A 72,089-nucleotide genomic window follows, 5' to 3' on the forward strand; every position below is an offset into this window, starting at 1 on the left:
GCTTGTCTTTTTATTCTATATAAGTTAGTTTCATAGAGCAAAGTATTTAATTTTGATAAAGACCAGCCTTTTAATATTTTCAACCTAAGTTTGCATAAATATTGTGTATTTTCTTTAAGCAATGTTATAATTCTACACTTTCCATTTATGTATGTGATCAATTTTGAGTAATGTTTATGTGGGTTCTGACACATGTGCTGTGGTTCATGTTTTCTTTCTCTTTCTTTCTTTCTTTCTTTCTTTTTTTTAGGTTTATTTATTTATTTTTGAGAGGGACAGAGAGAACATACCTGTGGGGGGTGGGGGGAAGGGACAGAGAGAGGGAGAGAGAGAATCCCAAGTAGGCTCTGCACTTTCAGGGTGGAGCCAGACATGGGGCTTGATCTCAGGAACCCTGAGATCATGACCTGCGCTGAAGTCAGCAGTCAGACGCTCAACCTACTGAGCCACCCAGGAGCCCCTGTGGTTCATGTTTTTAATCAATTTTATTTACATTTTCAAAGAACCAGCTTTTGCTTCTCCAGTTCCCTCTACTACTTTCCTATTTTAAATTCTACTCTTTTCTGCTCTAATTTTTATTTTTGTAATCCTTTAGCTGCCTTTAGGTTTAATATGTATTTTTTTTTTCCTTCAGTCTCCTAAGACGGTGCTCAGGTTATTCATTTTAAGTCTTTCTTCTTTTTTTATTATGTGCATTAGTGAAAAATAATTACCTTTAATCACTGCCTTGGTGAAATCCTACACATTTTAATAATTGTTTTCTTTTAATTTAGCTCAAAATTTTGTTTTTCTTAAAATTTATCTGTGAGTTCCTCTTTGTCCCATAGTTGCTTCTAAGTGGATATTAAATTTCTAAATATTTGCAGATTTTCCAGAAATCTTTCAATTATTAGGGTCTAATTTCATTTTATTATGAAAATGTATAATTCTTTTCATTTAAATGTATTGCCTTTTTAATTTAATAGCCTAAGGATATAGGGTAAATGCGTCTGTGTGGCTTTAGAGATGACTGTTCTTCCCGTCCACCAGCTTCTACTACTCTGGGGGGTTGTCGGCAGTCAGGGGAGGGAGGGGTGAGCTTTCTCCTGACTCTTCAGGATTTTTCTGAGACCCTGATGGGCTTCTGGAGGAAAGTACAATAAATAGGTGGGGACTTCATTACACCTGTGTCCCATGCTGGCCCTTTACTCTCCTGCTTGCCCAAACTCTGTCTTTAGCAATTTGTCAATCCTTCCTATCCAGTTTTCTAGAACATTCCCCAGGCTTTATGGCGTTTGGCACTTTCACCCAAGTAAGCAAATGCTCAATTTTGGTGTCTCACTGAAGTATCAGGTTCAGGTCTTGATTTTAGTATGGCAGCTGGCCCTTGTTTCTCAGTTTTCTTATGGGCTCACAAGAAATCTGTAATATGCAGTCTTGTAAGGGAGTGGGGGAGGGACGTCTTTCCTGTTTTCTGTCTCTGAGCTGAAACCGAAATTGCTATTTTTTAATATCCTTTTGCATTGTGTTTTAATAATCTCTTCTAGTCGTTTTCCATTCATACTCCATAATAATTGAGAAAAGTGAACTGGAAAATGTTAAATCATAAAGGTTGAAATTAGATAATTTTCTTTATCGTCCAATCTTTAAATCCACAATTTTTGGGAAAGTAGATCAGACCATCAATTTCATTTCTGGAAAAGTGTTTAAGCACAGAAGGATGACGGCAGGAGAATGAGTTTCCTAACATCTGTTTTACTGCTATGAAATAATAAAATCATATTTTTTTTTTTGGTATGTAAAAATATTCAACAGTTTTGGGCTCTTGGGTGGCTCAGTCGGTTAACCATCTGACTTCGACTCAGATCATGATATCGTGGTTCGTAGGTTCAAGCCCCACCTCGGGCTCTGTGCTGATGGCTCAGAGCCTGGAGCCTGCATTGGATTCTGTGTGTGTGTGTTTCTTTCTCTCTGTACCTCCCCTGCTCGCATGCTGTTTCTCTCTAAAATAAATGAACATAAAAAAAAATTCAACAATTTAAATGATCCAAATTTCATCACAGAAGTATTTTCTGGTAAACTGACTTAGAAATTTTTTCTTGAATGACATAAATAGGATTATTTCTTTCATCAGGTGAGCAACAAAAGAAACAAAGCTCCAAGTACCCCAAGACTAAGACACCTAGGATAACATTGTAAAGCTGTTGACTGTAATACATCCAATTGCTTGAGAAAATTATTGAAAGTTCTTTGCTTCTAACATAGGATAATAATCCTATTGTTAATAATTACTCTGTTCATGATGAGGTCCTGACTTTTTGCTTTACTTTTTTTTTTACTGTTTTTGAGTACAAATCTATTCATGACGAATGATGCCATAAATATTGTATGTTCTATATCTTTGCAAGTGCTAGATCTTGTGTTTCTATTTCATAACAAATCTGATATTGTTGGCATTTTGACTGGAATTATTTCTCCTCTAAATTATTTAGCAAATCTATATCCATATATACATGTTCTGTAGATTTGGGGATAATGACTTTTATTCTGCTATTTTAACATAAAATACCATAATAAACTCATGTTTATTACAATAGATTCTCATTTATTATATTGTCTTTTAATAAAGAGAATTCTTAAAAATCCCTCAATGACTATATTTAGGTTAAAATCTAAACTACTTATAGTGACCTTTCAAACCCTACATGATTTAGACTCTACTAATGTCATTTTGTACCCTAGAGCTAGAGAATATGAGGAGAGAAAGAGAGAGCAACTTAAGCAGGGCTCACCCAGGGCAGAGCCCTATGTCTGAAGCAGAGCTCAGTCCCAGGATGGTGAGATGAACTGAACCGAAATCAAGAGTTGGTCACTTAAATGACTGAACCACCCAGGTACCCCAGAGATTAGACATTTTGAAGGGCATATAAAATATATAAGGATTAGTGTAAGTCAGGAGAGAGTTAAAGAAGGAAACCAAAAGAAATCTTTAAAATGTTTATAGAGGGCCACCTGGGTGGCTCAGTTGGTTAAGTGTCTAACTTTGGCTCAGGTCATGATCTTATGGTTCGTGAGTTCAAGCCCTGCATCAGGCTCTGTGCTGACAGGTTCTATGTCTCCCTCTCTATCTGCCCTTCTCTGCTTACATTCTGTCTTTCTCAAAAATAAATAAACATCAGAAAACAATTTAAAAATAAATAAAACTTCTCTAGAGATAAGCTCTCATCTTCCAGATGGTCTTCATTTTACTTGTCTTAGTTAATCATGATCTCTGAAAGAACTCCAGAGGCATTTATCAAATACCTCCCAAATTATGGAAGAACATGTAGGGTTCAGTGTTCCTATTTCTTAAGGCCAAGAACCTTTCACCAAAATTATTAAAGGGAGGCAGTATATGGAATATATTGACTATAGGAATGTTTGTTCTCACCAAACATCATTGTGAATATTGCTATACTTAGATTTGGGGGATCAAAGCTGTTAGCCTTACTTATAACTTTCCCCCATTGCTGCTCATTTGACAACTGAAGTTTAAATATTTTGTGTAATTGCCAACATTTCCAGTGAGAAAGCATTTATAGCAAATATGTTCACTCATTCCCTTGAAGTTTTACACCACCATGAGCCTGATGGACTATTGATCAGTTTACTGTGGTTGCCAAAATCTTTCTGCTAGAGCAATTTCCTGTAATTGCACTTGTACAAAAAAGCTGGTGACATTCGAGGAAAAGAGTGAGAATTAAATAGATAAAACATTTTGAGGCGCTAAGTATTCATGGGGACTTAATTATTATTAGGCTGATAGCATTGAAATGAGATATTGTTTCTTGGCTAAAAAAATGAAGCCTTTTTATTATAAGCTTATTTGCGAAGGTAGGCACTGTTAATAAAATAATAATAATAATAATAATAACATATTTTGAGTGAAAAATCAAGGTTTATTTACCTTTGGCTCCTTATGCTCATGATACTGTCCCCACTCTGGATTCAGCAGCTAAGAATCTCTATAAATACTGTGTAGACAATGATATAGTTGAAAATAAAGAATCTATTTTTTAATACTAAGTTCTAAAATAGAACATTACAATACATAAAGGAAAAACTCTACCTAAAAAGAGCTTTCAATTCCAAGATCTAATTTTATCAAATAATTATTTTAATCATATAAGCTAAGAATTTTGAGAAAAAAAATTACAGAAATTTAGGATATAGAAAAAAGGATAATGCAGAATTTTGTAAAGAAAGAAATACCATCTGAAAAGAGGATTAAATTTCCTCCAGTCAATGAGAATTGGATGAAATTTAACATGAACTTAAATGTGGGCATGGAATTTTTAGTGCTTGAGTCAAGGAGGAGAAGGGGAAAAAAAAAAGAAAAAGAACCATCCACTTATATTTTGGAATCCCAGAATACAGAAATTATTGCCTAGCTTCCAAAGATAGCCTCTAGGAAGATTGCCAGTGTCCTAGAAAGATCCACATGCCTCACAATAGCAGCGACTGAGCTGAGATTGTAAATAATGGGCCCGAGGGGTTCTCAGAATTTCCTGGTCCCTCAGTAGGAATATGCAGATATCTGCAAATGTGCCAGTAGACCTGGAAAGGGTTTGGCGACAGGATTAGCAGGATATTTGGTGAATGCTTAAGATAATGGAGCTAGAGAATATGAGGATCCGTGCATATTTAGGTGTGTATGCAGTGTGATACATGACTCTTCTGATTATCTGTTTTGGGCAAAGTTATAACTTAAGACAACATTAATTATTTACTCTGTCCACAAATCTGCAACCTGGGAAATGCTCAGGTGGCACCTCTTTTCTATTTCACATAGTGACAGCCAAGGTGGCTCAAGTGGGGCTACAAGACCTACTGTCAGTATGGCTCCTACATGGCACACTGATGCTGCTTCTTGACCAGTGGCTCAGCTCAGACGATCAGCTAGATGACTCATTTTGCTTTCCTTCTGGAGCTTTCCACTGAGTTGCTTGGGCGTGGGCTTCCTCCAGTGGAATGATAGCGGTTCTAAGGAAGAGCGTTCCAAAGTTTTAAGTGAAAGCTACAAATCTTATAACTTAGCCTCAGAAGTCCCATATATCACTCTACACCATCCTATTGGTCAAATAAGTCACTCAGGCCAGCCCAAGTCAAGATGAGTAGAATTTGATTCCAACGCTTGGTGAAAAGAGTAGCAAACACTGGTGGCCATCTTTAATCGACCACAGTTTACTCTCTGGCCGCAAAAAAGCATGTTACTTCCATCTGCAAATACAGTCACCCTCCCCAAAGCCTGGACAAAGGCTCATCCTATTTTTGCATTGGTGTGAAGGCCAGGATCTTGTCATGTAAATCAGGTTTACATGTAGCTAAGACTGCACGGTTACTGTTCTTTAAGTACTATCATTCCCCTTGATCCGTCTATTCTACGAAATCAAAAAGTAAGTTTTACTTTAAAAGCTTCTAAAATGTAAACCTCCAAATGAGTAACATACACTCTTCTCCAAAGTCAAAGTTTAGGTTGGTAAAGTTTAGAGAAACAATAAAGATATCTTATCATCAGAATCTACAGAAGGAAATAATCAGGTTCTAGGAGTACATTCTATTTTATTCTATTATCTCCACATAAAAATAAAGATCTCTTCCTCTTTAAATACCACGAAGGTTATCAGTGAGGTGAGGTGCTGATATCTGCGTTTATGTGTGATATGTGTTTATTCCATGGGTTTTATGTTTGTGTACATGTGCACAATGTATGCAGTTTGTTCCTCTTAAGGATCAGAGTTTGAATATCCATTAATGCATTTCAAACATGCGTAAGTACAAAAACTTTTGTTAGTTTAATTTAAGGAATTTTCTTACTGTAAAAATCTGGACCCTGTTAACAAGGGCAGAGCTTGACCCCAACAAATCTGTTTCAGTCTTCCTAAGATTTTACTGTCACTTTTTCAAAGCAATGCCATTTGCATTCTAACACTGTCATGGAAATAACTTTTCAGTGCACTCCAAGCACACTTGGAAATCATTCTTTCAGACATTTTCTTCTCCTTCCACGCATTTATCTATAGGCCTTTCATTCTCTTGCAGTTTATTCTTGCCAATATCATGGATTAAAATCTTTCACCCAGCTGGACACACTGACCTTTGTATTTGCATCTGTTTGAACTAAAACTTCTGTTAATTAAGAGATTTTTACCCATTAGTTACATTCATATTTAGTCTATCACTGTGTGATGACTACAGAATTTGAAGGACTTAGATAAATGTATGCAAATTAAACCTGAGGTTTACCTGGCTTTGTTCAAATTTGTTTAAACAATTGAGTTCTTCCAGGGAAATTATTCACAATTGACAGTTATAAAAAGATAAGATCTAATATTTCAGGATTATTAACAAACTTGAGAATGTTATCACCTAAAAGTAAATTTAAAAAATGTTTGGTCAAGTTGTTGTGCAATTCTTGATATGGTAACTTAGTTCAGCACTGAAATTTTGATTCTCACTTCAGCTATCTTAAAATTGTAAATAATAAGTAATTCTATTGGGTGTCACAGTCACTGTTTCAAAGTTACTGTGAGGTGAATTTTAGATCCTATGGCACCAGACTTTAATTTTTTGAGTATATAAAGAAAATGTAATTCACAGGCTACACAAATAGGCAGATAAAGTGTTTAAAAATTAATGCCTAATGGATGCTGTTTTAAAGACTTGAGAGTGAATAGAAAAATTCTTTAAAAAATATAGAATTGTTCTGTTCTATTTATACATTTATTTTTAATTTTTTTAATTTTTAATTTTTAATATAATTTATTGCCAAATTGGTTTCCATACAACGCCCAGTGCTCATCCCAATAAGCTTTTAATTATTTTAAAATGTATTTATTTTTGAGAGAGAGACAGAGAGACAGAGAGGCAGAGTGCAGGCAGGGAAGGGGCAGAGAGAGAGGTGGAGACACAGAATCAGAAGCAGGCTCCAGGCTCTGAGTTGTCAGCACAGAGGCTGATGCAGGGCTGGAACTCATGGACCACGAGATCGTGACCTGAGCTGAAGTCAGAGGCTTAACCAACTAAGCCACCCAAGCTCCCCTGTTCTATCTACACATTTCACAGTGGCTCCATAATTAATTCAAAATTGATTCAACCACCATTTCATGAGTACAATCTTTTTTTTTTTTTCATTTGATAAATGAAAGATGTGAACTGGGGACAAGTATATGCCTTCACAATATCCAAACAAGTATACTTAAATATAATAATAAAAAGTGAAGTCTTTAAATGTAGACATTTCATATGTTTATCAATAAAGTTATGATAAAATCTCTTATGGATTGAATCAGTCATTTTAATAGAAGAAATTAAATAAATGTACATATAAAATGACAATTTAGCTTAGTTAAGAATTATTACTAAAGTATTTGAGTAAACACAAATTATTATTATTATTAATTATTATTATTTGCTTGTCTCTAAAAGCAATAACCAGTTTCTATATACCTATATGTTACTTCAAGTCAATGTGTTCAAATAATGAAAAAAATATCCTAGGATACTTGTTTTATTTATTTATTTTTTATTTTTTATTTAAAAAATTTTTTAATGTTTTATTTATTTTTGAGACAGAGAGAGACAGAGCATGAACAGGGGAGGGTCAGAGAGAGAGGGAGACACAGAATCTGAAGCAGGCTCCAGGCTCTGAGCTGTCAGCACAGAGCCCGACGCGAACCTCGAACCCACGGACTGTGAGATCATGACCTGAGCCGGAGTCAGATGCCTAACTGACTGAGCCACCCAGGCGCCCCTAGGATACTTGTTCTAAAGGGACTAGAGCTTTATAGCATCTTTCTCATATTGGTTCCATTAAAATGAAATGATATTTAACATTTAACTTGTTCTTTTTAATTTTGAAGTTTCTTTGAGGATATACTTATATCTGCCAAAAGAGAGTAATAGTGATATAATTTTGGTAGGTATCATATGCTAACACAGTTACTTAATTTAAGAAAACATACTAAAAATATAAAACTTTTTTTTTGCTGAACAATGTAATAATGTATGAACAAACTACTAATGACTGTACAATTTTCACAGGCATGCTTGTGAGAAAGAAGATGTCATCTTTTAATACCATCTAGAGTACGTTCTGTTTCACAGTCTTCATCAACATCATACCTGACCGTTTGCCACCTCCTCTCCTCCTTCTCCCCCATAGTTGCTCCTCTATTCAGTTCCCTGGGATAACAAAGTGATTTATTGGTAGATCCTTTGTAGTTAATTTATTTTTTTAATGTTCACTTATGTATTTTTGAGAGAGAGACAGAGTACCCACACAAGTAGGGGAGGGGCAGAGAGAGAGGGAGAGAATCCCAAGCAAGCTCTATGCCCAGCGCTGAGCCCAATGCAGTGCTCCATCTCACTAACTATAAGATCATGATCTAAGCCTAAGTCAAGAGCCAGATGCTCAACAGACTGAGCCACCTAGCTGCCGCTGTAGTTAATTTGAATACTTAAAAGCAACACCTCTGTCTATAAATGAAGCAAAAGAACATAATCTTCAGCTATGTGTCTGTGTTGTGTTCACATATGTATAAAATTGCAATGTATATGCAAAAATATAGAATAAAATGAAAACACTATGCATTACTAACTTTCGTATACTTTAATTTTGTTTTTGTTTTTGCCAATTTAAATTGGTTACCTTTTGTGGTAAGACACAGTATGTAACTTATTTTATTCAGTTTCTCTGCTGTTGAATTGAATATTTATTTGCTTCTGGTAATGCATATATTTGTATCAATATTGAAATCTGATAGAGGTGTATATGAATGCATCTTTTCATCTTGACTTATTAACTATGACTATTGTCCTATTTGTTTCCAATTTTAATGGAATATTTTTCATATGATAAAAATGAAATATACGCATTGAAATATATCCATTTTAATGTCACCACCACTGGTGATTTATAAAATAATATTAATGTCATTTCTATCTATACATCATGTATATCTGAATATAATTGTCATCATAGGTTATATATGATTGTATATACTTTTTAATATAACTATGCATCACAGTCATTTTCTAGAAAATAATTCATAAATATAATTCTTGGTAATTTTATACTTCTTTTAGAACATGAAAAATGTATCCAGGTGGGTCAGTAACTTGTCCAGTATCTTATGGTGGTGACATAGTCTACTATGTATTAATGCTCAAGTCTCTTGATTAGAATGTTGTTTTTTTTTCACAATATAATTTCAATTTCCTCAAAAGCACAATCACTTCCGGTCATAAAAATGTAGTGAAAACTAGCCATATGTGAAAGAGAGAATTACATGGGTGTCCCTGATATCAAACTCATTTCATCTATCGATGAGAGGTGGATCACCTGGGTGGCTCAGTCAGTTAAGCATCTGACTTCTGTTCAGGTCATGATCTCGCAGTCTGTGAGTTCAGGCCCCGCGTAGTGCTCTGTGCTGACAGCTCTGAGCCTGGAGCCTGCTTCAGATTCAGTGCTTCCCTCTCTCTGCCCCTTCATGGCTCGTGTTCTGTCTCTCTCTCAAAAATAAACATTAAAGAATATTTTAAAAATCTATAGGGGCCCCTGGGTGGCTCAGTCGGTTAAGCCACCGACAATTGGTTCAGGACATGATCTCCCACGATCTCATGGGAGTTAGAGCCCTGCATTGGGCTCTGTGCTGACAGCTCAGGCCTGGAGCCTGCTTCGGATTCTGTCTCCCTCTCTTGTCTGCTCCTCCCCCACTCATGCTTGCTCTCTCTCTCTCTCTCGCATTCAAAAATAAGTAAACATTAAAAAAATTAAAATAAAACAATAAAAATCTATCAACGTGAGTAAATTATGTAATATTTAATAAGATCAAAAAAGTGTTTGTATATGGAAATATGTAAGAAATGCTTATCTGAGAAAAATTTGATCACAGCTTTGTGGTAAAAATACCTCTCTTCCAAAATGTTCAGTGTCCAATTGACAAAGAAAACACAAAATCATACTCTTGAGAAATTCTAGATATCAGTGTAAATTGTTGCAATTGAAGTGATGGTAAAATGGGTTTCAGTGACAGCTCTTCTTAATGAAACTTTAGCCATATAATCATAAATCAGAAAAAGAAGTTAAAAACATTGTTTTAGGAATGCAAATCATGTATAGAACGGAAGTAAGTAAAGTAATGATTTTTGGCAACAGAATATATAAAAAAAAATAATGTGTTTTTTTCTCACCTACAATCTGAACAACCATTAATAGCATAGGTAGATGGGCAAACCAGCGAGAATCCTCATTAGAGAACAAAGATGTGTCATTCTCATTCTGTGTTCCACAGTCACCTGTAGTTGTCAAACAGGAAGATTCGAAATGGGGACAAATGGAGACCATGTCTTCTTACCCTTGCTTCTCCTTTTTTGCTAGAGAAAATGCTCTGAGCTGGCTTATTTGAAATTTGCAAAAAAGAATAAGCAAAGGAGAATTCGAACATTTAGAAGCCTACACACATACATGCAACACAAGCACATACAGCCTGAGACAAAAAAAGAAAAGGGTCTGGTAGTAAGAACCGCTTATCTCACCTGAAGTCTGCTGGTTACAGGCTTGCATACATCCAGAATTGGGGGTTGAGTTCAGATGCCATGAATTCCATGTGAAAATAATCCAGCGTGCTTAAACTTTATCCCAAGTCCCTCTCACAAAGGGCATCATAGGCATGTGAATACAGCGTTGGTTATATTCTAAGTCCTGGGAGCCCAGCTGAAGTACAATTCAGCAACTTGTTAAACAGATGTGTTCTCTTCCTGTTACACTACATGAAAGCCTGAGTGGTGGGGAAGTTCAAGTAGAAGTCTTTGTGATTCTCCTTTCCTTGGAAAATAAAAAGCTAAGTGGCATCCATGAGGATATGGCACGGATTAGTGTTGCCACAAAATCCTCTAAAGATTAGGGGTGTATATTTCAAATTTATTACTGTAAGAATAGCCTGTCTGCCAATGAAAAACAACGATCTATCTAAGATTTTGACAACAGGATTGCTTGGAGCCTCCAATCAAACAAACTCTTGTTGATGTTCTCTCTTTGTTAGAGCAAATCATATGACCTCTGGCATCTGTAAATATCCATTGTTAAAGAAAACACCAACTCTTCACCAGGCATTAGACCATTACTTTTGAAAATATTGAAACAACTAAACATGCAGTTCTATAAATAAGCACCATTTAGGTTGAGTTTCACTTTATCAATCACTATGCCAAATAGTCATATAATAATTTAATCCAAACCACAAAAAAAAAACCATTTTAAAGTGATCTATAAGGAACTGTATCTCAGTGATGTTAAACAACTTAAAAAGGTGTTACAGATAATAGATAGTTAAGTTTTCAATCCCATGTCTCTATGGGCATGGTGCAATATTAACAAAAAAAATTACATTGTAAAGATACTAAGGCCCAAAAGACAAATTTGTAAGAAAACTAAACTTTAACAAGATGAAGACAAAATTAAATACACAACAAATTCTTTAGATAAGAATTAACATATTTACTAATACAATTTAGACAACTTTAAAAATGGATAAAGCAAGTCAAATTATTTCATTAAAGGAATCCTCTGTGCTAAATCTTGGGATTCTTGGCAAAAAAAAAAAGGCTATAGTTTGGAAAGTTAACATCAGGAAAGAAAAATAAGACTAATGGGGCTCTCTGTCCTCTCACAGTGTAACTTCAACTTGTGTTATATCCTTCCAGAACTTCTGTGAGACTAGGCAGACTGTGAAAGAAGTCTGTGTCTGAGATATGCCTCCAGTGTATGCAAAAGGAATGGATGAACAGTCTCTGTGCTTGACATTCTCAAATTTATAACTCATCATCACATTGAAATTAGCACAAAATTCTAAAATGGAATATTTTACTATTTAATAATGAATTCTTTAATTAAATTATTTGTCTTGCAATGGTCTAAGATAGCATTCTTTCCATAGAGGAAAAAAAGTCAACCATGCCATTTGCTTAGAAACAATATGATTATAAAAACAGGCTTATAAAAATCACTTTAAAGTTTTTTTTTCTTTCAATTTTTAGTTAGGTAATTTTCTTTGAATTTATGTAATTTTCTTTGTCTTTAAGCTTAGGAATTCACAATAATACATGTGTTCTTAATTGGCAGCCTGCAGTTTAATTATATCAATATAATAAACCATTCCCTGAGGTGTCTTTTTGTTTATTTTGTTCTAAAATATGTATGAGCTTTCAAAGTTAATATTTGGATTAAACTTAACTGATAATTAAATGATCAGAATCAGTATTACTACATGCAATAACATAAACCACTCTGTTCCCTAACTGCAAACAGATTATGAGACCAATTCAAGCTGCATAGATTTTATGAACTATTCAGTATTTTCATCAAGGCATTATAGCTTTTTTTTTATATAACAAACACATTGTTAACTGATGGGAAAAGCATTATGAAGTCAGGATTTTATATGTCTGTTATAAAATAGTTAGCATTTATAATCATCAGTAATGAAAAGTTGTAATAACTACCTCCTAAGAATTTGTTGACCTCCTAAGTAAATTATTGCAGAAAGTATCATTTTTCAAACATTAAATTATATGACCACATCTACCATTTATTTTTAGGTACGTCTGAGAGTCAGGGAATTTTCATTTAATCCTCTATTTGGAGAGTTATCTCAAAAAGCACAGAGTATGGTAATATAAGACTTTTACACTTTTATCATCGAACTAGGTACTAGGAAAAATGAGTTTTTGAAATGTAAAATCATTTTGAAAAAGCTGTTATACAAAATGAGAGCATAAACTTAACACTTTAAAGAAAGATCTACAAGGTTAAACATAAAACAGTTGAAGGCACATGCATATTTCAAAAGCACTGGGAGAAAGAAGGACATTAAAATTTACTGAAAGCCAATAAGATGCCAAACACTGTGGATACCAGCTCTATGATCTGGTTTAATTCACATAAACACCCTTCATAGTAGGTTCAGTGTACCATCATTGTAGGAAAGGAGCCTTAGAAGCTTATGTAATTGGCTTAGATCCACAAATACAATAGAATTAGACCCAGATATTGACACAGGTATGTCTGTTTCCAACATTAATAACCTTTGCATTCTAAAAAAATAAAAAAAAAAATAAAAACAATTGGTTGAGAGTACAGCTCTGGAGCTAGATTGTCTGAATCCACTTTTTTTTTTCTTTTAATCTGCTTCCTATTAGTCCTATAACTTGGGAGAACTGCCTAACACTCAGTTTCCAACCTTTGCATTGGGTATAATGTATGACTATTATGATCTATAGGGTGACGTACACATAGTAAATACTCAATGATTATCAACCACAATTCCTTTCATTCAAGATCTAATAGCTCCTGACTGGCAAAGTAGGGACAAGAATTCTGGTCCTCACCCTTAGTCCAACATTGTGCTCAGTCACCTAGATACTATTTTGCAAAACAAAGTACATTAATATTTTATAACAGTGTATTATGTATATGGTCTGCTCTGGGGATGTTAAGTTACTTACACAAATTTGACAATGTGTAGTGATTCTAGAAGCAATGAACCCTCACCAAAATAACTGTACACTTTAATACGTTAACCTGCCACAATTGCATGGATGCTAAGATGAGAGACTTTGGGGTCAGAGATGAAAACTGTATTAGTCATAGCACAGCAAGCAACAGGCACATCAGAGTATTTGTGCTCAATTCCCCTGTTCCATGAGGCAACATGATGAATCCAGATGGATCCCTGATGTGCAACAGGCAGTCTCACAGTCAAGGAACCCAACGCCTAAGGGACCTGAGTTCTACAGCAAGGGGTAAGAACACCCTTTTATTTGCCAGGAGAGCAACCAGGTGCAGGCAGGAACCCCTACTCCATTTCTGCATTGTTAATCTTCTTTTCAAAATTTCCAGCAGCAAAAAATGATCCTGAGAACTGTTCTGGAATTTGGTTTGCATTATCTCCCTGTCTCTATATGGAATAATATATTATCCAACCAGTAAGACCAAATCAATGGAAACAATTTTATCTTTGAAATAGCTTCTGAGAGATCAAGGTGAAATGGGTGTCTTTTGGTATTCTTGACAAGCCCCTGTCAACCACACCCAAGTTTATATTAATGAGATGATTTTTGGACAGCCCCTAGATAATCACAGGGTAGTGGCTCATTGCCAAGGACCCAACCTTGTGGTTTGAGAATTGAATCATTCAGCCCCACTCTCCTACCTCGGGGAGGGGAGAAGGTGCTGGGCTTAAATTAATCCCCAATTGCCAATGGTTGGCTCAACCATGAGGATGTAATGAAGCCTCCATAAAACCCCAAAAGAATAGGTTTTGGAGAGGAGCTTCTGAGTTGGTGAAGAGGGGTACACCTATGTGCTGGGAGAGTGGCCAACCTCAAATTCTGTGGGGGACAGAGTCTATCGTGTTCAGAATCCTTCTACACCTAATCCTATGTATCTCTTCATCTGACTGTTGATTCATAGCCTTTGTGATAAACTAGTAATCTAGCAAGTAAGTCGTTTCCCTTAGTTCTGTGTGCCGTTCTAGCAAATAATTGAACCTGACAAAGGTCATGCCAACCTTCGATTTATATGTGGTTGGTCAGAAAGAAACACAGCTGACCACATGGACTTGTGATTACCATCCGAAGTGAGGGCAGTATTGTGGGACTGAGCCCTTTATTCCAAACAGTATGATAAAATATATAATTGGTTAACAAATATCCACTCTTCCCTCTGTATCCTCATGGGGAGAGTATACTAATTCTCCCCATTAATGTCTGGCTTCCAATGGTCCTCGGAGTGTAGCTAAGAAGAAATAGGGATCTCAGTCCTATAACTACAAGAAAGTGAATTCTGCCAGTAATCTGATCAAGAATCAGATTTTCCCACTACAGAGACACAAAGCCTTACCAGAACCTTGGTTTTATGCCCGGAAGACCGGTGCTAGACTGCTGATACACAAAACTGTAAGATAACAACTTCATGTTGTTTTAAGCCCCTACATTTTTCGAAATGGTAATAGCAGCAATAGAATACTAGTACGAAGGACACACATAGCAGGCCTGGAGCAAATGTTTGGTTTTCAGACACTCTTAGTCTACGCTAAAATATTACTATTCTGGAGTCACATGAGTAAGGAATAACTCTACATGAGGTATAGCACTGATGATCAATGTCATTTGTTACGTCTCATTTTTATGGCAGTCTGATGTTGATTGATGCAGAGATAAACTAGCATTACTTTTCTGCTAATAAAGAAGAAACGAAGGCAAAAGTTTAATCAACTGGATCACTGTTGCAGTGAAAATGTAGCAGACTTAAACCTGGAGCTAGATTGCTCTCCCTGACACCTAGGTTTACGGATGTCAGTTGCAATGCCACACTGATTCCCACTTACCACCAAACATACACTTTCCCCTTTGGAAGATTAATATGGTAACACTGAGTAAGCTGCGTTTTATGGAAATAAGGAAAAGAGATAGGAAAAATATCAAACTACCGAGGACATGAATTAGGCTGTGTGCACTGAAATAAAAAACAAAAACAAAAACAAAAAAGCAAGCAAAGGACTAATTATATTTTAAGACATTTCTGGAGTGCCTGGGGCCTCAGTCAGTTAGGCATCCGATTCTTGGTTTCGGCTCAGGTCATGATCTCATGGTTTCATGGTTTTGAGCCCCGCATGGGGCTCTGTACTCACAGTGCCCAGCCTGCTTGGGATCCTCGCTCTCTCTCTCTCCCTCTCTCTGTGAGCCTTTTCGGTTCACGCTGTCTCTGTCTCCCTCAAAAATAAATAAACTTTAAGAATTATTTAAAAAGACATTTTTTAAAGAAAAATAGACTTTGCAATAAGGTGGAAAGATTAAATGAATGGGAAAGGAGGAGAAAAGGATGGTTATATAACTATGAGATCAAAGTTCTTGATGGAGTTGATTAAGAAAGGTATAATTACAATTCTGGAAATATTGACTTTTAAGTAATAAGGCATATGCATTGAGGATGTATGGGACCTGTTCATACCATGAGTGATGAAGATATGCAACTCTGAGTCTTTTGTGGCTTTAGTTGTAAAAGAAGGTAAACTTTCCACAGAAAAGGAAAAGGACAAAAGTATTCCTATAATACTTCTGGCATAAAGGTGTGCTTATGGTACAGATGAATACTTCTTTTTTTTCTTTCATTTCTTCTCTCATCTACTGAAAGTTACATGTTTAAAATAAGGGTTGGATAACCTCAGTAACCTGAGATGTTTACCCATTTCTACGGAATACATGTGTCTTTTTAATGTAGCTTGCATATCTCTCCATTATTTAACACAAATAACCTATTCAGACTTTTATACATTGTTCCAAAAATTCTTGGCTCATACACATACATGACCATTACTTTCTGAATTCACTTTTTCTATACCCATTTCTACACCATTACTGTATTCTATAATTTACATATTTATTTCTTATAAACTATTAAAATAGTCTTGGGGCACCTGGGTGGCTCAGTAGGTTAAGTGTTCGACTTAGTCTCAGGTCATGATCTCGTGGTCTGTGAGTTCGAACCCTGTGTTGGGCTCTGTGCTGACAGTTCAGAGCCTGGAGCCTGCTTCAGATTCTGGGTCTCCCTCCCTCTCTCTCTGTTCCTCCCCATCCCCCACTCTTTGTCTCTCTCTCTCTCTCTCTCTCTCTCAAATAAATAAACATTAAAAAATTTAAATAAACTATTAAAATACTTTTGATCCCATGTCCACTAAAAACACTCTTTTCCTCTATGAAGTTTTCTTTGATTCCCTGAATACCAACAAAGCTACCTTTTCTCTAGAATATAGCAATAACTTAATGTTCTCACTTAGTCAATTAGGACACTCTCCCTCCTTGTTGATTATAATTGTGTCTCTCCATAATCGATTCCTTGCAAGTTTCTTCAATAAATATACAAATCTCATTTGTTTTGGTATCTCTCACACTCTAACAGGGTTCTGTAGACATAGTATCCTCTCAATATTTGCTTAATGTACCTAAATTGGTAATTAGCAATTATTTTCTTTAATATGTGAAATATGGTACATTTACTACGGAGGCTACCCAACTGAGTAAATGTGATGGAATGTGCTTGAATTTGTAGAAAATATATTTTGCAATAATTTCCAAAGTGGCTACTAAATATTAACGATTAGCACCCTTTCTAATGAACAGATGGCATGAAACGATCATGGGAGTCAGAGGGAGCCAGTTTAGCTGAGATGTTTTTAAGGGACGGCAGATAGTCTCAAGCAGTAATAGGATTTTTTTTTTCTTTTTCCATTTTACAAAGGTCTACTTTATGGTCTAGTCTTATTAGGCTTTCCAAGATGCTGCATGTGAATGATGCTGCAGTACAACTCTGTGTAGATTATTGGTTTGACAGCTACTAGAGACAAGTCACTATATGAAATGAGATGTCCTCTAGGTTCAGAGCAGCGTTCCAGAACGGAATTTTAGGTTTAGTACACTTCTATATAAACAAGTTGAATAAATAAGTAATTTAAATGCAGATGTTACTATTTTCTATGCTAGTGGGGATTGGTGAAAAGTTACAGTCTTCCTGGGGAAAGATCTTTGCTGCTTCTAGATAACTTTATTTCAAAATAGAAGGCTTTCTAAGGAAGGGACAATGCAACTACTGTATATTTTGGGGGTTAGACAAGATCACCGGGACATGGAATTAAAATACAAATGTTGAATCTCTTCAGAAGTTATACATGAAAACTGATATTTAGGAACTTGTCAATTTCATGGTAGCATGATTATTTTTGTTATAATTTAAAAAAAAAAGGTAGCTTAATGGTTAGCATGAGTAACCAGAATTAAATGATATTTGGTAGGTACTTTATAGCATAGCTGTCAAAAACAAACAAACAAAAAAAAAACTGATGAGTATGGCATTATGAGTAATTAATTTGTTTTGACAGATATAGAAGATGCCCTTAGCAAAAAATAAAATAAAGTAAAATATTTGTGTAAAATGAAAAAATGCCTACAACTGGAAAGTAACAAAAAAAATTCTGTCATATACTTCAAACATATTTTATAATTTCCATATATTTTATCTTTTCATTTAAGAAATTAATGAAAATGGAATTTTTAAAAGTCAGAAAATCAAGCCTTTCAGAAGGTTTTGTCTCCTAGTCAAAATGCCCAATATGAGACTGAGCAGATAACTAAGATACTAATATTTCTTTTAAGCTCTCATTTAAAGGAATAAAAAAGAGATTGGAAAGTTTAAAATGGAGCTTCATGTCAAAGAAATTGATGTGATTGAAAGTTATGAGGCCTTGTTAGATATATAGACTCGTAAAGTACCATTGGTAATAAAGAGACTGGATATTACATTTTGAACATAATTATTAGCTACTTGATGTTCATAGTAATGTGCTACTTTGCTGTAGAGAATTTTTAAACCAGAAGACATGTTAGCTTGTCATAAACAATGTCATAATAGACTATTAATAAATAGATATTAAAATAATGAGGGAAAATAATGACATTGGACAAAAGAATAAAAGGAGGGTATCTTGAGTTGGAATGAAAATAATAATATTCATACTAAATGAAATATTGTCAAGGTTACCTGTTAGAGGTAAATAGAATTAGAAACAGGGACATAAGATAAATTATGCCCTGCATGAAGGAAAAGGAGTGAAAAATATTTTAAAAACAATATCAAGTGTGCAAAAGTTAACATATGGTTATAAATAGTAGACACAACTAAATGGGTTTTCTGATCACATGTTATATACCATATACTATATGTTATACACACACACACACACACACACACACACACACTATATGTGTAACATGTTATACACTATATATATTGTGTGTATACTGTATGTGTGTGTATATATATATATATATATATATATATATAATAAGAATTGGGAACAATAGAGATGCAGTAGCTTACTAGAGTTTAACAATAATTGGGGCGCCTGGGTAGCTCAGTCGGTTAAGCGGCCGACTTCGGCTCAGGTCATGATCTCGCGGTCCGTGAGTTCGAGCCCCGCGTCGGACTCTGTGCTGACAGAGCCTGGAGCCTGTTTCAGATTCTATGTCTCCATCTCTCTGACCCTCCCCTGTTCATGCTCTGTCTCTCCCTGTCTCAAAAAAAAAATAATAATAATAATAACTGATCTACATATCGTCCAGTAATCAAGATGTTTATGTTAACTCTCTCCCTGTTCCCCTTTCCACTTCCCTTCATTTTCCTGTTGCCCTTCCTATCTTTCCCCTTTGTCTCTGTTTAAAACATGATGTCTATAATCATTTTCATTCAATTCATGATACTTTCTAATTTCCCCTGTGATTTTATTCTCAGATTCATCAGTTATTTAGAATGAGGTTGGCTATTTTCCAAATATATTGGGACTCATGTTATTCAAAAGGTGGAAACAACCCTAATGTCTATCAAGAAATAAATGGATAAACAAAATGTGATATATAAAACAGACTACTATTTAGCCTTAAAAAGGAATGAAGTGATGGGGCACCTGGGTGGCTCCGTCAGTTAAAGCACTGGACTCTTGACTTCAGCTCAGGTCATGATCTCACGGTTCGTGAGGTCGAGCCCTGCACTGGGTTCTGCACTGACAGTGCAGAGGCTGCCTTGGATTGCCTCTCTTCTCTCTCTGCCCTCCCACCCTCAAAAATAAATAAATAAACATTAAAAATAAAGGAATAGAAGGAATGAAGTACTGATGCATGTTATAATATGAACGGACTTTGACAATTGCGTATTGTGTGAAAGAAGCCAGACACTGAAAGCCACATATTGTACGATTCCTTTCAAGAAATGATCATAATATATTAATCCACAAAGACAGAAAGATAGTGTTTGTTACTGTCTTGGGGAGGGGGAATGGGTAGAGAGACTTCTTGAATATGATATTTCCTTTTGAGGTGATACAAAATTTTCTGGACCTAGATATTATTGAGGGTTGCAGAACATTGTGAATGTGCTAAAAGCCACAAAATTGAATGTTTTAGAATAGTAAACATTACAAACTTTACGTAAGTTTTACCTCAAAAATGCAGTCTAAAAAAAATCATATTTGGTGTTGCCAAACATGAACTATTTATTTAACCATATAGTTGAGGCTTATGCATTGAGTATTATAAAATATTATAAAAGACAGTAAATGAAGAAATATTCAATTTTAATGGATCAATACATTACGGTACAATATTGTTAAGACTATGATTCTTCTGACATTGTTTTTAAATTCAAGGCAAGCCTGATAAAATCAAAGCAAAGGACCCTAGGGTAGAAAGAATAACTTGGAAAAAGAGAACGAAGGCAGTGGACATAGGTGAGTGATTTCACTATGCAATCTAAAGCTGAAGTATTCAAGATGGTAACGTATAAATCAGTGGGACCTAATGGATCGTGCAGCAATGAACCCCCAAAAACATAGTGAAATATTCGCTGACAAAGATGTCAGGACAATTCAATTGGAGAAGAAATCTACAACGACAAAGGCACTAGAACAACAGATTATCTGTGGAGGAAAAAGACCAACATTGCCTCTTACCTCATACCATCTACAAATAAAACTAAGCATATTCACAAAGGACATAAAAATCTGCAAGGATACATTAGTGAGAATCATCATAAATGGCATGAGTGAGGAAAGATTTCTTAGGAAACAAAATTCACAAACAATAAAGGAAAAGCTTGACAAATTAGACTTTACCGTCATGAAATCCCCTTTAGTCTGATAGTGTTAAGGAAATGAATAGTCAAGACACAGACTGGGAGCCATATTAAAAATATACAGATTCAAAAATGTAAATATCTCTAAAATTTAATAGGATAAAACAACAAAAAATCATCAGTGCTTCAACAGAAATTTCACACAGGAAAATATGTGAATAACCATTAACCACATGCAAATTTGTTTGCTATTGTTCTCAAGCTAGAAGTCACAGTGTGATACCACTCTCCACTCACTCAAATGTCTCAAATAGACTGGGAATGCTGAATGTTCTCAAGAAGAGAGGTCAGCTGAAGCTCCCACACATTAATAGGGGTGGTATGATGTGGCAAAACCACCTTTAATATATACTTACATGTGATGTAGCAGTTCTACTTTTAGGAATTTAAACAGCAAAAATGAAAGCACATGTCATATAAAGATTTGTACATGAGAGTTTTTTCAGCTGCTACAGATGAAATTGTGCCCTAAAGATATGTTGGAGTCCTAACCTCTGATTCCTATGAATGTGATCTCATTGGGAAATCGGGTCTTTGCAGATGTAATCAAATCAAGATGAGGTCACTAAGGTGGATCCTAATCCAATAAGACTGCTGTCCTTAATAAGAAGAGAACAAAGGCCATGTGAGAATACAGATGTGCAGGGGAGACTGGAGTACGCAGAGAGAGACAGAGATTGAAGTGAAGCATCTAAAAGCCAGGACATGTCTGAGGACACCACAAATTGGAAGAAACAAAAAAGGATTCTCTCCCAGAGACTGAAGAGGGAGACTAACCCTGCCAACTCCTTGATTTTAGCCTTCTGGACTCTGATCTCTGTGGATGTACACTACCCAGGTTGTGGTACCCCCTTAGCCATGGCAAATCGGTACATCAAACCTATGCATAAAGCCCAAACTAGAAATAATCAAAACGCTCTCCCACAATTGAAAGGATAAACAAACTGTGTGATCCCTTCTGTGGATTACTATTCAGCAAAAAGAAGAATGAGCAAATTAAGCACAAAAAAACGTTGATGAATCTCAAAAACATTAGGCAGAAGTGAAGGAGATTTCTTATGTGTGACCATGAGCAAATTTTGTAACTCTTTAGTCTGCACTTTAATAATCTGAACAGTGGAAGGATTTTATTTTATAATCTTTAAAGTGTCTTTTATTATAATATTGTATAAATCAAGAATCATGTCCTGGATTAAAACCTACACTTTAAAATCAGCCCATGATTATTGAATGACAATTGTAGTAATCACCTATTAGAGATGGGAAAGGATTCTTTTCCTTAGTTATGTTGGGTAGAAAAGAATGAGCAGTAGCAAACTGTAATGAAGAACTATGTCAGAGATAAATCTAAATATGGTGAAACAATTCAATGTAATTTAATTTTTTTTTAGTTAAAATTAAATTCTATTTAAGGAACACATTACCATTTCTGCTGACATTATCCAAAACAACCAAAAATAAATAGATAAAACAACATGTTATAATAACTTAAAAGCCTTCAAATTATATAAAACTGTTGGAAAAAAGACTGTCAAAGTTACTATTTGTAATGCAGTTGATCATTACCATTGTACTGCATTTCATTTTTAAATATCAGAAATGGCAATTACAAAACTTTGTTTTTTCACGGAGGAATTTGATAAACATACTTGTTTTTCTAAAAAGTCTGCACAAAGACTTATTATATGTAGCATTTCATAGTTCTTATCTATTTTTAATCTTTAGTTATTTTTGAGAGAGAGAGAGACAGAGCACGAGCAGGGGAGGGGCGGAGGAGAGAGGGGGAGATACAGAATCCCAAGCAGGCTCCAGGCTCCAAGCTGTCAGCACGGAGCCCGAGGTGGGGCTCCAACTCACAAAACGCAAAATCATGACCTGAGCTGAAGTCAGATGCTCAACCAACTGAGCCACCCAGGCGCTCCTTTCTTATCTATTTTTAACAGATTTTTATTTACATATCCTGTTAAAAACTAATGGAAGTTAAAAATTATTATGTTTTTACCATGGCATATGCTCAGAGTAGTCCATGCTAGGTACTCACAAATAATCTGTGGAATTCTTGAGCCAAATTATTCATAATAGAGTGATGTAATGGCAAATGAGTTTCTATCTTCAAGTATCTCAAAATACGAAGAGAAGACATAGGCATAATTACTACAGTACACTTAAAATATGTGTATGGTGAGGGTATTTGTGTTCTTTAGGCGATGCATACCAATGAAAATTCAATGGACTACTAAGTAAATTGTTCTTATTTAGGTTACAACATATTAAGAGTTCCAACTCAATTTCAATTGTTTAATATATGTTATTTTCACTCTAAGTGGGTTGAACTCACTATAATTATTCCTTCCTTGGTTCTAAAACACTTATTTCCCTTAAAATGAAATCATTATTCACCACCGTTCCTTCTTTAAAAAAAAAAAAAAGGCAATTTGTATCTTGGGTACCAGTATATCTGTGAAAAAGACATTTTAGCCTTTAACAGATGGACTTATTTCAAGTCATTGATTTTGGGATGTTAAAGAAAGCAGCAGAAAAGTATTCTTGGTAATTTTTATTGAATAGACTCCTATTAAAAATGGAAGGCATGGCAATAAATAACAGTAACCTTTGTGTAGTACAGCTTTAGGCGGTATTAAGGCCAAAAACTTCTCATGGGATTGAAGACAATTTTAGTGCTAATTACCCCTTTTTCTATATGAAATGTTAACTGTCTAAGAATTAATGGAACAAATCCTTTTCACTAATCTAATGCTTCAAGAGTTATGTCATCCTTAAATGTCTCAGTTGTTCAACGATAATCAGTGTATTTTCACTGCATGTTCAGGCCTTGTGTCTGTTTCTTTTACACGTCGAGACTGTGAGGCCCAGATGTTGAAGTGCATTTTTCTCCTTCTTGTATTTTTTAAGGGGCATTCATCCAGGGGCAAAATCTCATGTTAAAATGTTGCTAGAGTTTGAGATTTGACGGACACAGCCTTATAAAGCAGCTTGATCTTTCCACTCGCTTGCAGAACCATCAATCCTTGCACAAACGGACATTGAGATGAAACATCCAGACAAGCGTGGAAAATGGCACCTTGTCCCTGTCATAGCTGCAGCGAGGAGAGAGCCCTGAGAAAGCCTGGAGTCAGAGGTTATTCCCTTGAGCATGAGAGCTCTGCATCCGAGCCTGACCAAGACACAGTGTTGTTCAGAATCAGAGAGATCAGGTGATTTCCTTACCTTTTTTTCCCCTGTAATACTGGAGGCTGCTATTTGCCACCATGATGAATGCTATCATTTATCAAAAAATTAGTTTAAGCTGGAAGACGAAGTCTTAAGATCCCTTCAGCAATTGAAACTTCACTGAATGAAACACATCAGACAATTTGGGAGAATACAGAACAATTCCACATTGTTCCTCGGTGTAGGGGAAGCCAAGCAACTCTAAATTTATCAAATTATTTGAAATGGTTCCCAACATTGATTCTGATTTACAGAGAAAAGAGACCATGATTCTCTCTATTATGAAGCAAAAACGTAAGTCAAATTATAGGAAAATAAGCTATTTGAAAATGATATGAATGGTAATTTTATGTCTCAAAACTCACGTTAGCAACACGAGCTGGAGAACACAGTGTACCGTTTAGCTTATGAGATGGTTGGGCCTTCTTAGAGCTGTGAAATCCAGAGACTCTTTCAGAGATTTGTAGGAACCGAAAGTAGAATTTGTGATTGCATCTATCTTGATCTGGTTTACATACTTAACTCACCCTGTGGTCTTTACAAAGGCTAATATAGAAAACAAAATGTTTCATATGGAAATAAGACCAACAATGAAATAAGTTCCTGGTCACTACATAGAAAAATCGACATGGAGATAAATTATAAAGCAGTTGTTTTGGAGAAACTATAATCCAGCTAGGGAGAATTAGTTGGGTACTTTGCATGGCCACTGTCATCTCTTCAAAGAATTGTCCGCTGGCGGGATATGCTTGGCCATCATACTAGAAATGTGTGGTCAACCTTCATCCCTCAGTAATGATGCTGACAAACTCGTCTTTCTTTGACTCATATTTTCTTTAGCTACACACAGACTATTCCCTTCTGTATCTTGATTCCTTATTAAATTTAATATCAGTTTAAAATTGTAGTTTTATTTTATTTTATTTTATTTTTTTAACGTTTATTTACTTTTTGAGACAGAGAGAGACAGAGCATGAATGGGGGAGGGTCAGAGAGAGAGAGGGAGACGCAGAATCTGAAACAGGCTCCAGGCTCCGAGCTGTCAGCACAGAGCCCGATGCGGGGCTTGAACTCATGAACCCTGAGATCATGACCTGAGCCGAAGTCGGCCGCTTAACCGACTGAGCCACCCAGGCGCCCCTTAAAATTGTAGTTTGATTTTAAATATTGATCAAATTTAATCAGATTTCTAAGTTTTGCTTTGCCTTTGATCTGGCAAATAACTCACTTCTTGGATAAGTTCCACTCATAACCTGTGTAGTCCTTTCCACAACCTATGTAATTGATTACAACTATTTCTCAAGAACATGCACCAACTCTGAAAATTACATGAGGTATTTTTTTTAAGATTCCTTCCCTTCCCTCAATACTGAAAGTCTTGTGTCTGGGAGTAGGACCTAGAAAACAGTTTTTCATGAGCTCCCTAAACTATTACCCTGGATTCTAATGTTTGAGAGCCACTGGACTAGAATATGCTTGTAGCCTAAACTTTAAAGGAAGTGAAATACGTTTAGTCTTTCCAACACTATCAAGTCCCCAAGCTCATATAAGACCTGTGTTATCCTGCTCCTAAATGTTCGCCACAGAGAAGGTTTGAAAAGAAAATTTCTTTAATAAAGTTTAAAATTTGTGCAGAGAATAACTATCCAACTTCTTTGTCATTAAGTTCCTTTCAATATCAGATGCATCATCATGATGACATTAGCATAATGAAAGGCTTAGGGAAATCCCAGCAGATTGCTATGGATGTTAGCGAGGAGAAAGGCCCTATAAATGCATTTTCAAGGATAGAATGGAAGTAAGTCTTGGCACTAATTGATAAATGATGAATCACCTTCTCTACCAGCCAGATATCACTTGGGGTTTCTTTTGTTTTTTAATTTGCTATTTGAATGTGTTTTATTTTTGCATCTAGGAGGAGAAATTCATAGGAAATATACAAAAAAAGGCAAAAAAGGATGATTCATTAGAGGTCTTCAAATGATGTGCTGCATATGCTCGAAAATCAACAAGCGCCTTTTATTAAGAAGTGTTTTAGCTTTTAGCACAATATTGAATATAACCTTCAATGCTTCTTTCAACTTCTCCCTGCTTCCTTTCACCCTGAACTTGATACAGAGATGTGTTTGATACAGAGATGTGTTCCTGTTACCTTGAGACTAGATTTTCCATGTTCTTGTTAATGCTAGTCCTCTCTTTCCAAGGGCTCAAGTTTAATGTTCCTGGATGTCTTTTCTATGCACCCCCTACCTGTGTAGGCACTACTCTTTTCAATGACACCAGCATTTTCTGCATAGCATAAGAGTAATTTATACAAATGCCTTAGCTCCCTCTGTTGAGTACCTGTACTACTTTAGGGGAGAGAAAGTATTCCTTTACTCTCACCCCACATGCAATGACTAGTGGGCTACTTAGTACAATACCTGCCCAGGTGTACAATAATTTCTTGGTAATAATTAAATAAACAAATAAAAAATGGGGACTATTCTGTTCAAAATCTGTTGAGAATTAAATGTCTATCTCCAGTCCTTGTGAACAATTTGACTCCAAAAAAAGAAAAAAAAAAAAACAAACGAATGAAATTCAGTATTTTAAGGACTATGTGCAAATGCATATTAATTGTTTTCATACTTCTGCCTGGAATGTGTGTCTTCCTCACATATTGTGGGTATACAGAACAGAGAGTAGGTATAAAGACAACAGTATCCTGGTAAATCTTGTATCCTTTCATTTTCATCAACTCACTTTAAATGAGGTCTTTATAAAATGTAATATTAACTAGATCCTCAATGGATCCTATATATATCAGGAATATAATCAAGAAATATAATTTTCACATACAGGCTCTGTGTGTGTGTGTGTGTGTGTGTGTGTGTGTGTGTGTGTAAAATCTATAGATCACACTAGATTGGGATCTCATGATGCACTTAGTGACGTTATTTTGACATACTTTATGTTTTGATCAGAGTTCAGTAATGAAAAGTAATTATTGAGTAAGTAGAGTTTGCAGTTTACTAAGGAAGAAAATACTTTGTTGTTCTTTTTAAAAAGAGCTTATTTATGTACGTATGTATGTATGTATGTATGTATTCTAGATGCAAAGAAAGAGAGACAGAGAGAGCAGGGGAGGGGCAGAGAGAGAGAGATGGAGAGAGAAATCCCAAGCAGTCTCTGTGCTGTCAGCACAGAGCCCATGAGATTATGACCTGAAGCTGAAATCCAGAGTCAGACGCTTAACTGACTGAACCACCCAGGTGCCTCAATACGTTGTTGCTCTGTAAACTGGTTCCATGAGTCTGTTTTAGACCTACCTGTGTTCTTTTTCTCATGTCTACTGTATCACCACTTCCTTCTGCAGAATTGCACTTTCTTTATAATTCCCAGCATTTTTTAATCTGAGTTTTTCCCTCATATCTTAGTTTTTTCCTGTTTTCTGCCCCTCTATTTTGCTATCTAACTACAGCCTTGGACCATGTTATTTCACACAGATCTCCAATCATTCCATCCTGTTCAGGAACTGGTAGCCAACCCTGAACTTGGACTCTTTGCCCTGTTATCCAGAGGCCTGTCACCAGAAAGCAAGGACATTAATCTAAGCCCAGTCCCTTCTCACCTGAAAGAGAGAACCTACATTTGGGTTACTATGCATAGACGAGCAATTACAGTTAACTGAATACCACCTGTGTCTCAGAACTGCTCTATAGCCGTGGGGTTACAAAATGAGCAACACTCATACAAAGACCACTCTCTTGGAATTTAGAGTTTAATTTTTGGAAAGCAGACAAAAGCACTAAGACATAAGTAATTCATAAATTACATGGAGACCGTATCGTAGAACGTTGTACATAGTTTGGGGAGGCAACATGATACCTGACAAAATTTTGAAAAGCCTCATCCACAAAACACTGTGTGAGCTGCAAGAACCTAGTCATGTTGATATCTGAAGCGAGCGCTTTCAGATGGATGAGGCAGCGAATTCAGAGGCACTAAGGTTAAAGCAGAGTGAGTCCCGTCTAGAAAGGGAGAAAATGTGAGGGTGGTTTAACGCAGAAGCCTATGGTTTCTCTCTTTAGAGAATTCACGATGCCGTAGCTGAGCCCCTGGTCATGTTACTTGCTGATCGTCACTAGTACTCTCCTCATGAACTTCTTACTTACTATGACTTGAATTATTATTACTCTTGAGCGCATCAAGGTTTGGCTCTGATCTCAGGGATCTGTTGGAGGATAAGAGTTCTCTGACTTGTCAGGATACCAGTGGTTGTTGTTTCTGAGTGCTGCAAAAATAGTCTGCGCAGAAGCAGATAACAATTCTTTGTTATCTAGGGGTACTTCAACACCTTCAACAAGTGAGTGTTTAAATTTCTTAATTAGGGGCGCCTGGGTGGTTCAGTCGTTTAAGCACCCAACTCTTGTTCGCGGCTCAGGTCATACCTTCGTGGTAGTCAGATTGAGCCCTGCCTTCATCAGACTCTGCTGGGCCTGGAGCCTGCTTAAGATTCTGTCTCTCTTGCCTTCTGCCCCTCCCCCGATCGCACTTGCTTCCTATCTCCAAAAACAAACAAACAAACAAACAAAAAACTTCCCCATGTAGACTTCTAGGTGGCAATATTGTTACAGATGCACAATCACCGACTGGGTGATGTTCACTCCGTTTCTATTTCCGAGTGTCCACATTTTGCATAATCCTTAACTGTCCAACCTGCGTTCCCACTCCCAGCCTGAGCACTTACAGCCAGGAGACAGGTGGAATGCCACATGCACCCACATGTTTCATTTTATGCTTACGTTCACATATTTGTGTTTGTACGTACACATAAACACATAGATTTAACAAATTTAAGGCTGCTTCCAATAGTCCATATTGGCAGAATATCTCTTGATTCAACTTAAGTTTTTAAAAATTAGCTCTACACTCAACACGGGGCTTGAACTTATTACCCTGAGATCAGGTGTTACATGCTCTAGGGACTGAGCCAGCAGGCACCCCAAATGTCTCTTCATTTATATATAATATAAATTATATTATATAATTATAATATATGGAACTAAGTCTACGTAAATGTATGTGACCAGATTATACAGAAAGTGACAGAGATGAGTTCAGTTTGGGTTTACAGATTATTAATTATGTTTTATTTCAAGTTAAATCTTATCTTTTTGTTTCCCAATAAGTAACACTAAGATAATGTTATTTAATTCCCAAGGTTAGGGGGAATAAAAATTATATATGTGAGAGTATTTGAGGTGGCTGTTAGTAAAAGTTAGGTATTCAATACTGTCAATACTTTCTCCTTTTTAAAAAATGCTAACTCAACATTTATTTATAGAAAATGTAAGGAGTTCTGTGATCTGATTCCCTGAACCAACATAAATAGCAATCAATTTTGTGAAGAATTTCTTATAGTTGGGACTAGGTCTAAATAACGAATGAACAGATGAAACCTTTTTCTTTTTACTCAAATAAGAAGGAAGGCAATTTAAATATAGTAAGACTTTTTTTTCCCATTCATTTCTAGCTATTACACTCGATGCATTAAAAGATAGTAATTATATAGTACACATATCATGTAAAAAGGATGATATTTTTTAAATGCTTGCTAAGATTGTCTTAATTTAACAGAGAAAACTAGGAATTAAAACTGGTTTTAGAGACTATATTAAGATTTTTAAATGGCCTGTGATTTAAGGTTGGTATAACCGGAGAGCGTTATCTAAAAGTCTTCGAATATGATTGATAGTAACATTAAAGAAGTCTTTGATCTTGAACTTCAAATAAAAATGGCACATTGAAAAGAAGGTAGGGTATGAGGCCATCCCTAGGGAATCAGAAATTCTCAACACTGTGAGATCTTAACTTCACAAGTGATTTAATAAAATCCATGGCACAACACTCCTAATGTTTGTGTAATTGCATAATATTACTAAGGGATTTTCCCTTCAGGGATGTGATGTTCAGACTTACATATCTTAAAATCCATAATAGTTTTGAACCTACAATCTTAAGAGAATGTGGCTTCAGTAAGGCAATGTGCTGTGTGTGTGTGTGTGTGTGTGCATGAGTGCATGTGTGTGCGTTTGTGTTTTTCCCCCACCTAGGAACCTTTAGTAATTTAGTCAGGAAAGGTACCAATTTATTGAGCACACAGGGACTGCAGTCTTTTTTGGTAATCTGTATTTGCTTTGCCTTTGTAAGCCTCACCAAATGAAAGCACTCGTGAACGAAAATAAATATATCATCCTGCTAGGTACAGACCAGGGCATTCCCCAATATCCTCAATCCTGGTTAATAGCACAAAATAAGAAGGCTGCTTTGATTACTGGTTTCTTAATGATTCACACAAAAACAAGTCTGCACTAGAAGCAAAACGCTATCTGCTGTCAAGCAGAGAGCCCAGTGAAGGGGAAAAAACTTTTAGCAAATTCTACCTATAGGAAGTAACTGACTTAAACATTTTTTTAAGCTTATTTCTTTATTTTGAGAGAGAGAGAGAGAGAGAGAGAGAGAGCATGCAAGTGTGAGTGGGGGAGGGGCAGAGATAGAAGGAGAGAGAGAATCCCAAGCAGGATCTGCATTGTGAGTGCAGAGCCCAACGTGGGGCTTGATCTCAGGAACCATGAGATCATGACTTGAGCCGAAATTAAGAGTTGGATGCTGAACTGATTGAGCCACCCAGGCATCCCATGACTAATTGTATTAACTAACCCAAAGACAAAACCACTTGACTCTGTGAACAAGTATAATACTCACGTTGAAGATTTAAATTTTAGGGACATATAAAAACTCTATCAATGTTGTTTGTCCCTTCTTCCCTGTAAAGTAAGTGGAATTTTTGAAATACCTAGAAATGTCACATAGATCGTATCATAGCAATAATGTAATATTAAGAATTTTCTTCTTTGAACTGGGTCATAGAAAGAATGCGTGTGTTCACATAATTATTACTCATCCCTGAAAGAGCATGCTTGGCTATTTTTAGCAACAGATGAAACCAGCATACCTCTTCACATAAATACGCCTCATGTTTTAGTGAGAAAGTCATTCCAGTAGGCAAGAGAATAACACTGATGATATGATATTGTACCCTGCATATAGAGACCTCTCAATTAAGGTTCGGTACATAATGGAGCTACCAAAGTAAACTTAAGGAACTGTATCATAATGCTCTTGAACCTCAGGGAGTCCACAGGTTGTAACTCTTCTGATGGTACGCTTGTCTCTCCCTTGGGCTCGTTTTGTCATTTAGGTCTACATAAAATAATTTCTGCGAGTTTGTCAAATGCCAGAGGTTCTGATGTCTGCATTGTAATTATCCCAAGGATTCTGGTTCAAGTAACCTGAAGTACCACACCTGGCATAACATTGACACGGGATGATGCCAGGCTGACTGGTAAATCCCACCTATTCCACGAAACAGCCTTTGACCTTGCACCTGTGATTTAACCTCTCTAAGTCTAGTTCTTCTCACTGATAAAAGGGACGGACATCATAGTACTGTTATAAGGACCAAATAAGAATATTTAAAAAGTGACTAACACAACTCAGAGTCAATAAATTGATTATTGATTTGTATGTTAGTGATTAATAATAATACATTATTAACAATTAACACAATGTTAATATAAATTCATAGGTGATGTTATATACAAAATGTTAACACATATGTATTAAACGTCTGCTCTATAACAAGCACGATTCTTTTTTCTTGGAATAAAATGGCTCAAAATTATCTTAAGATAGTAAAACTAGTTAAGCAAGACTTAGTGACTACCACCGGTGAAGCATGTCTTTTTAGGGGAAATGAAAAGGTTATATGATGTTGTGAGAGGAGATTAATTAGCTGGCAGGCAGTAGTGAATAAAGAACAAGTTATGCATTGCCTGTAGCAAAATCAGCGAGGAACATTTATTTTACTGAGGATGTTCCAGGGCAACTAAAAACTGTAAATGCTGACACTATAATCTGATGTGATCATGCAACATGTTTCTGTTAAATAAGGGAATATACTTATCAGGAAAAATATTTTGAATTGGCACATGTAGTAAATTAATGGAAAACATTTAATTTAGCTTTTCCCAGAAACCTTGATTCCCTCTTTATAGGAAATCGAGAATGATGAATGGACCTCAACTTCCTTATGAAATAATTCTCTTTCCCATGGAGATGAAACATGATGTTTGTGCATTCCTGTTACAGACTTTTTTCCTATTATATGTATTTCCTAGATCTTAGACAACCTCGTGTTCTCCCTGTCTCTTCTTAGGCTATTCCCCAAAATATCTCTTTTCTGCAAGTTAGAAGCCACTCGATGCAAATCTTAATTGCTTTTATTCCTACTTTGGTAAAAGGGGATTTCCAAGCTCTTGTGACTGTGGACCTTGAGATATTTTTCATTTTTTCACTCAGTAGTTTTAAGAAATTTACCAGTTTCAGATATCATTTGAATACTGTTGATTTCTAATTGTATATTTTAAGCTCAGATCTCACTCCTGGGTCTCAGAAACATATACTCATATTCTGATGCACATACTTGACCAATTTCCCTTAATACCTTAGATAGATCATGCTTGAAATCTAACTGCTCATCACCTCTGTGAACTGTGCTTTTCTCATTTGTTTGATGGTGAGACTCATGCTTCAAAATCCCCCAATCAAGTCTATTCTAGAGTCTTTTGCTTTTAACTCCTATTTCCCAAATTTCATCCGTTGCGCAATTTCTGTTTTTCTGCCTTAGTTTAGAACTTCGTAATCTTTTATCTGACTCTAACAACATGAAAAACCATGCCAAATTCTTCTCCGTGTGGCATTTTCTTCTCAAATGTATGCTCAGAAACTTCTGTCCATGTTGCTCTACTAGGTATAAAACCTTTTATATAAAACCTTTTAATAACTTGACTGTGACTGAAAATGTTTCAAGGATACTTCATCTGGTCCTTTATTCCCTAGTCTCCTCTCTAATTACTCTCTGATTTCTGCTTTCCACTCCACTCAGTTGGTTATTTTAGGTTTGTTTGGTTGGCTCATATTCTTTTTTGTTTCTCTGTCTTTTTGGTCATGAGGTGCCTTCCACCATATCTCATGACCCCAGTGTCTTCATTTGACCTACACTTACTTATGTTTCAGGCCTTAGACTACAAATTACCTCTTCCAGGGAGGTTTTCCTTACTCAACCCTATAAGCCTCCCCCCATATCTGGGTATATAACTCTTTCGTTGTGATCATGACGCTTTTCTGTAATTCTAACACAGAAAGAACAGGCTCTGTCACTGATGTAACTTTAGAATGATGGAGGCAAGTTACTTAAATGTTGTAAGCCTCAGTATTCTTTTTCCAAATGAATAAGTAAGACTGACCACTCAAAATATTGCTATCGTGTGGATTAAATAGACTAATATATGAAAGACTTGTAACAAAGTCTGGCTTATAGTGAGGAATCAACAAAGAATAGATCTACATAAAGAAACCTGTTGAGTTTCTGTCCTCAGAGGATCAGTTCTCCCCCTTCATGGAGCACAGTCTGAGTCCCCCAACCGCATTTCCAAATTAGAACTACATGCTCTACTGGTGACACTCAATCTAAAACAGATAAAATTCCTTTCCCCTGAATTCATTAGGTATTTCCAACCCAAAATGATCACTGCAGGAGTAGTGGTTTGAGTTATTGATTCAATTACTTAGCATTTCTGTTTCAGGTACTGTAGATGTATTTCGTAAATATTATCTCATTTAGTCCTTGCAACAACCACGTGGAACTATTTTATATGCAAAACATTAAAATAAATTGAGGCTTAGAGAGATATAATTATTTTTATAAATCCTTAAATTAGAGGAAGAGCAGTGATTTGAACTTGGCCTGAATGGGAACGCCCATTATACCACACGTTTCTTTATCCTCTGTGTTTCTCCTCTTCCACTTTCCCATCAGGGAGCTTTGGAAATATTTCGAGGAATGAAGGCTGGACGTTATGGAAAAAGCTCACCAGGTGATTGTAATAGTGCCCGAAAACTTCCTCCCAACCCACTGAGATCATAGTGATTAACATTGGAGGGGATTATTTATTTCTAATTAGGAGAAAAAAATGTATTAATCATGTTGGAATTTTTGTGAATGAGTCATTCCTTTTAATTCTTTCCTACACAAACATTTGTCATTTTAGTCTTGAAGGCTGAAAATTAGCAAATATGGAGTGTTCCATCTTCCTATTGTCAGGGCTTATAAAAATGACAGAGAATTCTATTTATATAACCAGTTGTTTCAGGCCAAATATCCTGCTTAGTGGAGTCTATGTCTCTGTGACCTCTTTTCTGCATATTTTTGTCTTGCCAAAAATTATAGACAAACACACAATTCCTGTGAAGAATGTAGTTTGCTGTCTGAAAACTACCTTTCAATGATGCTCAAGCAGTGTGTGATATTTATCAACCCTCCGAGCAAAAAAAGATAGATTTAGAAGTGTCATCTATCTATCTATCTATCTATCTATCTATCTATCTATCATCTATCATCTGTTGATGTCTATTTTTTTAAATAACATACATTTGTGTTTCAAAATGATTTTAAAATTGATTCCTCTTTAGAAATTACAAATAATGACAAATTATCACCCCTCTACCAGATATACTTTAGATGGGCAGAGGGACAAAATTATCTTGACTATATTGCTAAAGTAATGTAGTTATGGGATAAGTGATAAGTGGCTGATGACAAGCAGAATTTACAAGAAATGGGATTAGATATTCATTTAACAGGACTCTCATTTCCTTTTTCTCATTCTTTATGTGGATATGCTGGGAAGCTTGTTATATTTATGAAGAATGTATTGGTATGGAATATATAGACACAATCACATTAAAAGTAATGGAATGGGATTCCTTGTACCATTACTTTCAATGAGATAATTCAATTTTACTTGATAAATGGATACACCATTCTTGATATTTCCTGCCACACATGCGCACACACACACACACACACACACACATTTTAGAATTTATTATAGGTTGAACAGAAACATATGATGTATATGGTAAGATATATGATTTTTGATCCTTTTTTTTACAAGTCCACACCCATAGCTTTTATTTATTTCTTCTTTGCAGTTTTACATGGGAAGGTAGAAATTGTTTACCTCAGATAAAGTGTTTGAAATTACTGTTTGAAGATATTTCTTACTATATTATTGAGCTACGACATTTTATTCTCCTTATACACTGAGGCGATTTCTTATGATAGGATATATTCTCCTCTAGCTAACCTTTGAAGGCAATCTGTCAAACAGTGATGGTCTTCCCTGTGCTTTGAGCTCTCCTGGAGTGTGCAGAAGAGTGGAGGCACCTCACAGTTGCACATTTACTGCCATCTAGTGATTGGATAATAAATACATCCCGCACACTTCAATTGCTATTATTTAATTTTTTTTTTTTTTTTAACCATAGTAACACTGAACCATGGAATAAAAATAAATGCGAATTTAGAAGTCATGTAGACTGATACAAGAAAAAAACCCAGCCCTCAAAAGGATAAATTCCCATCAATACTATGGGGTTGAACCAGGGTTGATATCTGCTCTTTTTACACTCTTATTCAGTATTTTTTTTACCTCTGCTTATCTCACCTGATTTGAATAATCGTGCTGTCTTTTCCTTAGCTGTTTCACTTCAGAAGATTTAGAATGTAATTTTTTTCCCATGTTGCTGCTCTATAGTGTCTAGGGATTTATAAGGATTTTTCAGTTATTAAGCAACAACCACATTCCGAAGATTTTGAGTGGGTTTATATGTTCCAAATAACCTCCGCAAATATTTCAAATATATGTTTTATTTAGGAAGATACAGGATAGTGGTGAGAAATGACACTAAGTTGACCTTCATCACTGCTTAAAAATCTCCAGCTATTAGGGGAGCCTGGGTGGCTCAGCTGGTTAAGCAACTGACCCTTGGTTTCCACTCAAGTCGTGATCTCACGGTTTTGTGAGTTCAAGCCCCACATAGGGCTCCAAGCTGACAGTGCAGAGCCTGCTTGGAATTCTCTGTCTCCCTCTCTCTCTGCCCCTCCCCCACCTGCACTGTCTCTCTCTCTCAAAATAAATAAGTTTAAAAAAAAATCTCTAGCTATTAGTCCAGTATGATTTTAACTTATTTGACACATATATTATTGTTGTAATGTGTTGGTGAGGAATTTTTTTGAAAGTTTATTTCTCATTTTTGAGAGAAAGAGAGAGAGAGAGAGCATGCACAAGTGGGGGAGGAACAGAGAGAAGGAGAGACAGAATCCCAAACAGGCTCTGCACCATCTGTGAAGAGGCTGCTGCTGGGCTCAAACTCACCAGCCGTGAAATCATGACCTGAGCTGAGATCAAGAGTTGGTCTCTTAACTGCTCACCCCATGAGGAATTTTCTTAATGACAAGGCCTAACTCTATATTAAGTGTCACTTGAAAGAAAATCTCATTGATATTTACAATTCATGGCAGACATTCTTATATTTAAAAAATAAAATAATAAGCAATATGTTTAATTTGTGTACAAATGGATATTGGCAATAGGTACAAAATTAAATCATGTTGTTTAAAATAACAGACATAGAATTTTAAAATTCCATTGTCTTTCACAATTTCATAAGCACATATACTCCTCTTCCTAAGTCCTGTGCAAGGTGTTTCAGATTTCTTTACCCCTCTCCATGTACTTGAAGGTACATCTAATACGTATTTTTTAAAATGCCTACCCATACAATCCATCTAATCATGCTGCTTTCCCAATTTTCTGTTTGTTTGTTTTTCTTTTTTTTTTTTTTTCTTTGCTCCACTAATCTAATTTGTGCCCTGGAAATGAAGCGAATGACGGTGAGCACTGGGATATTGGCCCCATTGGAGAGAAACTGATAGCTTAAGGTAGCAATGGCATGTGGCATTTTTTCCTCCCAAGCAGATTGAAGTAATTTTGTTGTTCATCTTGCAGCTCTCAGATGAAGTAGAGCTGAGGCTACATTTCACTGAATTTGTTAACAGAATCTGCCATAGGCAAACCAGCAATGTAAATACAGCGGTTATTCTCAAAGTTTGTGTGGACTTGAGTTTATTGGAGATTTCATAAATTTGGTCGATCTTGGGTAGAGTTCAATGTTCTGGTTCTTAGTAAGTATCCTTGGAAATTCTGACACAGATAATCCCTAAACCATATTTTTAAAACACTATCGTTGAACTTATTTTTCTAGTTCCTCTATCAGCTGGCTGTCTCCTACACCTTCCAAGGGCTTCTACATCTCAGGGGACACAACCTACCAGCTTTTTCTCTCACAAAAGAGGTTAGCTGAGAATTATATTTACATTATGGTGCTAGGGACTCAAAACTCCCAGAAATTATTGCAAAAGCAGAAGCTGAGAAGTCAGGTGAAAAAAATAATGTTCAGGGACATGGGTTCAGGCTCCCAACCAGCCTCTGAAAACTCAGGCAACGCGTGACATTGGACAAGATGCTTCAAACCTGTTTCCCGTAGCGTAAGTGCCTCTCAGAATGGTTGAGAGAATTAAATGAGTTAATGTGCACAAGTTCGAGAACTACACACTGTTTTATTTACATTAAAACAGTATTTTAGTTAATTGTTTAACTTGTTTAATTTGTGAATTAACATTTTACTGACATTTAATTTATTTTAATTACACCAAAATAAGTTACTGAATTGGTTTCTGTGATTGAATACAAACCAATTGGTTTGGCTTTTGATTCTGCAGTGAAAGAGACTGTGGTAGACTGTCCTGGCTCTTACCTGTGGACCTGAATTGTGGAAACTACATGGAGGGCAGACTCAAGTCCCTTTAGTCCTGTCCCATATAAGTTACTCGAGCCTCTAAACTTTACAGCTCATCTAATGACTGTGCCCAGTTCAAAAGTACTTACAGAGGCTACTGTCAGTATTTATATTATAGTTGATTTTCTGTAGGTATATTTGATGTGATAATTTACTTTAAAAATGATTAGATAAATGAGAGTATTTGGAACTTATGTTTTGTTCTCCTAGTCAGTGTCTATATAGATTAAGCATGTGTACCAACGTATATACATATGCCTATACATAAAGCAAAGTAGTGACTTCAAGAGGCTTATAAACATATTCTGATTCAAGATCCCAGCAACATCCAATTGCCTTTAGCTTGAAAGGATGGCATTATCAGGAGAACTGTATCTTATTCCTCGACTTTACTTTTGAACACTCAGTCCTAGTCAAAGCCCTATGCAGGTAATCAGATGTTTTGCCAATAGGCATTTGTTTTGAAGTGTATAAACCTAATGTTACAGATCAAAAATCAATATATTCCTGTTTTTCTTTTACTATTCTGTAAAATTATATTTTTTTTCTTGAGAAAAACACCCATGCTATTCAAGTGATATAATCTCAATAATTAAGTTCAATGAAACTTAAAAAAAATGAACTTAGATATGTTATAAAGTGAACTCTCAAAGCATAAACCAATATTGAACAGCTACTAAAACTAAAACATGAGTATATGTTCCTGTTTCCCACTACCCCTGGTTGTCATAGACACCACCACCTGCCTCCACAAAGTCACCCTCTTCCTTCTTCCTCATTGACAAAACCAAAACTTTGCTTATGTTTATGTTTACGTTTATGTTTATGTGCTCTCCTACGTGCTCTGTGTCATGGGCAAGGTTGGAGCCATCCTTAGTTTTACAGGAGAAATGTTAATTATTCTAGGCTAATATAGGCAAAAACATTTAAGGAACGGACTTGGGATTTCGTTGCATGGAGAGGTGATGCTTGGTGCTGCTGTAGCCATCCTGTGACACATTTTTCTATCAGTTAAACCTGGCTCTTTGATGATGATGTTGAGCCATGAATTAATCAAATCTACAACCAAACCTTAACTACTTGTTCTGAGAGATAATAAATATCTTTATTTTGGGGGAAAAACAAACCCTCCATTATACTAGCCATATTTTCTACCAGGACTCAGGAGTAATTGATTTAAGTACATACACTGGAAAATTACTGAAAGAAAATTATATTTGGTAAAATCATGAAAGCACCAGTAACTCATATATGGCAATCTATTCCATACCAATGTGAAGTTTATATATTGTTTAAAACATAAAGAAAATGACTATACACAGCCATGTAACATTTTACCCACATTATTTATATTTGGAGAATATGCAGTACTGAATCCTGTGGGACCAACATAAAATTTTGTCAGTCTTAAGGGTCAGATTTTGATAATTCACATACTCCTCTTACAAAATTTGGATTTTATTATTTGACTTGTAGTCAGGACAAATCATTTGAAAGCTTATACTTGTTTCTACCTTTACTCAATCATTTTTATTTCAGAGTTTATTTATTTAAACTTTATAGAAGCCAGCCAGGGATATATTAATTAAAAAAAAAAAACATGGGGATTAGTTGATAGAGCAGTAAAAATATGAAAACTCATTATAAACAAACATTTTATAATGTGCTGGGCAAAATAATGGCCACCCCAAAGGTGTCCATGTTTTAACCTTTAGAACCTAGAAGTATGTTAGGTTACACAATGAAAGAAAATTAAAGTAGTAGATGGAGTTAGGATTATAAATAGCTAACCTTAAAATAGGAACATTGTCGGGAGCTTAGGTGGCTCAGTTGGTTGAGCATCCAATTCTTGACTTCAGCTCAGATCATGATCTCATGGTTCCTGAGTTTGAGCCCCACATTGGGTTGTGCACTGACAGTGTGGAGCCTACTTGGGATTCTCTCTTTCTCTCTCTGCCACTCTCCAACTCGTGCCCTCTCTCAAAATAAATAAATAAACTTAAATAAAATGGGAACATTGTCCTGGATGATCTGAGTGAACCTAGTGTAATCACAAGAACCCCTATAAGTGGGGGAAGAGGCAGAGGGAGGAAACCAGAGAGATCACAGTGGGAAAGGGATGGCATTGAAGATGGAAGAAAGAGGCCATGAGTTGAGGAAATCAGGCAGCCTCTAGAAACTGGACATAACAAGGAATTGGATTCTCTTCTGACTTAGAAGTTTAGACCAGCCAACACCTAGATTTTAACACAGTGAGACCCATGCTGAACTTCTGATCCCCAGATAAATAAATTTCTGACCCTCAGATAATAAATTTATATTGTTTGGGGCACCTGGGTGGCTCAGATGGTTAAGCGTCTGACTTTGGCTCACGTCATTATCTCACGGTTCGTGGGTTCCAGCCCCATGTCGGGCTCTGTGCTGACAGCTCGGAGCCTGGAGCCTGGAGCCTGCTTCGGATTCTGTGTCTCCTCTCTCTCTGCCTCTCCCCTGCTCATGCTCTGTCTCTCTGTCTCTCAAAAAATAATAAACATTAAAAAAAGGAAAAATAATAAATAAATTTATATTGTTTAAACCACTAAACTGTGGGAATTTATTTAGAAATATGACTCAGTCAAATCTACACACATTTGGTGAAAAGTTGTTATGGTAGCAGTAACTATGGTGTTTATATGATACCTTTCCTAAATTTGTTACATATAGCATTTCAGTGAATTGCAAGATTGGAACTATACACAAAAACATGAACGTGGAATATGTTTTATGGGAAATTTAGAAGAAATATCTGTTACACTACTGATATATTAGAAAGAAAAGGCAAAGAGGAGATAAAATCTTATGATGATAATATACAATTCATTTTAATCGTTTGTAATTTATAATTTATTTGTGATAGTGTTCTTATAAAAAGACACCTCTTCACAAACGTCTAGAAACCAGAAATTCTTCACTTTATTTTACAGAAAAAAACTATTTTTCTTATTTTTCTCTCATAGAATTTGTAAATACTTTGCTTTTTTAAAAGAATGTCTATGTTTATCACATAGTTTTTCAACCGAGCTTTGTTATATCAATATAGAATATAACTCATTTTGTTAAAAAAAAAAAAAAAAACTCCTAATACTGTGATATAATAGATGCTGATAGCCTTTTTTCTTGAGCATATTTTCTGAGCCTATATAAGATAATAGAAAATTCTTTCAGTAATCAATTAAATATGTCTATTAACATGCATATCTCCCCAAAGTATTCACTCTGTAATTAGTGTTCGGGTCATGCAGAAAGTAAGTCATTTCATTTCTGTGACTACTAAGCATGAAAACATTGATAAGATGATATTTACAGCTATAAATCACATGATGAATAATTTTCTTTGGAAGAATAGAGAAAGCCAAACACATTAAAAGTATAACTTATATAATTTTAAAAATAACTCTTGAACTCCATTTACAAAATTGGAAAATACTGACCCCTATAATAGGAAGTTAATCACTATCCATTAATCTTTTCTGTGGGTTGCTGAAGGTAATCTTCAAAATGTAAAATCTCCACTGGTTTCAAATTTCAAACCTGACAAATATTTTAGCAGTTCAGCATTCCTGACCTTCACAGTATAAGGGCAATCTCGTGAAAATTAGCCATAGCATTGTTATTCCAAATGTATATTTGTTTTGTAATTAGCTACCAACAAGAAAGTGGACATGTGAGGCAAACTGACAGTTCACATTTGTGATCGGACAACCCAATCAATGACCATTGGTGGTCTTTTCTCTGAGAAGCTACAGGAATAAATCTATACTTGAGTATGAAGTTATGAGGTGATATGAAGACATTTGGAAAAACCTGGGAAATCTATTTCTTATGTTCTTTCTTAACATGTAATTGTTAAAATCATTCTTTAGCTTCTGGCTAGCACACTGTCTTCTGTCAGTCTTTTTTAGCCTCACCCTGATAAATGTTTTCTGTTTACTGAATTTTTCTGCAAAATTCATCACAAATATTGCTTTGGTGACACCTCATTAGTTCTTAAGTTTGGTAAATGAAACCATTTTTATATGTCAGAAATTAAATATCTGCAGTATCATTTTGTTTCTGTTTTAATTTCCTTGTTGTACATTAATCAATAATAACATGCCTCTGTAAATTCTGGTTTCTCCAAGTACCCATCTCTATTTATAAACAACATCTTTATTCATATGATCCATTTGACATACATAAGCTATCCTCTTTAAATCACAATCTTAAAACAAAGCTAAAGTGGCTAAATGTTATATGGAAGGAAGATGTTGGCCGTATGAGTTAAATGGGTGGCTTGAATTTCTGTTATAAAGAAAAGCACTGCTGGGGTGCCTGAGTGGCTCAGTTGGTTAAACGTCCGCCTTTGGCTCAGGTCATGATCTCAGTTTGTGAATTCAAGCCCCATACCGGGCTCTATGCTGACAACTCAGAGCCTGGAGCCTGCTTTGGATTCTGTGTCTCCCTATCTCTCTGCCCCTCCCCTGCTTATGCTCTGTCTCTCTCTCTCTCTCTGTCCCTCTCAAAAATAAACATAAAACATTTTTTAAAAAAATCAGTGCTATCTTTCCAGGAAAATTATTTTGACTAAGATTTGATTGTTGATTATTGTATCCAGTTCTCTGTCTTGTGGAAGTAGGAAATCGCATATTAAGGGCTATCATTTGTCTTATATGAGAAAATGACCAAAATATTTTGTTTCTTACAGAAAAATTTCAGTGTAAATAAGAGGTTTCTTAAAAGATTCATCCAATTCCTGTATTCTTCTGTCTTGGTGTGCTTTACTTTGGCAAATGACATTCATAGGAAGAATTCCCAACATTTTGCTACTAAGCAAAAATGTGACTTTCTATAAATACTTAAAGCAAAATTTTATGAAATCAGCAAGCCTGGGAGAAGATGTGTTGTATGAAGTGCAACTGCATGGGTAGAACAAAGCACAGTGACAATTTATTTCCGTTTTAGAATCTTTCTAGTTTATTGACTTCTTTCAGCATTGAAGGACACAATCTCAAAGTAGAATAATTTGCTCTTTAGATTTTCTAGTGAATTGCAAATCCTATAAAGTAAATTTTCTGGATATCTGCTAAAACTTCATCCCCTTTGCTATGTTTTTAGTGGTTTTGCTCTATCATGTTATTGAAACAAAAACTCAAACTCTGTATGAGGAGAAACAAAAATCAAAATGGTGAATATACGTGTTATAACAAATCTGCTTAAGAAATTATTAGAGGGGCGCCTGGGTGGCTCAGTTGGTTAAGCACCTGAGATTGGGTCAGGTCATGATATCTCAAGGTTAATGATATTGAACCCTGTATCAGGTTCTCTGCTGTCAGCACAGAGCCTGCTTCAGATCCTCTGTCCCCTCCCCCCCACCTCATCCCTGTGCTCGCTCCCTAAAAATACATACATACATACATACATACATACATACATACATACATAAAAATTTAAAGAAATTAAAAAAAGAAGTCTTTAGAAAATGGAAGTTTTGTAGATATGTCTACTTATCTCCCAAAGTGAGAAAATTACCAAAGTTTGTATATTTGTTTTCTAAAGAAAATAAACCCCACACAGATTTGAAAGTAATAATTATTCCATTTACTTTTATATGTGTGTGTGTTTTCATGCATACACATTTCTCCCTCTTTCTCTTTCTCTCTCTCTACATGTGTATATTTACATACATGTGTCTATGTGTATAAAAGCTCTAGTGTGGAAAACTGACTTTGACCTTCATGTGATACTGATAGCTTTTTTTTTATTATGGATAAATTTTATATTGGAAATAATATAAAAATATTGGCATATTTTGGATATCACTGGTAATTGGTAACCAGAAAATATCATGCACAAACAGAGACCACTATTGAGAAAACAGAAGGTCCACAAACAAAAGAAGATAAAATAATACCATCAGAAAACTGGTGTTAACTAAAACCTATTTTTAAAACAAATGTATTTATAACACATGGTTACTTAGAAAATGAATCACCAGCAGGTATTCATTGTTGTTATATAAGTGAGCCAAAGACTGCTCTCTGTACATTGGCTTCTAGGTTTATTTCCTTACTGCTGGCTGAGACCTTGTAGCTCAAAAGCCTCCCATGGAGAAATTCTAATTGTTATACATCAAATTATTTCAAAAGTAGCCCAAACAAGTAAATGTTTAGATACTTGGAACCTGCCTCCTTTCCATAGACGGGAAACCTCATCCAGTACCTGGGACCTCCTGATAACATATAATGCTTTGCAGTTATGAGGCTCTAAGAGCAGCTGGACTCTGGAGGTCTCGGACCCAGAGAAGGCCCACCGTGCTGCTGAGGGACATCGCCTAGACACACAAGCCCTCTCTTCAATTTCTCCTTTCCCCAGGACCTTCCATTACCTCCCACCCCTTCTGAGTCGCATGGACCCACCTTCCTCCCCAGTCTCTGGGCAGACTCCTGCTGTGCGTGACTTCCCCCACACCTCCAAGCTGTTGCCCAGTAACTCTTGTGTGTGTGCTACTGTTGTCTTGCCGTGTCCTTTGGATTGGCCTCCAAATTCCTTGATCCCCTACACTTGCCTACAACACATGACCAACGGACTCAACAGATCTCCCCCTTCTTCTTCAGTCACCTGCTGTCAATGTCAAAAGCAAGTGTTCCCCATTTTTCACTTTGTCTATTTTTAGAGCTCCTACCCATTCCATCGCCATCCGTACTACCAGTCAGGAAGAGATTTATTTCTCTGGAGCACCCTAATAATGACACTTTTTTGTTTTTTACTTATTTCATGTCTCTGTACGGACTTTGGGAAACACGGATATTTTTTAAAACTATGTAAGGCCTCCCACAGTCTGCCTTCCTATTAATTTAACAGCTTCTTCCATCTCTCTCAGCTTTGGATCTCCAGTATGCAACATGGTATCTGAAACATACTTTTCTTTTTTTTATTTTCTTAATGTTTATTTATTTTGAGAAAGAGAGAGGGAGAGAGAGAATCTCAAGCAGGCTTCCCACTCAGTGCAGAATCCAAGGGCTCCATCTCGTGACCACAAGATCACTACCTGAGCCAATACCAAGAGCCAGACATTCAACCGGCTGAGCTACCCGGGGGACCCTGGAGCATACTTTTAAATAAATACTAGGTGTAAGGGTGAATAGTTATCACTGTGAATAAAACCTTCATAAGCTTTAAGCTTGATGTCTGAGTGATACGTAAGTGTCAGAGCCTGATGTTGCTTTTTACTGAGAATATTCTCCCGACAGATGTTAGGTTACGTATTCCTGTGCTATTATGAAAATCATCTGTGCTCTTTTAAAGATTTTGTTATTTATTTAATCAAGCATAAAGAGAATGAAGACCCCTCTGAGATGACATGGAATTATTTTGCATTAAGGGATCAATAATGAGATGCTTCACTGCTATTAAATAAAATAAAAATGAATTGGATAAAAATAACTTTACTATTTGCTGGAAGAAAAGGAACATAAAAATGATAACAGGAAAATATAAGACGAAATTTCCTGGTGTACCATGAGGAATTCAACCCTACAAAGTGAAAAGTCAAATATCTAAATACACCTGAAGATTCTTGAGTGGCAAAAAGATTTATACAAGTTCAAGAGATAAATCTCTGTCTTAGAGAAAGGCTTGGGAACCTGGAAATATTTTTACATAAAAAGAGGGCAGTGAGGGAACAAAGCAAGAGAGAGAACTTCTGAACAGTTGCTAAGTTAGTGTTATTAGGATTTATGTATTCAAACATCTATATACATGTATATAGATAATATGCATATGATTTTATTATATCCATGAAAGTTATAGTGCTCCTAATTATAGAAGGTTTATGTGGCTGGGAATGCGAGAGGATACATGATCAATCCCCAGGGATAACATAACATTTATTCCCAGGTGTAATACCAGACAAAAAGCAGAGTAACCATAAAAATCTTTAATCTAGATATGCTTGGACAACCAAACAATGTAAAACACAGTTCTTAAAAATGCTTGTGTGTGCATTGGGGGAAGAATGTTGAATACAATTGTAACGTAAGTACTAAAACCATCAAAATTTTGTTATCTGTAAAATAATAAGGCCCAGAAGGTTGGATCCTGCAGAATATCATAATTTTTGGAAGTTTGATAGTTTAGGTAAGCCCAGAGGAGATTATAAAGCCAGCCATTCACAGCCACTCTGAAAAATTATACAGTTGCACTCAGAATATAACCCCACCTCTTTTCCTTGAGAACACTGAACGGGTTGCATGTAGAATACTGAGAACACGTACCTTCTGAATTTCATCATGACCATCTAGTAGGTTCTGGTGTGGATACATGTGACAGGGCACCTGCCACTTACCTTTCCGTTTGCACATGGGGATACTGGCATCATTCTGCTGACCTCACTTCTTTTCGCTTTTCTCCTTTCTCTTTGTCTGAAGTTCCTAACCGTTATCTTCACATCAGACATGTTCACTCCTCTCTGTTGAACAAGATATCCATATTTAAACCCTGGTCTCACTTCTACGATACTTATTGCTGAGTGCTTTTTACACCCATCTTTCACTTAAAGACTTGAAATCGTTTCTCAAAATCTTGACACAAAGTGAAAAAGTGTTTAATAGAAGAAAAAGAAAATAATCTCATTAATCTTAAAGGGGAAATTGTGTTGCACTCAATGACAACCCTAGATACCCCAGCGATTTTCAGGATTATTAACTGTATCATTAAAATAGGTTTATACTTGTAAGAAACACCAATCTAAAAGTAAATAAATGCAGATTTGCATTGAAAATCAATAAAATGGTGTTATGGACTAGTCAAAGGAGAGGGAGAAAACACTTGAGAGATTATAAAAGAGGAAAGGGTTGGAAAGGGTGGATGTCATTCTTTGGGAGGTGTGATGGATTTTCAGACAGGTACAGGCATTTCACATCAGAGTCAGTCAAGCCTGAGGATAATTCTCTTTTCATTGAAACTTTGACACTTAGCAAGAGTTCTGATGCAGAAAGTTTTTGGACAACCATAAAGAGGTGAGTTCTTTGGGTCAAAAAAATGCAGGATGGATTTTTGTTTGCCTCCCCTAAGTTTCAACTTATATACCTTTTTAAAAGCCAGTCTGCGTGACAAAATACAACTTCAGAGAAATGTATAACTGATTCAGAACTTGTTTACATCTTCTTTTATCGAAAAAAAGTCAGAGATTCAGTACAACTCAAAAGAGAGTTTAATATTATTTATTTTCTATATCTAATTGTATTTATCTAATAAGAAAGTAAAACTCTTACTTTATTTTGTTTTATTTTATTTTTTAAAAAATTTTTAATGTTTATTTATTTTTGACAGAGACAGAGACAGAGTGTGAGCAGGGGAGGGGCAGAGAGAAAGGGAGACAGAATCTGGAACAGGCTCCAGGCTCTGAGCTGTCAGCACAGAGCCCGACGTGGGGCTCGAATTCACAAACCGTGAGATCATGACCTGAGCTGCAGTTGGACGCTAACCGACTGAGCCACCCAGGTGCCCCTCTTACTTTATTTTAATATCTATGAGATATTTCTCTTCACACTGTGGGGTTTTTGATTATCTTGTACATGGAGTGCTCTCACACACCATAGTGCAGAAAACAATTATAGAGCAAAATAATGAGTAAATGCAAGGGTCTTCTCAAATACATAGAAATAGCACACCTACAAAAACCAAAAAAAAACAAAACTGAAAAGCTGAAGAATAAGGAGCTTCTTCAACTGTCTTCATAGCACACATGCAAAGAGCAAATCGCTTTGGTTCCTTTAAACATGGTAAAATTTTGTGTTTATCTTGTAAGAATATTGTTGGCAGAAACTGAAGAAGGTGGCTTTGCTCACAGTTTAAATGTTGAAGACATTACTTCTTTTAGCAAATTTATGTATAGCCTGTGGTTTTAAGTAAAAGTAAGCTTTTATTTAAAAAAAAAAATCTCTTTTACCCAAACAATGGCATATATTTTCACTACCTGATATAAATAAAATGTAACTAAAATCCATACTTCCTTCCTCTCATCTTGAATACAAGACTGAAGGCTTTTTGTTGTGTTGTGTTGTGTTTTTGTTTTCATTTTTGGAAAATCCCAAGTCTACGTGGATGTGTACATGATCACTGGTTACTTAATCATAAGGATTGCAAATTCCTTCACTTTTGCAACAGTATCCTAGCTCTGCCCATGTGATTAAGAGTCCCTTCCATATTTTTTCTTCTGTTGGATGAGTGCCTTCCTGGCTAGAAACTGAACTTGAGATTTTAGATTTTTATTAGGTAAATCACCATCCAGTTAATTTGACATCTTTGAAGAATACTCTATAGTCCTGAACAAGGGGAAGCCGGGATTAAGTAAGCAGGAAACAAAATAGTGGATCAAAACTAATAAAGAGTTTGGAAATTATTAGAAGAATGAACAATATGACCTCCAGTTAATTTACCAACCTGGAGTCTATTGGTAGCTGATAAAGGTGAAGAAAAACATGAAGTTTAAATTTTGTGCACAACTGGCACAGTTACTTAATCTTCTTTTCTCCTGGCCTGAATCATGGAAATGATTCAAACGTAAAGAAATAAAGTTTATTAAAATGCATGATATACTTTTGTTAATAATTATCTTTCTCTTAGGGGCACCTGGGTGGCTCAGTCAGTTAAGTGTCCGACTTCAGCTCAGGTCATGATCTCATGGTCCATGGGTTGGAGACCTGCCTCAGGCTCTGTGCTGACAGCTCGGAGCCTGGAGCCTGGAGCCTGCTTCAGATTCTGTGTTTCTGTCTCTCGCCATCTCTCAAAAGTGAATAGATATTAAATTTTTTTTAATAATAATTATCTTTCTTTTAAAATAAAAAAAGGTCTTATTTCATCTAGATTTTTAATTATTGCTCCCTTGACAGTATTTTTTTTGCATCATACATCTTCTGTAAGTGCTTTTGCTTTAAGCATGTCTTGTCATTATTTTAAGATACCTGATTTCTGTTCTGATTTTTTAAAAAATTTTGTCTCAAGGCATCTTTCTTCCATCAGAAATCCCTGTCTTTGCACATGAAGGATGTATGTTCACTATCTCCGTGATTCTAAATGATATGCTGTTGCTTAGATAGTTGACGATAGCTTTAGTTCCACCATCTACTATGCATGACATTCAAAATTGTTGCATACTTTGTAAGAAAACAAATGAGTTGTCACAGAAATTTTAAAAAGAAAATATGTATGCCGAATTATTATTGTGTTTATTTTTTGTGTGAGAAAGAAAATGCTGCTAAGAGTTACCATAGGGATCTGATCTCACCTCTTCTGCTTTACTTGTGTGGTGTTTTCATGGTTCTTTTCTTCCCCTGACCTGACCCCAGGCTCCAAAGTTTTGTGTCCCGTGGTCTCTTTGATTTTTCATTTTACAGCCTATTGGGGAGATTTAACATGGCATGGATTCGCCAGTGAGAGCAGACATAGGTGCAAACAATGTCAAAAGTCAAACAGCAGGACAGCGGCCTTGGAGGTATCACAACTGCCTGCTCATGTGTGGAGGCCGTGGGTGTGCCCTCCCCAGGCTGGCATGCCCAGCCCCCTCTGCTGTCAATGGTAAGGGCTAATGGCTCATACTCTGGCTGTCCCCTTCCCTGGGGATTGCCCTCTGCTAATGGGAGACCTCTCTTTTGTTGGGAGGATTTAATTATTATTTCTGTTTCTCTGATATGTATGATGTTTTTCATATTATCTATTTCTCCTTAGGTGATTTTGGGTAGGCTCTTTCAATCAATTGCTCCATTTCATCTAAATATCAAGTGTGTAGGGATAGAGACTTTTTATATTATCTCTTTAACCTTTTAATGTCCATGGGATTGGTAGTGCTGGCTCCTCTTTCTGATTTTGGTCATTTTTTTTCTTGGTTGGTCTGGTTAATCAATTTTACTGATATTTTTCTATAGTTTTGATTTCAGTCATTTTTCTCAGTTATTTCTCTGGTTTCCTTAACTATGGGAACAATATTTTTATTTTGGGCTTTACTGAGTTATAATTGACAAATAAGTTATATTTAATATGTACAATGATTTGATACACACACATATTGTAAAATGATTCCCACAATCAAGTTAATTAACACATCCATCACCACACAGAGTTCCCTTTGTGTGTGCGAGAGGGAATGCTTAACTACTGTATTACATTTCAAGTACAGTCCTCTGTTGTGCATTAGATCCCCAGAATTTATCAATCTTATACCTGTGACCAACCTCTTCCCATTTCCACCTCTCAACCCCTTGGAAATCACCATTGTATTCTGTTTCTATGAGTCATTCATTCATTCATTCATTCATCCATTCATCCATTCATTCTAGATTTCACATATAAATGATAACAAACAGCATAAATCTTTCTGTATCTGGCTTATTTCTGACATCTTCTCTAATGTTTACTGATACTTTTTATTTCTTCTTGCTTTATGTGTATGAAATTCTTCTTTCTCCAGTTTCATAAGATGGAAACTTAGGTTATGGCTTTTACTTCTTTTTTTTAAAAATTATATATGCATTTAATGCTGTTTTCCCTCTAAGTACTTTATCAGCATTTAACAAATTTTGGTGTCATATTTTTTTTTCAATTCAGTTCAATTTTTAAAATGCCATTTGAGATTATGTGTTTTGTAAAAGGTGTTTCATTTAATTTCCAAATAGAAGGGGTTTTCTCCCTAGCTATCTTTCTGATATTGATTTCTAGAATAATTCTACTATGGCCTAAGAACATACTTAAATTAAAAAAAAATTGTCAAGATCTATTTTATGGCCTGGAATATGATCTATCTCCACTAATGTTCTGTCTGTGCTTGAGAATAACGTGTCTTATGTTGTTTTGGGATGCTGTATAAATGTCTTTGCGTGTGTGTGTGTGTGTGTGTGTGTGTGATATTCTGCTGAAAGTTATTAGAACTTTTTAGATGTAAACTTGAGTCAATTTTGGAATGTTCGTGGCCATTACTGCTTCAAATATTCATTTTGTTCCATTTTTCATCTTCTCCTTTTAATGTTTCTTATACGTATGTTATACCTTTTTTAATTTCTCAGGATTTGAATGTTTTGTTCCGTGTTTCTTCAGTCTTTCCTCCTTTCACATTTCAGTTTAGGATACTTTTCATTGACCTATCTTCAAGCTCACTGATTCTCTGCTTGGTCATGCTGTGTCCACTGATGAGCACATCGAAGACAGTGCATTTCAGTTACAGCTTTGATCTCTAGCAGTTCTTTTGTTTTTTTTCTTGGAGTTTACACCTTCCTGCATGCTTTAGTTACACGTTCGTGTTCTGGTATGTTTTTTGCTTATTCTTTACAGAACATAACATATGAAAAACTGGTTATTTTGAAATTCTCTATGTGTCTGATCATTTTATCCATGGTGTCATATCTGAGTCTGGTTCTGATGTACACTCTGTGCTCTCATAGTCATTTTTCCCTTGTCTTTTGTTAGCTTTGTAATTTTTTGTCCAAGATGTGATGTGTTGCATGAGCTAATAGAAATTGAGTAAATAAGACTTTTGCATGAAGATGTAGGAGCCAGTAGGTTTCATGTGGGTTGCAGGCATGGGTAACAGAGCCTCCACACCCCGTAATTTTCTGGGCTTTCATCTTCCTTGTCTGGGGCTTTCCTATATTTTGCTTCTGGGAGAAAGTCTGTGTATCACAGCCCTTTCACTATAATGCACTGTTGTGGTCAAGAGCCTTGTGATGTGGTAGTAAGGTGTGAGGATTATAGTTCTATGATATTCTGATCAAATCAGTCTTTCAGAGGGTTGTGTCTCAGTGCTAGGCACTTTACAGGTTCTTTTGTCTTTTCTTCAATCGTATAGTTTTGTGTCTCTTGCCTTCTCCTCTCTTAGCTGGCCGCAGTATTCCTGCAGTATAAATAATTTATTTCTTACAGTCTCATCCCCCATTGAATACATTGTTGTTGTCCCCCTCCGTGACTCACTTAGAGAAGACAGGAAGACCAGAAGAGGCTGGAGAGGGGAGAAATTCTTTGCAGCTATCTGGGAAGTTTTCAGAAGCATGCTTTGGTGAATCTGGTGCTTTTCCCTTAGAGAACACATTTTGATATGGAGAAGTCTCTGGGTATGGTTCACAATTATTTTTCTTCTTTCTGTCTGAGGCCACAAAGGGAAATTTCTCATCATTGCCATGTGAACCTTGTGGAGTTCATGGAGGGAAAACCCAGGTAAATATACGGGACTTCCCTCAGACAGTGACCTATAGGAGATTATTTTCATGCTAATCTACACTCAGCCTCCCTCAGTCTATTAAATTCACCATTTATGTGTTCCTACCAGGTTTTTTTGTTTGTTTGTTTGTTTGTTTTTTGTTTTTGTTTTGCTCCAGTGACTTCCAATCCAGATAAACAGGTTTCACTTACTGGTCTCCATAAATACACCTGACTCTCAGATTTCAGGATAGCAGCTTGCCTTGCAAACCCATTTCTATAGTCGGTATAAAGAAAGACTGGTTTTTCAGTTTGTCCAACTGTTTTCTGTTGTAATAATGGGGAAGAAAACTCCCCAGATCTTCACGTTTTATTGCTGGAGCCAGAAGCCTTGAGCTGTTTTCCGGCAGAACGGCTCTGTCTTCGGAAACTGAGATCGTTCAACGGAACTTCTGTTGATTCTCCAGTGGGTGTTTTCGGAGCCTCCGCACACTAAATTCATCTATCATCGTCCTATAACTTGGATCATGTGTCCCAAGGACTCGAGCGGCTGATACCAGTGCTTGGAGCTGCTCCACCACCTTCTCTTTTCCTGGTATCTATCTGAAACTGGCAGTCTCCCGATCTAAGAAAAGTGGATCAAAGCTGCTGAAGTGTAATGTGCGTTGCCTTCAAATCATATGAAATCCCACCAAACTGTGTGTCTTATTATTATTTGCAGAAGATATGAAAACAGCATCTTAACTTTTGTATAGATATGCTGGCTTGACTTAGGAAACTGGAATCCTGAACATATCACCAAATATGGGTCTTACCTCAAACCCTCTGGCATGCATGTGTCTTATTTGCCCATTCATACCCACCACATCTTATTAGCTTATTGTCATCGACATATTAACTAGCATGATGTTCTTTGGAAGGTCACCATGATTAAGATCTCTTTATTCCCATTATTAGGGATGGTAGAACAATTAAGATACCCATGAGTTCAGGCAGCAAAGAGTTTCTTTTTTCTTGCCATGCCATGGCAGCTTGCTTTTCATCTGTCTTCTTCATCTGTCCTGAGAAGAAATTTGCTAAAACAAAAGCTGTATGCCAGGTGTCTGAAGCTATACTTGTCTGCTCTGATCAGCATACAATATCCAGGATGGCAACTGCAGTTGAGGTCTGACCTGTTTATATTCATCATTGTCCACAACTATTGAGCACGATCTGTCTGTTTTTGCACTGTCCACAGAGGTCGATTAAATAGGGCTGTGGTAGAACCTCCATCACTGCATTTTGCAAGTATTTGAAGGTGCATTAATTTATGTGACCTTACTTTTGATTTACTATCATTGGTGTATGTGGAGGGGAAGGGCGATTTCACGAGCTTTCACTAGATGTTTTGTGTTATCGTGGCCCTTGTTTTCCAGGCCAGGAAATCGATGTGAAGTTTCTATCAGCTGCTAAGTATATCTATCCCATTATGCTTTAAAAATGAAAAAAAAAAAAAGTTTAAAGAGGTTCCATTAGTTTCTTATTGCTAGTGTAACATAATTTGTGGCTTAGAGCAAAAACAAAATAATTATCTTATATATCTGGAGATCAGAAATTCAAAACGGATCTTACAAGACTGAAATTAAGGTATTGACTTCAAGGTGAGTTCCTTTCTGAGGCTTTAAGGGAAAATTTCTTTTAGGGGCACCTGGGTGGCTCAGTTGGTAAAGCCTCCGACTTCCGCTCAGGTCATGATCTCGCAGTTTGTGAGTTCAAGCCCCGTGTCGGACTCTGTGCTGGCAGCTCAGAGCCTGGAACCTGCTTCAGATTCTGTATCTCCCCGTCTCTCTGCCCCTCCCATGCTCAAGCTCTGTCTCTCTCTGTCTCTCAGTAATAAATAAATGTTAAAAATTTTTAAGAGAAAATATCTTTTATTCTCTTTCCAACTTCTAGAAGCTTCCTTTATTCCTTGCCAAGTGGCCCTTATATCAGTTTTACCTCTACTTGCAACGTCACAATCCTTTCTCTAACTCTGACTGTCCTGTTTCATTTTTTCCCATAAGGACCTTTTGGATTACATGGAACTCACACTGATAATCCAGGATAATCTCACTATCTCAAACTCTTTATTTTTTTAAGGTTTTTATTTTTAATTTTGTTTTAGAGAGAGAGAGAGTGAGCACAAGTGGGGGGTGGGGCAGAGGGAGAGAGAGAGAATCTCAAATAGGCTCCATGCTCGGTGCAAAGGCTGATGAGGGGCTCTATCCCACCTGAGCCGAAATCAAGAGTCAGATGCTCAACCAACTGAGCCACACAGATGCCCCTCAAACATTTTAGTCACATCAGATAAGCCCCTTTTGCCACGTAGGTTAACATACACACGGGTGGCAGAGAATAGGTCATGGGCTTTGGGGAGGGAGTGTTACTCCTACTACGGTAGTCATTGGATATTGGATTCACTGACTCATACCACGATTCCATTTATCACCTGGAGTTTTCATTTATATTCTTATTATAAAGCATGATGGAATTTCAGGCCTCTTGGTATTAGTTCTGTATCAGTCCTTGTATTCAACGGACCTTGAAAACCTTAGGATTCTCCTTTTCTTAGTGACATTTGCCTTGGTGAGTAGCTTTAGAATCTGGTTGGGAAAGAATGTTTACTGAATATATTTATGATGTGCAACATCTCGCCTCAAGCTCATCTGGTCTTTTCTTCATCCTGGATCAGTCAACTGGCTCTAAATCTGGTACCTGGGTAAGAGGCCATAATTTTTTGTCGTAGTGACTGATACATTCACCCTCTCTGTGCCAACTTTCATTTTTGTTTTCTTATGTAAATATATCAAGCAACACCGTCATTAGCTATTTTTCTCTCTCAACACTCGTCACTCTAAAATGTATTAGCTGCTACTGTAAATAGTCGCAGGCCAAGAGATAATGCTTCCCACTCGGGCCTCGCTGGTCATTTTGACATTATGACCACCTTGGCTTTAGTGTGAAATGCTTCCCCTTCTCCCTGTCATTTTGGGATGGCCCGAAGGTGTCTTTCCCACTGTGACGTGAGAGCCTACCTCTGTAACAGAATGTGTGGTTTACAGGGGAAACTTTCCTCAGCTTCTCAGAAGTCCCAGCACTTTACTCAATAGTCCATGATTTTTTTGCCTTAATAAAAACAGGGCTCTCTGGACCAATCACATAAATGCAACAGATGGTGGGTTCTCAGACCAAATATGATACTTTAGGCCTAACACTTCCACTTCCGGGAGTTTTCGTGCCTTTATTCAACACCAGTATAAGGAAGTTCTTATTTCTTCATTTAATTTGATAAAGACCTTCACTGGGTCCATGTTTCAAGTAGCCATCCGAGAAATCATTGCTACTAACTGCCGGTGTCTTTGCCGAAGTATTCATGAGTGAGTGGCTTTTCTGTCAATACTGTGTTCCAATTCAGTCCTTATATTCTGCATTGTCGGTCAAGTTCCTTTGGTGACTAGGTCACTTTTTCTTAGAGCGGGGTTTATTTTTCTCCTCTTTGGCCAACCTGAGCTACAAGCACTGACATGAAGCAGCAAGAGAAGGAAACTGATGGATTTGAGGAGAACAAAAGGTGCCTTAATTTAAAGGACCTTTATTTACATTTACAGGACATTTATTTCAAGTGAGATTATGTGGTTTAAAGGCAAGGAATGACTATTTGCTTCTGACAAAGGGAAAGGCGATATTTCAGGGATATTTGGGAATTCAACATTTTCAGGCATCAGTGCCCTGTAAGCTGGGGATTTAGAAGTCAATTCTATAAGCTTCTGACCGGATAATATGCAGAGGCAAGAAAGACCATACTATTAGCTTTCTACAAAAATACATGCCATATAAAATACATATTGAAGAATTAATATGAATTAACATAAAACACATGTCACGTAGAGAAGCATTCCTCTAAAGAAAAAGGAAATATCCCAGTGATTAAAAGGAGGTGTGTACATCTGGTGATACATTGTAAGTAATAGAAAAATAATTTGGAATCATTTCTTCAATCTTAGTAAAAAGCACTCGGCCTATATTTTATGACAATAGAAAATAGAAAATAGAAAATAGAAATAGGCTTTTGCATTATCAAGATGGACGAGGTCTGGGAGAGATGAAAATAAAACAGAATGAGGTTTAAAGGCAAGCTGAGGAAGCACAGATAAAGGTATTGTACAAAGTATGGAAAAAGCCTAAGTGGATAAATTCTAACAGTGCTCTAGAAAAACTGATTGGACAGCACAAAGAGCAAGATGGCCAGTGGGAAAAATTCAGAGTGCGAGGGAACACAAAACTGAAAAGTTTTCAAAGAGTAGAGGCCAAAGGAGTAAGAGATTAAAGAGTGAAGTCAAAGATATAGAGGAAAGTGAACAGAAATCAAGGTCCATCCTGCATTTTCTAAGGTGGCAACTAGATGAATACAAACTGATGTTTACATGTTGTAATTGATGTAATAGAAGCACATCTTTTTGGGATGGAAATACAAGGACTATGTTGGCTGGAGGAATGAGTTTTCTCTCAAAAATATTTTTTAGAATTAATTCGATAAAAGATGTTTTCATGAGGTGCCTGGGTGGCTTAGTCGGTTAAGTGTCCAACTATTGATTTCAGCTTATATCATGATGTCAAAGTTCCTGAGATCAAGCCCCACATCAATCTCTGTGCTGACAGCATGGAGCCTGCTTGGGACCTCTCTCTTGGGACCTCTCTCTCTCTCTCTTTCTCTCTCTCTCACTCTCCCTCTCTTTCTCTCTCTCACTCTCTCTCTTTCTCTCTGCCCTTCATCTACTTGTGCTCTCTCTCTCAAAATAAATAATAAACATTAAAAAGAAGTTTTCATTTGGTTAGTTTAACCACCATAGGAAAAGTGCAGTCATCACTTTTGTTATCAGCGCTGACCCAGGATGGAACTTTGCTAGACATTTGAGCAAAAAGCATTATAGAAGGATTTAATAAAAACATTACCATTAAGTTAGGCAAAATTCAAGTAGTTATCAGGCGAAAATACCTCAAGAATGCCATAGACTTTTACAGATATCAACAGGCAGGACAAAAAAAGTACTCTGTTACTAATTTAATGAATGATGTATTCCTTCTTCTAATTTTTTCTGATCATTTTGTTTTTTTGTTTTTTCTAACTACATCAAACTTCCTAAATGTTTTGGATTTATGATACAGATATTTGGAATAATTCAACTGAAATTGGGAATGCATCCATTATACTACTATGTTCAAAAATCTATGTAATTAAATATTCTAATTTAACAAGTATTAGTTTCAAAAATTCCTTGCAGACTAACATAAAATCCAAGAAGTTTGTTAGTCATCATTTAGTTATTACATAACCTTGTCAACATGTTTTTGGCTCCATTTTACTGAATAAATCATGACTGATTCTTTTTATTTATTTATTTTTGTCTACTGGAAATAACTGATAATATCAAAATTCTACAAACAAAAATATCTGAGGCAATCATCATCAAAATGTCTGCATATCAATGTATTAATTTGCAGGATCATGATATTTAATTTGCATTATTCTTAGATTGGAATACCTAAAACAGAATTGAGTAAATTTGACTCAATCTGATTCAATTCAAATTAAATTTTAAAAAGAGTAAAACTTTAATCAGAATACAGTCAGTTGTAGCCCACTATATTTTAGGTCATATTACTCTTTCCCTTTTATTCTGTGATAATGGTATTTATGTTAGTATCTCTTTCAAAATAATATTGCTTTGTCCTATTCTGATTTTCTGGGAAAGCATCTATTATGATGCATTAATATTAAGATTATGACAGAGACTTCTTTAAACTTACCATTCTCAGAAGGCAGTTGAAATAGCTTTAATAATCTGTATTGATCTACAATTAAGCATAGTATTGTGTAATGTTTTGTTGTATAGCAATATAGCTTTGCAAACTTGAATGGCATTGTGTAAATCAGAAATGCACATTATGGGGGCGCCTGGGTGGCGCAGTCGGTTAAGCGTCCGACTTCAGCCAGGTCACGATCTCGCGGTCCCTGAGTTCGAGCCCCGCGTCAGGCTCTGGGCCGATGGCTCGGAGCCTGGAGCCTGTTTCCGATTCTGTGTCTCCCTCTCTCTCTGCCCCTCCCCCGTTCATGCTCTGTCTCTCTCTGTCCCAAAAATAAATAAAAAACGTTGAAAAAAAAAAAAAATTAAAAAAAAAAAAAAAAGAAATGCACATTATGGACTCAAGGGATATACAAATCCTGCAACCTAAGACTTTTTAAGACTCTTAATGTTTAAATAAAGAAAGAGTAAACAGATTCTATAAGCTGTTACCAAATGCCAAGTTTAACGTGGAAGACAAGTACACTTGGGAGGATTGAGTTAATTTGTGTCTTTCCCACTCTTCGTTTTTGCTGCCTCTTCCTCCATGTTCTTCCTAAGCACCGTTACATTCCCAAAATCTGCCTCTAATTTTGGTCTTTTTTTTTTTTTTTTTTTTTTGCTACATTTCCTTTGTAATGTTTCACACACCCAGAATCCCAGAATTCCACTAACATTTCTTGCATGGCGAATTACCTTTTTACGTATTTGTTTCTCTTGAGCTCTAAATCCATGTGTCTCCTCCCTAGTAGAAGCTCTCTCCTGTAGTTTTGTAAATGCCTTAAAGACCTCTTGGCATTTCTTCTTTCAGATATTATCCATTTAATTCATCCTGAACAAACAAAAAGAAAAACAGGCAAGCAGATTAATTTCTCTAAAAGTATAGTGGTGTGCATTCCTTATTCAAAAGTCTCCTGTGAATCTTCATGTCCTTCAACTTAAATAGAATTATGTCAGCAAAGCATTTAGCAGCTTCCATAAACTACACCAACAGAATCTCTGTACATTGCCCCTCAGAGTTCTCTTGCAACCTGACTAACATACTGGGTCAAATGTGAACATTCATCTATGACTCAGATACATGTTAATCTAACTTCATTTCATTTAGGGCATTAATGCTTAGTTTTTTACATCTATCATTCCTCATCCATGTTTTAAGACACTGATGATATAAAAAGAAATTACATGAATCTTTCCTTGATCGTTTTTCCAGATAATATTCACCCTCTTCTGAGCTTCAACTTGACTTTGTATGGATATAACATAACTTTTCATAATTTGGTTTGCTTTATCTTTCTTCCCTAACCCAAAGATAGACAGTTATAGGAGACAGTCTTATTTTGGCATTCCATAAAGACTTCATTTTTTTTCTTTTTATTAACAAACTAAGAAAAACGATACTGAATTGACTTGGGTATTTTTTTAAAATATTTATTTATTTGTGAGAGGGAGAGAGACCGAGTGCTAGTGGGGGAGGGGCAGAGAGAGACGGAGACACAGAGTCAGAAGCTGGCTCCAGGGTCTGAGCTGTCAGCACAGAGCCCCACGCAGGGCTCAATCCTATGAACCATGAGGTCATAACCTGGGCTGAATTCAGATGCTTAACTGACTGATCCACCCAGGCACCCCGAACTTGGGTGATTTTTATAGTGTACTCCTAACACCGTGAATGTAAGTGTGCACAGAAGATCGTCTCATCAAACCAGAAAAGTGCATCGGGACTCTTGTGGATTATGTGTTAACTTTTCTGTTGTTCCTATTGAATTATGTATACCAACTTTATATTTTTTCTTGTTTTCTCATTTAACCAATATTTTAGAATTTAAATTGTCACTGTCATGGAAATTGATTTTATATTGACTTTTTTTTCATTAAAAATTTTTAGTTCTGCATTCATCATCAATTGGAGGTCACATTACTCAGGTTTCTATACTTTGAATTGTGTTCTTAATTACCAGTATGGAACATTTATTCTAAAGCGGTAGATTAAAACAACTATTATTTACGTATTATATAATAAGCATACAGATAATGTGATTACAATTTGAAATTGCTCCTTTGAAGAGCATTGAGTCTGAAGTTCCTGAGCCCAGTGCCTGGCAGTACTCTGGTGAGGAAGCAGGGCAAATCCCCAGGAGCAGGTGGCGGAGTCTAAGGTTCCGTGTGCCCCCTGGGAAGCATTAGTTCCCCTGCATGGGAAGAATTGGTTCCCCTGCTTGGAAAGCATTTGGTAGAGGCAATATCACCTCCCCAGCGGCAAAGTTTCCAGAAGATTCTCATGTTGGCTGGGATTGGGGCAAAGACGCCAGAGTGCAGGGAAACCTGGCTCTGTCTATGTGTTGTGATTTGCCACAATCTCTGACCCTCTGCTGTGTGATTCATGCTGCTGTGTGATTACATGAATATTTTCTGGGATGAGCTGGCACCCAGCCATTGCTCAGTGAGACCCTCCCCCAGAGAGTCAGCCCCGGTCAAAGCTGCGGGGGTCTCCGAAGTGTGAGGTTTTGAAACACAACCCCATCTGAGATAACTCTGGAGGGAGGAGTTGCCTCACAGGCAACATGAACAAGATGAACATTTCATCCTAAAGAAGCAGAATACATAGTCTTCTCTGGTGCACGTAGAACATTCTTCAGAATAGATCACATATTGGGGCACAAATCAGCCCTCAACAAGTACAAATTGATCAAAGTCATTCCTTGCATATTTTCAGACCACAATGCTATAAAATTCTAAATCAACCACAAGAAAACATTTGAGAAGACCGGGAATACTTGGGGATTAAAGAATATCTTACTAAAGAATGAATGGGTACATGAGTTAACCGAGAAATTAAAGAGGAACTTAAAAAGTACATGGAAGCCAATGAAAATGAAAAGACAACAGCCCGAAACCTATGGGACACAGCAAAAGCAGTCATAAGAGGGAAGTATATAGCAACCCAGGCCTTCCCCAAGAAGGAAGAAAGGTCTCATTTACACTACCTAACTTTACACCTAAAAGAGCTGGAAAAAGTACAGCAAATTAAGCCCAAAACCAGAGGAAGAAGGGAAATAATAAAGTTTAGAGCAGAAATCAATGATATTGAAATAAAATAAAAAAGTAGAACAGATCAATGAAAGCAGGAGCTGGTTCTTTGAAAGAATTAACAAAATTGATAAACTCCCAGCCAGGCTGATCAAAAAGAAAAAGGAAAAGACCCAAATAAATAAAAATCATGAATGAAAGAGGAGAAATAACAACCAACACCACAGAAATATAAACAATAATAAGATAAAAGTGTGAGCAATTCTATGCCAACATATTGGGTAATCTGGAAGAAATGGACAAATTCCTAGAAACATAAACTACCAAAACTGAAACAAGAAGAAATAGAAAATTTGAAGAGATCAGTAAAGAAATTGAATCAGTAATCAAGAGTCAGGGTCAGTGGCTTTCCAGGGGAATTCTATCAAACATATAAAGAAGAGTTAATACCTATTCTTTTGAAGCTGTTCCAAAAATAGGAATGGAAGGAAAAGTTCCAAACTCATTCTACAAGGCCAGCATAACTCGGATTCCAAAACCAAAGACCCCACTAAAAAGAAGAACTACAGCCCAATTTCCCTGATGAACATGGATGCAAAAATTCCCAAGAAGATACTAGCAAGTCAGATCCAACATTACATTAAAAGAATTATTCACCATGATCAAGTGGGATTTATTCCTGGGATACAGGGCTGGTTCAATATCCACAAATCAATCAATGTGAAACATCACATTAATAAAAGAAAGGATAAGAACCACATGATCCTTTCAACAGATGCAGAGAAAGTGTTTGACAAAATACAGCACCATTTCTTGATAAAAACCCTCAAGAAAGTAGGGATAGAAGGATCACACCTCAAGATCCTAAAAACCATATATGAAAGATCCACTGATAATATCCTCCTCAATGGGGAAAAACTGAGAGCTTTCCCCCTAAGGTCAGGACAGGGGTGTCCATTCTTGCCACTGTTATTCAACATAATGTCGGAAGTCCTAGCCTCAGCAATCAGGCAACAAAAAGAATAAAAGGCATCCTAACTGGCAAGGAGGAAGTCAAATTTTTACCCTTTGCAGATGACATGATACTCAATGTGGAAAACCCAAAAGACTCCACCAAAAACCTGCTGGAACTGATACATGAATTCAGCAAAATCGTAGGATATAAAATCAATGTAGACAAATCAGTTGCATTTTTCAAAAAAAAATTTTAATGTTTATTTTTGAGAGAAAGAGAGAGAGTGAGTGGGGTAGGGGCAGAGAGAGAAAGGGAAACATAGAACCTGAGATAGGCTGCAGGCTCTGAGCTGTCAGCACAGAGTCTGATGTGGGGCTTGAACTCAGGAATGGCAAGATCATGATGTAGGCTGAAGTCAGACGCTTAACCAACTGAGCCACCCAGGGGCTTTAGTTGCATTCCTATACACCAATAATGAAGCAGAAGAAAGAGAAATCAAGGAATCAATTACAATTGCACCAAAACCCATAAAATACCTAGGAATGAACATAACCAAAGAGGCGAAAAATCTATACATGAAAGAAATTGAAGAACACACACACACACACACACACACACACACACAATGGAAAAGCCTTCCATGCCCATGGATTGGAAGAACAAATATTGTTAAAATGTCAATACTACCCAAATCAGTCTACATATTCAATGCAGTCCCTATCAAAAGCTGTACTACAGAGCTGTAATCATCAAAAAAGCATGGGACCAGCACAAGAACAGACACTCAGATCAATGGAAGAGAATAGAGAACTCAGAAATGGACCCACAAATGTATGGCCAACTAACTTTTGACAAAGCAGGAAAGAATGTCCAATAGAAGAAAGACAGCCTCTTCAGCAAATGGTATTGGGGAACTGGACAGTGACATGCAGAAGAAGAACCTGAACCACTTTCTTACACCATACACAAAAATAAACTCAAAATGAATGAAAGATCTAAACATAAGACATCAAAATCCTAGAGGAGAAAACAGGCAACAACCTCTTTGACCTCGGCAGCAGCAACTTCTTACCTGACGTGTCTCCAGGGCAAGGGAAACAAAAGCAAAAATGAATTACTGGAACTTCATCAAGATAAAAAGCTTCTGCACTGCAAAGGAAACAATCAGCAAAACTAAAAGCAACCTATGGAATGGGAGAAGATATTTGGACATATCAGATAAAGGATTAGTATCCAAATCTATAAAGAACTCATCAAACTCAACACCCAAAAAATAAATAATCCAGTGAAGAAATGGGCCAATGACATGAGAGATACTTTCCCAAAAAAGACATCCAGATGGCGAACAGGCACATGAGAAAATGCTCAACATCATTCCTCATCAGGGAAAGACAAATCAAAACCAGAATGAGATATCACCTCACACTTGTCGGAATGGCTGACACTAACAACACAGGCAACAACGGAGGTTGGCAAAGATGTGGACAAAGAGGAACCCTCTTGCACTGCTGGTGGGAATGCAAACTGGTACAGCCACTCTGGAAAACAGTCTGGAGGTTCCTCAAAAAATTAAAATAGAACTGCCCTTAGACCCAGCCATTGCACTAATAGGTATTTATCCAAAAGATACAGGAGTGCTGATTCACAGGGGCATGTGCACCCCAATGTGTATAGCAGCAATGTTGACAATAGCCAAATTATGGAAAGAGCCCAAATCGTCGACTGATGAATGGTAAAGAAGAGATGGTATACATATACAATGGAGCATTACTTGACGATCAAAAAGAATGAAATTTTGTCATTTCCAACCACGTGGGTGGAACCGGAGTGTATGATGCTAAATGAAATAAGTCAGAGAAAGACAAATACCACATGATGTCATTCCTATGTGGAATTTAAGATACAAAAAAAGAAGAACATAAGGGAAAGGAAGCAACAATAATATAAAAACAGGGAGGGAGACAAACCGTAAGAGACTCTTAAATACAGAGAACAAACTGAGGGCTTCTGGTGGGGTGTTGGGTGGAAGACGGGATAAATAGGCAAGGGGATTAAGGAAGGCACTTGTTGGGATGAGCACCGGGTGTTATAAGTAAGTGATGAATCACTAAATTCTATTCCTGAAATCATTATTACACCATATGTTAACTAACTTGGATTTGAGTAAATAAAATAAAATAACATAAAATAAAATAAAATAATAAAATAAAATAATAAGCTTGTTTGTATTATGACAAATCATTTCTAAAATTTTCGGGGGTATATGTTATTCAACCCACACATTTTCATGTGTTTTTTTTCTTCCCATGTTTTGGAGGTATAATGTAAATACAACAAAATCCATTTTTGTTTTATTTGTAAGTTTTTTTTTTAATCTTTAGGACTTACAGAAATGTAAATGTTCTGTTAGTTTGACATGCCGAAAGCTAAGGCACCTAAGTCCGTGTGGGAATTTCAAATGCATTAAAATAACAAATACAACAAAAGTCCATTTTTAAAGTACACAAATTGATTAGTTTTGGCATACGCATCGCCATGCAAAGTCAGGTTTTGAAATATTTAGTGTTTGTGTGACCGTAAGTGCTAAATGGTTGTTGCTACAACACAGAGAAGGAGGGCCAAATGCCAAATGCATAAGCACTTGTCCACTGCTGTGAAAGAGAGTGAGCCCAAGGTATGCCAATTAGGTTTCTTGCTGTTTTTGAACATATTTTCTGTTTGCTCACTGCCAAACTTTTGTTTATCCTGTTCCCTCTGTCAGAATCCTCCTACCACAACATCCAACTGTCAAAATGCTCCCTGTTTGTCAGTGTCTAAATCCAATCCCAGCTAGTCCTTGGAGCCCTTCTTTATGTCCTCATCAAATTCTATCATCCATTTTTAAGCTCCCATAGTGTGCTAGCTCACATCCTTTTTTGTGTTGCTTCTGAAGATTTACCAAATACTATTTTCCAAGGCAACGGTGGGTTCATGGTCTTTTTCGACAGAACATACTCAGAAATTAGCTGTAAACGAGTAACAATGTAATTAAATGTATATATTAACTTGTTTATGTCAATAAATGCATACATCAATGCATCGTGGATCTTTGGGCCTGCCATAACAAAATACTACAGGATGGTTTGGCTTAAACAGCAGACATTTATTTTCTCACAGTTCTGGAGGCTGGAAGTCCAGGATCAAGTTGCTGGCCAATTTGGTTTTTGGTGATTGCTCTTAGTTTGTAGATGGGCCCTTTCTCACTGTGGTGGCATCTTTCCTATGTGCACAGAGGGAAACAGCTCAGGTGTCTATTCCCCTTTTATTTATTTATTTATTTATTCATTTATTTATAGTATATTTATTTATTTTAAGAGAGAGAGAAAGTGCAAGTCAGGGAGGGGTAGAGAGAGAGAGAGAGAGAGAGAGAGAGAGAATCCCAAGCAGGCTCCCCACTATCCACACAGAGCCAGATGCGGGGCTCCATTCCACGAACCGTGAGATCATGACCTGAACCGAAGTTGGACACTATACTGACTAAGCCACCCAGATGCCCCTCTCTTCCCCTTTTATATGGACCATAGGATTAGGGCTTCAAACCAATGGCCTCATTTGACCTTTCAGTAATACCCTATCTCCAAAAGTAATCACATTCAAGTTAGGTGTTTTACATTTGAGTTTTTAAGGGGGACACAATAAAGCCCATAATAATCAGCAAAAGATTCACCTCGCCAAGCACATTTATTTTGAGTTCACTTTTTTTAAAATAATTTAAACTTTCCTGAACAGAAAGTTATCAAAGCATGGCAATCTTCCCTTTGTTTACAGCATGATCTATCACTTAATGTAACAGATTGTGGTGAATATGCTTTTTAGTAGATCCTACTGGACCATGTATCACATCTACTTAATAAATAGCAGAGACCACATAGGGCATTAGAAATCTAGAAAGGCAGAAGATAATATTGAGGGAATAATTTCTTTACAAATGGTTTTTTATGTTTATTTTTGAGAGAGACAGAGAGACAGAGAGCAAGCAGGGGAGGGGAAGAGTGAGAGGGTGACACAGAATCCAAAGCAGGCTCCAGGCTCTGTGCCTATAGCACAGGCTATAGGCACAGAGCCTGACACAGGGCTCGGGCTCACTAACTATGAGATCATGACCTGAGCGGAAGTCAGGCTGAGCCACTCAGGTGTCCCTTCAGGGAATAACTTCTTGACATAAAGGAAACCCACACTCTTGATTCTCATAGCTTGAGTTGATAGTATGAAAATATTAAAATCAGCACTATAATAGCCTGAAGGAAGCTGGTATATCATTCATTTTTCATTTTAGGTATCTACTTACTTAATTGTATTAAGTATTTCTAAAATTATTTTGCATATGCACTAAAATGTTCTTTCAGTGTTTTTGTTTGTTTGTTAACAAATTTTCTGGGAAGAAGGAAATAGATATACCCCCTCTACCCACAAATAATTACCTGGAATATACTTGTAAAAATACATATATACTGTTATATAAGCTAAATAAAACATAACTTTGTTGTGGGAGAATAGATAAATTCTAATGTCTCCAACACCAATGTATTTTTTTTTCCTTTAGTCATTAAATGCTGAAATTGAAAACATATAGTAGATCATAGAGTCCACTGGCTCCATCAATATCAGTTTTAAGATAAGAGAACTGAGCCTACTGATATGTTTAAATGACTAGCACAAGGCCATATCACCTGAACAGTAGTACCTCCCTGATGAAACCAAAGGCGATCAGGTTCATAATCTCTAAATCTTTTTATTTAACTTCATGTATTCCTGACATGGGATTAGTGGACTCTCTCAATAACTCCTCATCCAAAAATGATCGATCAAAGACAGTCTCTGATATTGTGTATTTTCTTCAGATAAAGTTTAATGAATCTTCAATTTAGATATGATCATTAAGTTAGATATGTTCTTTAAAAAACATATGAGCCACTTTTACTTCTCTCCAGGAGGGAAGGGGAATAGAGATGGGTTTTACCCTCCTGGTCAAGGATATTGACACTGAAAGGGGGAAACTGTGGTGCGCCTTCCCATTGTCCCATCGTAATGGATGGAGAATTTCAAGGCTGCAGTGCAGTAAAGGGGAAATCAGAGAGATCCTGGAAGTTTTCCTAATCTGAGAAGATACAATTAGGTGTTCCTGCAAGTCTCAACAACGGGAGTTTGCATGTTGGAGTAATGGAGCAGAGGGGCTACAGAGAAAGATTCAGAGATTTATACAAGGTGGCTCTCAAGTCTTCAGATGAATTCGGATCATTGTATGCAGGGGAGGAAACTACCTTAGGTTAGAAGGCAACTCCTAAGAGAAAAGAGCCACATGGAAGGAGAAGAGAAAAACATCCTGAGAGCTCGAGAAGCACTTGCAATAGTCTTTGTTCCCATTAGCTGCAGAAGAAAAACAGTAATTTAAGAGGTATTGAGTAGATTTTTCAGAACGGCACTGGCTCAGTAGTGGGATAAAATGAGAACTAAATTAAGGCTGTTCTTTTCCACCCTGATAAAATGTACGAACACATTTTGAAAGGATCAAACTATAACCACCTGCTTTAATTGCGCACCAGAACAAATTTCCAAAATGTTAAGAGGACTAAAAAACGTTGCTGAACTAAGCAAGGTAAAATTCACAATGTCAGGCATCCAGGAAAGAATATCCAAGCCTGCTTTCGTGTGTAGATACGTTTTACATGTCATTTTCTTCCTTGTTACGGATATAGAGAAATGCTACTTTTATTAGTATATTGACTTTTATCTTTATACTGTGGTCTTTCTCTACTTTTCAAAAATGATCTTGATTTAAGATTCTTGATCCCCAGATATCTGCATGCCTCACTTCCTCACTTAATTCTTGTCTCTGTTCAAACGTCATCTCCTCCAATGATATCTTCTTTAAAAGGTTTTAGTTGAATACATCTGTCATGTCTCTGCTTTATTTTTTATCATAGCACTTATTACTTAATATATTATAAACCTACGTTTTGTTTGTTTGTTTGTTTCTCTAACCCACTAAACTCTAAGTTCAGTAAGGACAGCTACTTTGTTTCCTTCTCTGCTGAAATGCCCAGTCTAGTGCTGGAACAGGCCAAGGATTCAGTGATGATTCCTTGACTGTATAAATCGGTTAGTAATTGTATGGCTGTGGTTTCTATGGTCAGTTCAAAAACAGATACAGACTAATCTAATGATTTTCAGACTAAGTGAAGAGTCTATTCTAAATAGTTTATAGAATAAAAAAAAACAAATGAGATTTTTGTGTGTGTGAATTATAGAATTGCTTTTATGAAGAGACTCCTAGATCAAAAGACCCAGCTATTTCTATTTCTTGGATTCTTGATATAATCAAAAAGGTGGTCACAAAGATGAAGAAAGCATCCATCCATGTAAGCAAATATCCACATGATTATAAAATTATATCTATTATGCAATACTAGATATAAATATTAAAGGAGCACACGAGAGTTCTAAGATAAATGCAAATAAAAGTTTAAAATCATGAATTAAACAGGGGCACCTGGGTGGCTCAGTCAGTTAGACGGCTGACTTAGGCTCAGGTCATCATCTTGAGGTCCATGAGTTCGAGCCCTGCATCAGGCTCTGTGCTGACAGCTCAGAGCCTGGAGCCTACTTCAGATTCTGTGTCTCTCTCTCTTTCTAGCCGCCCCCCCCCCCCCCAATTGGTGCTCTCTGTCTTCCAAAAATGAATAAATGTTAAAAAAAATTAAATCATGAATTAAACAGTAACAGATATATGTCTATATACAACCCATGGATATATTTATATTTAAATATATAAGAGAGTTGAGATAAAAGTAATAAATGCAAATGTCTGGTAAGATACCATAAAGCAATATTAGAGAATAATGGTCTGTAAAAGTCATGTTCTTAAGAATATTTTTATGAGTTCTATGTATAATACATCTAGGACACAAGAATCCGTTCTTTATGAAACATAACGACTATCCATCCATGAAGTTTATAGAAAGAACTGAAAGCTTTGTGAATGACAATAATCAAGAACTTCAAGGCAAAATGGACTAGCTGCTACCATTAAATAAGTTTATGGAAATACTTTGTACTCAATAGTATTGATATACTAGCAAAAATGAAAGCAAATACACGATTGATAGAGTAGCAATAGTGTCATAGAATGCATATTGGCTAATCAATCCGGATGACTACTTTAGTGCTTCAGTTATATATGCATAAAGATGCATCCCTGTATATTTGTAAATATGGTAACTGCAGTAAATTTGTTTCAGTAATAAGGTTGACACATTCATATACGATTTTAGGAAGAATTTCTCCTTAATGAAATTTTCTCCTTAATGATAAATCGATGATAGGGCACCAGGAACCACTATTGTCCAAATTAAACTAATGAAACTGTTTAGCTATATTTTTCATCATCTAGAATCACCCCTAATGTTAACAGATGTTGAAAACTTCCTGAATATTAGACTACTTTTTAATATACTATCTATCAAGGAAAATATTCTATCTCAGCTCTCCTTTAGATATATTTAGATACAATCAATAGAAAGAAAGTTCCATTTAAAACCTGTACCTTTCAGTTTTTAAAAGATATGTCTTGGGGCGCCTGGAAGGCTCAGTCTGTTGAGCATCCCGACTTCAGCTCAGGTCATGATCTCGCTGTTTGTGGGTTGGAGCCCTGCGTTGGGCTCTGTGCTGACAGCTCAGAGCCTGGAGCCTGCTTCCGATTCTGTGTCTCCCTCTCTCTCTGCCCCTCCCACGCTCATGTTCTGTCTCTCTCTGTCAATAGTAAATAAACATTAAAAAAATTTTTTAAAGATATGTCTTAACTCAAGTAGCAAAATTCAAAACGTCATTTAATGTGAGCCAAAAAGACATCCACTCCTGACCACTAGAGATGAAAAGTTCAAGAATTAAAGCCTGCATAACTGTCTAATAGGTATGTTAGACATACCTATATCATGTAATCTAACACACAGCTGTCATTTTTTTTTTCATTTTTAGCTTAAATCAAAACCAAGCTGAATGAAATGAAATGACTGCTAAACTATTGGTAAATGAAAGTATAATGAATATTAGACAAAAACACCATGGAAGATTAAAAATAAGGTCAATTAATTTCAAAAGCCTAAGAAATTATTTCATATGTCAACATGATGCAAATATTGTGCAAAAAAATGCAATTATTGTACATCTGAAACTAATATAACACTGCATGTTAACTAACTGGAATTTAAAAACTTTAAAAAATTATAAAAAATAAAAATAAAGAAATTAAAAGAAAAAAGCATGCATTAGAGTATTTAGCTTAAAATCTGCAATATTCTATTTATAAGCTATTTCACACACATGCAATAAAGTCTTGATATTTTTATCAATTCATAAAATATGTTGATAATTTTTTAAAATATCAAATAAAATATTGATGATAATTTTTCCTTAATAAAGAAATAGAAATAAATTGGAACCAATACTCATAAGCTAGGAAAGCATACAAGAAAAACAAGTGACATTTACATAACCATGACTATTTTAGAAATCCAAACAATCTAAATTTGTCAGCAAATATTCGTAACATCAGCAGAAAAAAAAGATAAATTGGCATATACCTTTTTTTGTGGCAATGAGTTCATTTACTTTTACTTTTATTTTTATTTTCTTGACATAGACCTTTTTATTCTGAAGTTTACCCTGATTTTCCTGAGAGCACAGCTTAACTTTGTCCTTGAACTTAGTGCCATCTCTATGCAAATGTATCTGTGCCGGCTCTGATTTATGAGTCATTGACAAGAGCTATGCACTGTAACCAGAAAACATCAAGATAATATCTTCTTACCCATTTAATCCACACAGGATTTTGATATCTAGCATAGGAACATTAGATCCAAGAGCAGGAAAGGCAATAAGGTCAAACAAGAGCCCATAGACTCATTTTCTAATTTCTGCTTCATCCTGAACACCATTATTTTTCCCTAGGAAGAATTTATACATAACAGACTTCTTTTGGATTTTCACTGTTATGATAGTGACTTTCTTTTTTATTTCTAATAATATATACAACTTTCATCAAATTTTTATGTTTTTCATTTCTTGCTAGTCATTCCAACATTTTGTTTCAGAATGACTATATACACTCTGCAACTCTCACCCTTTATTTTTCTTTTGTAATGATATTGATTATTTTTAGTGATCAAAAATAGAATCTTGATTCAAAGATCTTTTTATGAATCCAAAATCTCTAAACATTTGAATTAATGCTTTAAATCTTAGCAACCTCAAAAAAGCAGGCAATGATATGCTGATATCTGTAAATGTGAATTTAATATGAATTTAATGTTACACAGTTTATTTTTATTACTATTTTTCCAGATTCAAAGCAATGGAACTATTCTATCAAACTTGTTATTATGATTCTTATTTGATGTTAGGAAGCGGTGTTCAGAGACTGTGGTTTTTAGTAATACGAAATTTCTATTTCTCTAGGCTCTGCTGGGATTGTGTTTTGGTTTTAGAATCAATGTGACGTGTCGGTGGCAGGCCTTGAGAATAAATATGCCTTTGGAGTTTCAACTCCCGTAATCAAAATGCATTTGTTTGTTTGTTTGTTTAGTTCTTCTTTCTTTTCCTTCCATGAAAATAATAGCTACCTCAGTTGGACGAAGTGCCTTGGCAGACCCTTATTTCTGAGGCTTGGGTGTTCAAGTTTCTCAGATTTGTTTTTATCTTTCCAAATATCCCCATCTTAAATATTAGGATCCCACTGGCTTGTAACAAATAACTACACATGAATACAGTGCATCTTTATAAGATTTTGCAACTGCAGGACCCAAACATCAAGTACTGGGACTCATCCTATCACTGTGGTGACTTCCGTTAGGTCAGCACATACAAACACATACAAGATTGTGTTTTGTTTTGTTTTGAGTAGTGCTTTGATTGAGAGTTCAAGTCACCATATAGATAGATAGATAGATAGATAGATAGATAGATAGATAGAGATAGGGATACATATATATGTATACGTATATGTACATGTCTATTTTTTCTTTCCATGGTCACTTTGTCTTCTAATGTCCTTCTTTCTAGTAACTAACAAGTTTTATTCTTACCAAGGTCAATGTGGGTGATTGTGGTGGCACCACGTGATACAGATTATTAGTGTCACATTTCCACCCAGAAAGAAAGTCTTCTGTGTGCTCATAAAACATGTGAACAACCCCATCCAGAAACCTATCTT

This window comes from Panthera onca, chromosome D3 (assembly GCF_046562875.1).
Source record: "Panthera onca isolate mPanOnc1 chromosome D3, mPanOnc1 haplotype 2, whole genome shotgun sequence".
NCBI classification, from domain to species: Eukaryota; Metazoa; Chordata; class Mammalia; order Carnivora; family Felidae; genus Panthera; species Panthera onca.